At 37.5% G+C, this 72,089-nt stretch overlaps 5 protein-coding genes and 1 long non-coding RNA gene across 6 annotated transcripts; 5 read left to right on the forward strand and 1 right to left on the reverse strand.

Moving 5' to 3' along the window:
* Positions 1 to 6,809: 6,809 nt before the first annotated feature.
* On the forward strand, positions 6,810 to 9,695 carry LOC141389647 (major heat shock 70 kDa protein Ba-like). Its single transcript, XM_073961485.1, has 2 exons — positions 6,810 to 7,191; positions 9,593 to 9,695. Exons 1-2 carry the CDS (start codon positions 6,898 to 6,900, stop codon positions 9,629 to 9,631), a joined length of 333 nt encoding a protein of 110 aa, XP_073817586.1. The 5' UTR covers positions 6,810 to 6,897; the 3' UTR covers positions 9,632 to 9,695.
* LOC141389646 (major heat shock 70 kDa protein Ba-like) lies at positions 9,649 to 11,825 on the forward strand. Its single transcript, XM_073961484.1, has 2 exons — positions 9,649 to 10,520; positions 11,707 to 11,825. The coding sequence occupies exons 1-2, from the start codon at positions 9,873 to 9,875 to the stop codon at positions 11,743 to 11,745; spliced, it is 687 nt and encodes a 228-aa protein (XP_073817585.1). The 5' UTR covers positions 9,649 to 9,872; the 3' UTR covers positions 11,746 to 11,825.
* Positions 11,826 to 11,984: 159 nt separating this feature from the next.
* On the forward strand, positions 11,985 to 14,068 carry LOC141389642 (heat shock protein 70-like). Its single transcript, XM_073961481.1, has one exon. It carries the CDS (start codon positions 11,987 to 11,989, stop codon positions 13,898 to 13,900), a length of 1,914 nt encoding a protein of 637 aa, XP_073817582.1. The 5' UTR covers positions 11,985 to 11,986; the 3' UTR covers positions 13,901 to 14,068.
* Positions 14,069 to 30,697: 16,629 nt separating this feature from the next.
* Positions 30,698 to 33,256, forward strand: LOC141389637 (heat shock protein 68-like). The gene has a single exon (XM_073961477.1). It carries the CDS (start codon positions 31,107 to 31,109, stop codon positions 33,018 to 33,020), a length of 1,914 nt encoding a protein of 637 aa, XP_073817578.1. The 5' UTR covers positions 30,698 to 31,106; the 3' UTR covers positions 33,021 to 33,256.
* A 7,142-nt stretch (positions 33,257 to 40,398) lies between these two features.
* LOC141391315 (uncharacterized) lies at positions 40,399 to 41,031 on the reverse strand. Its single transcript, XR_012409618.1, has 3 exons — positions 40,751 to 41,031; positions 40,629 to 40,680; positions 40,399 to 40,566 (listed from the first exon to the last, which is right to left on the reverse strand). It is a non-coding gene; the product is annotated as an uncharacterized lncRNA (long non-coding RNA).
* A 16,634-nt stretch (positions 41,032 to 57,665) lies between these two features.
* On the forward strand, positions 57,666 to 60,284 carry LOC141389639 (heat shock protein 68-like). The gene has a single exon (XM_073961478.1). It carries the CDS (start codon positions 58,133 to 58,135, stop codon positions 60,047 to 60,049), a length of 1,917 nt encoding a protein of 638 aa, XP_073817579.1. The 5' UTR covers positions 57,666 to 58,132; the 3' UTR covers positions 60,050 to 60,284.
* Positions 60,285 to 72,089: the final 11,805 nt, after the last annotated feature.

Here is a 72,089-nt window from a genome sequence, read left to right on the forward strand (position 1 = left end):
TGAACCAATGCAAAGGAAGTCGTGAAAGATCCGGTCTTTTCATCAGCATTTGAACCTATGCAAAGGAAGTCGTGAAACTTTGTTAAAACTCTCGTCGTAATGATAATGTCATTGCAATGGTGGAAATGACATGCCAAAGCATTGGTGAAAATGACATGTCAAAGCATTGGTGTAAATGACACGCTTTGGGTCCAAAAATGAATAGCATCTTTTGGGTCCACGCTCATATAAAATTCATCGATGACGATGCTAAAAAGATGGCATGCCAGATCACTTGCACCCATGGTTGAATGGCATCTTTGGCATCGAACATTTTGCTGGGATGTAATGCAAGGTGCGAAGAAAATGATTAAAAATCATGACATTTTATGAATTTTATTCTTAACAAGGATTAACTGCTAACAAGTATCAACAATATTAGGCATAGAATATCCCTAATAAGAGGATTACCATATGGACTAAGGCGGTACCAGATCATATTACATGTAAACAATGTCCTATTGGTCTCAAAGCAGGTACATATATCTGATAACTACGGCACTTTATGAGTTTTTTTTTTTTTTTTTGATTTACCAGGATGGACTGCCATCAATAACAATGAATATTACCCACAGCAGCAATCGATCAGGAGGGTTGCAAGATCTACTAACAGGGTACCAGGTAATATTAACAGTAAACGAGACCACCTAGGATCATAACAGGGATCTAAAAGTGGTTTATTTTTCTGAAATTGGATTAAGGGACAAGGGCATTTCCTTAAACAAACCAAAATATGGCCAAAAAGTACAAAAATCGTATGTAAGATATAGCCAGTTTATATTGATATTGTAATAGACATCAAATTTTAATTATTTAAAGCCATTTCGGAGACTTCTCTAAGTTTTTTTTTTTTTGGTTTCTATGGTATTCCATGGCACTGTAGCACTATTTCCCAGTCATAATGCTTTGTTGACATTTACGAAATCCACTCGATTTCAACTGTCAATTCTTTGCGTATACGTCAAATGAAAACTCATCTGAAATCAATTGGATTTTATTTGACGTTTGAGCTATGGAATTGACAGTTGAAATCGAGTGGATTTCGTTAGTCCCAATTTACATTGGGCCATTTTACTTGCGGCAATTGTCAGTTTGTGGGTGAGAGAGGGTGTTGAGAGGCAAAGGGTTACCATATACCTCACCTCTCTCTCCATCAAACTGACAATTGCCGCAAGTAAACTCGCCTAATGTAAATTGGGACTAAATGTAAATATAGCATAAGTTCATGTTTATATTAGGCAATTTTCCTTGCGGCAATTGTCAGTTTGATGGAGAGAGAGGTGAGGCATATGGTAACCCTTTGCCTCTCAACCATGTGTTTATACATATTTTTGTTGATTTCAAACATATTACAATAATCAAGGTAGACACACAAGTTGTTGTAAATTGAATTAGCCATCAAAAATATACGACAATATAGAACTTTACAACTTTATTTCGAAAATAATCTATATATCGTACAAATTGTGTATAGTAATAACAAATGAAAAAATAATAAAATTATTTTATCGTTGAGACATAATAATAATAAATTTTGATAGATAATATTTGTGTTTAGAACCTACGAAATATTACTACTTGCAGTAGTTTTCCCGTTTAGTGCTAAAATTGCGTTCCCGTACTCCGAAATAGCGCCGAATAACAACATCTTCTCCTGCTTTCTGCCATAAAGTGTTGGCCTAGTAGAAACTAGCAGCATGTTCATTGGCATCTAATTGCTCATTTAGACTAGCCATAAATCCTCGACTGGATTTAATAAATCCAGTACAAATCTCATTGCAGTTAGATATACATTTTGGAGGATTTAAGTGGCAGTCAGCTGATTTTTTTCATAGCACAATTACCAAGGTAGATGCATCAGCACATCTGATCGAATTTGAAACGTCAAATGAATTTTTTGTAAATTGAATTCGTCTCTTGTATGGGAAAGCAATTTTTGACAATTCGCTCTTTTTTCTAACATTAGGTGTGTTCGTGTACTCAATAATTTGTACATGTCCAGTCACTTCTTGTGAACGGCAAAGGTCGTTTGCATCGTACTGGATAGTAAACGAACAACATTCATTAACAATTTGTAAAAATTTTGAGTAAACGAACACACATATTAACATTAAAAAAGTATAGGAACACAATGAAAAATATCATTGTAACAAAGAAATTTAATATTTTTTCACATTGTTTACAAATATTGATACTAAAATATTTTGTTGCAGCAATTGACCATCTGCCTTGTTTATTGTGATACGTGAAAAGTATTGTAACTTTTGGTACTTTTTTTAGGCAAAAACAGGGTATATATCATGTGTACTGTGATTTCGATGTTCATTTCGCTGAAATCGCGAAATGAGATGATTTCATTTTTGTATGCGAAATCATGATACATTTTTCTTGATTCCGCGCGAAATCACGGAACGCCTTCGAAATCACGAAACGACGCCGAATGTAAACCAAGCATAACATTAATAAAATGTCATGATTTTTAAGGATTTACCGTAAATATGGGGTATTTTGGAACCTTAGTTACATTTTGGAACCTTAGTTACATTTTGGAACCTTGAAAACATTTTCTTGACACCATGCATTACTTATTAATTATTCTTTTGGTTATTATTGTTGATCTAAGTGGTTTAATTTTTTAATTATACATTCAATCTGATCTTAAACAAGTCGACAAACTATTTTTTGCAAAAAACTCGACATTTTTATTACAACTATTTGCCATTTTTTTTTAACTAATTCAATGAAGAAAGCATGTCATGCCAAAAATATCGGTGCCACTTTAAAAAAGTCATGGAATAAAAGATTGACTATTTCATCCTATACCTTCCTGTAGTTCTTGCTATTAGTTTTTGCTTTAAAATCTGGCCAGTGTTTATAAATTAAACATTAAATAACGCTGCGACATTTGTTTACATGCCGGTTGAATGAACTTGAAATTTCTGGAAAGAGAGAATACTCAAGAACAGAAAAACAGAAAACACATGAAGCAATTTGACCCAAATCTCTTTTAAAGATTTCGCATGCATTTTCTAGATATTCACTTATGTATGTACATACATACGTATGTATGTACATTAGGGTTATAAATTTTTTGCAAATATCATCACAAAGACGTGTAAAGCATGGAAAACTTCTAAGAAATGCGTTGTAATTTTTCCCCTGTCAAGTTCTTGCACCGATTGCATTCAAATTTTCTTTTATTTTTTCATTACGGTAAAAAACCGTTCTGAAATAAGATATTTTCAACTCAAATTGAATATAATCTTCAATCGGACTATTCTACATATGTAAGTCTAATAGCAAATTTTGGCCAAATCGGAATATTTATAGCGTTTATTTTAACTTAAATAAATCATAAGTACCTATGTACATAGGTATGTATATACAAAAAATTGAAATCAAAGATTCTATAAAGAAAAAAAATTATCAAAAGGCCTTTAGAAATCGCTTTCTGTGCGGGAACTTTTTGGCCGATTCTTTAAAACGAGTTTTCGTTATCAGGACAAAATTCCCCACACGGTACTGTTGTTTTTTGTTGGTTATAGCCCTAATGTAATGTGCAATATGTCTATAAGAATTACGAGAGTTGCAGTCGAAAGAGAATAGCAAACTACATATGTACATACATATATGGGGGTTAACATGCTCACAACGAAACAAGCGCAGAGATAAGTATACAGTTATGATTAATAAACTAGCAATAAATAATGTCGATAAATTATAATAGCGAAAATTTGACGAATGTCGAATGCTGAGTTCGTAGAATCTGGATATCTGTAAAGCTGAAAACACATACAACGTTTGGGTAAAGTTTTGTGTCGATGATGCCGAAAAATTCAAATTTATTTGAAATATATGCCGGCAAACACATCAACGCCGGACTTTGGTGTCGGCACCGCCCTGTTGTTGTTGTTGTTTTTTTGTCAACGCCCAACGCAAAACTTTACTCGAACGTTGTATGTGTTTTCAGCTTAAAGGTATGGCCAATAGTTTCTCTTTGGAAAATAGATCTCAGCAGCGTTGAACCTAAGGACTGGTGCGATGTAGTCACTAGCATTTACAACTGTCCACCTGTAAGATGCTTGCATGCCCCAAGTGTGACGGACGTATCTCAGTGAGCATCACCATACACTATGTACACTCCTGGAAGCCTGAAATTAATGTAATATATTAAGTGGTTGTGTGTTCTGAATCGCAATTAGGGCCGCATGAAGTTGGTTTCTTACAACTCTAGTGGTGATCACTGAAGCAGCGCATCGCACACATTCTACTTTGGATACGTCGAGCTTTTTCCGCCAGACAAGGCATATGTACATAGATTGTGATAGGACAAACCTCCTCATTTATATAGAACCGTTGTATTTGCACCCTTTCTTTCAGAAATGGTCTATAGGAGCACCCTTTCTTTCAGAAATGGTCTATAGGAGCACCCTTTCTTTCAGAAATGGTCTATAGGAGCACCCTTTCTTTCAGAAATGGTCTATAGGAGCACCCTTTCTTTCAGAAATGGTCTATAGGAGCACCCTTTCTTTCAGAAATGGTCTATAGGAGCACCCTTTCTTTCAGAAATGGTCTATAGGAGCACCCTTTCTTTCAGCAATGGTCTATAGGAGCACCCTTTCTTTCAGAAATGGTCTATAGGAGCACCCTTTCTTTTACAAATGGTCTATAGGAGCACCCTTTCTTTTACAAATGGTCTATAGGAGCACCCTTTCTTTTACAAATGGTCTATAGGAGCACCCTTTCTTTCAGAAATGGTCTATAGGAGCACCCTTTCTTTCAGAAATGGTCTATAGGAGCACCCTTTCTTTCAGAAATGGTCTATAGGAGCACCCTTTCTTTCAGAAATGGTTTATAGGAGCACCCTTTCTTTCAGAAATGGTCTATAGGAGCACCCTTTCTTTCAGAAATGGTCTATAGGAGCACCCTTTCTTTCAGAAATGGTCTATAGGAGCACCCTTTCTTTCAGAAATGGTCTATAGGAGCACCCTTTCTTTCAGAAATGGTCTATAGGAGCACCCTTTCTTTCAGAAATGGTCTATAGGAGCACCCTTTCTTTCAGAAATGGTCTATAGGAGCACCCTTTCATTCAGAAATGGTCTATAAGAGCACCCTTTCTTTCTGAAATGGTCTACAAGAGCACCCTTTCTTTCTGAAATGGTCTACAAGAGCACCCTTTCTTTCAGAAATGGTCTATAGGAGCACCCTTTTTTCAGAAATGGTCTATAGGAGCACCCTTTCTTTCAGAAATGGCCTATAGAAGCACGATTTCATTCAGAAAGGGTCTATAGGAGCACCCTTTCTTTCAGAAATGGTCTATAGGAGCACCATTTCTTTCTGAAATGGTCTACAAGAGCACCCTTTCTTTCAGAAATGGTCTATAGGAGCACCCTTTCTTTTACAAATGGTCTATAGGAGCACCCTTTCTTTCAGAAATGGTCTATAGGAGCACCCTTTCTTTCAGAAATGGTTTATAGGAGCACCCTTTCTTTCAGAAATGGTCTATAGGAGCACCCTTTCTTTCAGAAATGGTCTATAGGAGCACCCTTTCTTTCAGAAATGGTTTATAGGAGCACCCTTTCTTTCAGAAATGGTCTATAGGAGCACCCTTTCTTTCAGAAATGGTCTATAGGAGCACCCTTTCTTTCAGAAATGGTCTATAGGAGCACCCTTTCTTTCAGAAATGGTCTATAGGAGCACCCTTTCTTTCTGAAATGGTCTACAAGAGCACCCTTTCTTTCTGAAATGGTCTACAAGAGCACCCTTTCTTTCAGAAATGGTCTATAGGAGCACCCTTTCTTTCAGAAATGGTCTATAGGAGCACCCTTTCTTTCAGAAATGGTCTATAGGAGCACCCTTTCTTTCAGAAATGGTCTATAGGAGCACCCTTTCTTTCTGAAATGGTCTACAAGAGCACCCTTTCTTTCTGAAATGGTCTACAAGAGCACCCTTTCTTTCAGAAATGGTCTATAGGAGCACCCTTTTTTCAGAAATGGTCTATAGGAGCACCCTTTCTTTCAGAAATGGCCTATAGAAGCACGATTTCATTCAGAAAGGGTCTATAGGAGCACCCTTTCTTTCAGAAATGGTCTATAGGAGCACCCTTTCTTTCTGAAATGGTCTACAAGAGCACCCTTTCTTTCAGAAATGGTCTATAGGAGCACCCTTTCTTTTACAAATGGTCTATAGGAGCACCCTTTCTTTCAGAAATGATCTATAGGAGCACCCTTTCTTTCAGAAATGATCTATAGGAGCACCCTTTCTTTCAGAAATGGTCTATAGGAGCACCCTTTCTTTCAGAAATGGTTTATAGGAGCACCCTTTCTTTCAGAAATGGTCTATAGGAGCACCCTTTCTTTCAGAAATGGTCTATAGGAGCACCCTTTCTTTCAGAAATGGTCTATAGGAGCACCCTTTCTTTCAGAAATGGTCTATAGGAGCACCCTTTCTTTCAGCAATGGTCTATAGGAGCACCCTTTCTTTCAGAAATGGTCTATAGGAGCACCCTTTCATTCAGAAATGGTCTATAAGAGCACCCTTTCTTTCTGAAATGGTCTACAAGAGCACCCTTTCTTTCTGAAATGGTCTACAAGAGCACCCTTTCTTTCAGAAATGGTCTATAGGAGCACCCTTTTTTCAGAAATGGTCTATAGGAGCACCCTTTCTTTCAGAAATGGCCTATAGAAGCACGATTTCATTCAGAAAGGGTCTACGGAAGCACGACTTCTTGCAGAAAGGGTCAATAGAATCACCCTTTCACACTGGCCCTTCAAGGTGGTCAGCGACTGTGGTAAGCCGAAGATTTGTGTGGAGTTCAAGGGAGAATCGAAACGTTTTGCTCCTGAAGAAATTAGCTCCATGGTTTTGACCAAAATGAAGGAAACCGCTGAGGCATATTTGGGACAAAGTGTTAGCGATGCAGTCATCACGGTGCCAGCCTACTTCAATGATTCCCAGAGGCAAGCCACCAAAGATGCTGGACGCATTGCCGGCTTAAATGTTCTCCGAATCATCAATGAACCCACCGCTGCCGCCTTGGCATATGGTCTGGACAAGAATTTGAAAGGAGAACGTAATGTCTTGATCTTCGATTTGGGTGGTGGTACCTTTGATGTGTCCATTTTGACCATTGATGAAGGATCGCTGTTTGAGGTACGTGCCACAGCAGGTGATACCCAAATGTCTATAGAACCACGATTTCATTTAGAGATTGTTTTAGAAGCACCCTTTTTGCAGAAAGGTTCTGCAGAAGCACGATTTCTTGCAGAAAGGGTGTACAGAAGCACGATTTCATTCAGAAAGGGACTATAAAAGCACTCTGTCTTTCAGAAAGAGTCTACAGAAGCACTCTCTCTTTCAGAAAGGGTCAATAGAATCGCCCTTTCTTTCAGAAAGAGTGTATAGAAACACAATTTCTTTCAGAAAGAATTTACAGAAGCACGAATTCTTTCAAGAAAGGTCTATTGAAGCACGATTTCTTTCAGAAAGTGTCTATAGAAGCACGACTTCTTTCAGAAAGGGTCTATAGAAACACTTTTTCAGAAAGGGTTAATAGAAATAGAAACACATTTTCTTTTAGAAAGTGTCTATAGAAGCACGATTTCTTGCAGAAAGGGTCTACGGAAGCGCGACTTCTTGCAGAAAGGGTCTATCAGAAAGGGTCTACAGAAGCACTCTCTCTTTCAGAAAGGGTCAATAGAATCAGCCTTTCTTTCAGAAAGGGTCTATAGAAGCACGATTTCTTTCAGAAAGGGTCTATAGAATCACCCTTTCTTTCAAAAATGTCTATAGAAGTACGATTTCATTTAGAGAGCGTTTTTTTTTAAGCACCCTTTTTTTCAGAAAGGGTCTGCAGAAGCACGATTTCTTGCAGAAAGGGTGTACAGAAGCACGATTTCATTCAGAAAGGGACTATAGAAGCTCTGTCTTTCAGAAAGGGTCTATAGAAGCACGATTTCTTTCAAAAAGGGCCAATAGAATCGCCCTTTCTTTCAGAAAGAGTCTATAGAAGCACAATTTCTTTCAGAAAGAATTTACAGAAGCACGAATTCTTTCAAGAAAGGTCTATTAAAGCACGATTTCTTTCAGAAAGGGTCTATAGAAGCACCTTTACATGATCCTTCAATGTTTACTCATTTTACAGCAACAGTTCTATATAATTATCCACAAGTGTAATTATTCTCTCATACCACCAATGTTTTTGCTATAGAAATTGTCTCTCTGGCTCTCTTACATTACCCACCCAATGTATTTCTATGTCTTTGCCTTGATGTCCTTTCTCTTGCTCTCTTTCTTTACGCCACCATATATCTGGAAAATTCAACAAATGTGTCCATTTTGACCATTGATGAAGGATCGCTGTTTGAGGTACGTGCCACAGCAGGTGATACCCAAATGTCTATAGAACCACGATTTCATTTAGAGATTGTTTTAGAAGCACCCTTTTTGCAGAAAGGTTCTGCAGAAGCACGATTTCTTGCAGAAAGGGTGTACAGAAGCACGATTTCATTCAGAAAGGGACTATAAAAGCACTCTGTCTTTCAGAAAGAGTCTACAGAAGCACTCTCTCTTTCAGAAAGGGTCAATAGAATCGCCCTTTCTTTCAGAAAGAGTGTATAGAAGCACAATTTCTTTCAGAAAGAATTTACAGAAGCACGAATTCTTTCAAGAAAGGTCTATTGAAGCACGATTTCTTTCAGAAAGTGTCTATAGAAGCACGACTTCTTTCAGAAAGGGTCTATAGAAACACTTTTTCAGAAAGGGTTAATAGAAATAGAAACACATTTTCTTTTAGAAAGTGTCTATAGAAGCACGATTTCTTGCAGAAAGGGTCTACGGAAGCGCGACTTCTTGCAGAAAGGGTCTATCAGAAAGGGTCTACAGAAGCACTCTCTCTTTCAGAAAGGGTCAATAGAATCAGCCTTTCTTTCAGAAAGGGTCTATAGAAGCACGATTTCTTTCAGAAAGGGTCTATAGAATCACCCTTTCTTTCAAAAATGTCTATAGAAGTACGATTTCATTTAGAGAGCGTTTTTTTTTAAGCACCCTTTTTTTCAGAAAGGGTCTGCAGAAGCACGATTTCTTGCAGAAAGGGTGTACAGAAGCACGATTTCATTCAGAAAGGGACTATAGAAGCTCTGTCTTTCAGAAAGGGTCTATAGAAGCACGATTTCTTTCAAAAAGGGCCAATAGAATCGCCCTTTCTTTCAGAAAGAGTCTATAGAAGCACAATTTCTTTCAGAAAGAATTTACAGAAGCACGAATTCTTTCAAGAAAGGTCTATTAAAGCACGATTTCTTTCAGAAAGGGTCTATAGAAGCACCTTTACATGATCCTTCAATGTTTACTCATTTTACAGCAACAGTTCTATATAATTATCCACAAGTGTAATTATTCTCTCATACCACCAATGTTTTTGCTATAGAAATTGTCTCTCTGGCTCTCTTACATTACCCACCCAATGTATTTCTATGTCTTTGCCTTGATGTCCTTTCTCTTGCTCTCTTTCTTTACGCCACCATATATCTGGAAAATTCAACAAAATTCGCCAAAGAGTATCTCGAAAATACGACAACTTGCAGATTTTGTATAAATAGCCAACATCAAGTTCTCTTCGGCATTAGTACAGAAGTACAATTCAAAGCGATAACAAGCGAATCAACAAAGTAAACCAAGCAAATAAAAAACAAGTAAAATCTCTATCAGCGAAGAAAAAAAACAGTTTTTCAAATTAAAGTTCGTTACTTAAAAAAGTCCAAAAAAGTATTCATACAAAGGAGTTAAAGACATCCATCTAATCCAGTCAGCAGAAAGTGCAAATCAGGAACAACAAAATGGTAGCAGTTGGTATTGATTTGGGCACCACCTATTCCTGTGTTGGTGTTTTCCAACATGGCAAAGTGGAAATTATTGCCAATGACCAGGGCAATCGCACAACACCCAGCTATGTTGCCTTCACAGACTCGGAGAGATTGATTGGTGATGCAGCCAAGAACCAAGTGGCCATGAATCCAAAGAACACAGTTTTCGATGCCAAACGTTTGATTGGTCGCAAATACGATGATCCCAAAATTATGGAAGATATCAAACACTGGCCCTTCAAGGTGGTCAGCGACTGTGGTAAGCCGAAGATTTGTGTGGAGTTCAAGGGAGAATCGAAACGTTTTGCTCCTGAAGAAATTAGCTCCATGGTTTTGACCAAAATGAAGGAAACCGCTGAGGCATATTTGGGACAAAGTGTTAGCGATGCAGTCATCACGGTGCCAGCCTACTTCAATGATTCCCAGAGGCAAGCCACCAAAGATGCTGGACGCATTGCCGGCTTAAATGTTCTCCGAATCATCAATGAACCCACCGCTGCCGCCTTGGCATATGGTCTGGACAAGAATTTGAAAGGAGAACGTAATGTCTTGATCTTCGATTTGGGTGGTGGTACCTTTGATGTGTCCATTTTGACCATTGATGAAGGATCGCTGTTTGAGGTACGTGCCACAGCAGGTGATACCCAAATGTCTATAGAACCACGATTTCATTTAGAGATTGTTTTAGAAGCACCCTTTTTGCAGAAAGGTTCTGCAGAAGCACGATTTCTTGCAGAAAGGGTGTACAGAAGCACGATTTCATTCAGAAAGGGACTATAAAAGCACTCTGTCTTTCAGAAAGAGTCTACAGAAGCACTCTCTCTTTCAGAAAGGGTCAATAGAATCGCCCTTTCTTTCAGAAAGAGTGTATAGAAGCACAATTTCTTTCAGAAAGAATTTACAGAAGCACGAATTCTTTCAAGAAAGGTCTATTGAAGCACGATTTCTTTCAGAAAGTGTCTATAGAAGCACGACTTCTTTCAGAAAGGGTCTATAGAAACACTTTTTCAGAAAGGGTTAATAGAAATAGAAACACATTTTCTTTTAGAAAGTGTCTATAGAAGCACGATTTCTTGCAGAAAGGGTCTACGGAAGCGCGACTTCTTGCAGAAAGGGTCTATCAGAAAGGGTCTACAGAAGCACTCTCTCTTTCAGAAAGGGTCAATAGAATCAGCCTTTCTTTCAGAAAGGGTCTATAGAAGCACGATTTCTTTCAGAAAGGGTCTATAGAATCACCCTTTCTTTCAAAAATGTCTATAGAAGTACGATTTCATTTAGAGAGCGTTTTTTTTTAAGCACCCTTTTTTTCAGAAAGGGTCTGCAGAAGCACGATTTCTTGCAGAAAGGGTGTACAGAAGCACGATTTCATTCAGAAAGGGACTATAGAAGCTCTGTCTTTCAGAAAGGGTCTATAGAAGCACGATTTCTTTCAAAAAGGGCCAATAGAATCGCCCTTTCTTTCAGAAAGAGTCTATAGAAGCACAATTTCTTTCAGAAAGAATTTACAGAAGCACGAATTCTTTCAAGAAAGGTCTATTAAAGCACGATTTCTTTCAGAAAGGGTCTATAGAAGCACCTTTACATGATCCTTCAATGTTTACTCATTTTACAGCAACAGTTCTATATAATTATCCACAAGTGTAATTATTCTCTCATACCACCAATGTTTTTGCTATAGAAATTGTCTCTCTGGCTCTCTTACATTACCCACCCAATGTATTTCTATGTCTTTGCCTTGATGTCCTTTCTCTTGCTCTCTTTCTTTACGCCACCATATATCTGGAAAATTCAACAAAATTCGCCAAAGAGTATCTCGAAAATACGACAACTTGCAGATTTTGTATAAATAGCCAACATCAAGTTCTCTTCGGCATTAGTACAGAAGTACAATTCAAAGCGATAACAAGCGAATCAACAAAGTAAACCAAGCAAATAAAAAACAAGTAAAATCTCTATCAGCGAAGAAAAAAAACAGTTTTTCAAATTAAAGTTCGTTACTTAAAAAAGTCCAAAAAAGTATTCATACAAAGGAGTTAAAGACATCCATCTAATCCAGTCAGCAGAAAGTGCAAATCAGGAACAACAAAATGGTAGCAGTTGGTATTGATTTGGGCACCACCTATTCCTGTGTTGGTGTTTTCCAACATGGCAAAGTGGAAATTATTGCCAATGACCAGGGCAATCGCACAACACCCAGCTATGTTGCCTTCACAGACTCGGAGAGATTGATTGGTGATGCAGCCAAGAACCAAGTGGCCATGAATCCAAAGAACACAGTTTTCGATGCCAAACGTTTGATTGGTCGCAAATACGATGATCCCAAAATTATGGAAGATATCAAACACTGGCCCTTCAAGGTGGTCAGCGACTGTGGTAAGCCGAAGATTTGTGTGGAGTTCAAGGGAGAATCGAAACGTTTTGCTCCTGAAGAAATTAGCTCCATGGTTTTGACCAAAATGAAGGAAACCGCTGAGGCATATTTGGGACAAAGTGTTAGCGATGCAGTCATCACGGTGCCAGCCTACTTCAATGATTCCCAGAGGCAAGCCACCAAAGATGCTGGACGCATTGCCGGCTTAAATGTTCTCCGAATCATCAATGAACCCACCGCTGCCGCCTTGGCATATGGTCTGGACAAGAATTTGAAAGGAGAACGTAATGTCTTGATCTTCGATTTGGGTGGTGGTACCTTTGATGTGTCCATTTTGACCATTGATGAAGGATCGCTGTTTGAGGTACGTGCCACAGCAGGTGATACCCACTTGGGTGGTGAAGATTTTGACAATCGTCTGGTCACTCATTTGGCTGAAGAATTCAAGAGGAAATACAAAAAAGATTTGCGCTCCAATCCAAGAGCCTTGCGCCGCCTAAGAACAGCTGCTGAAAGGGCCAAGCGCACCTTGTCATCCAGCTCTGAGGCCACCATTGAAATTGATGCCCTGTTCGATGGCATTGATTACTACACCAAAGTAAGCCGTGCCCGATTTGAAGAACTGTGTGCCGATCTCTTCCGCCAAACATTACAGCCTGTGGAGAAGGCCCTCAATGATGCCAAAATGGATAAGAATGATATTCATGACATTGTACTGGTTGGTGGTTCTACCAGAATTCCAAAGGTCCAGAATTTGCTGCAACAATTCTTCTGTGGCAAGAATCTCAATTTGTCCATTAACCCTGATGAAGCTGTTGCCTATGGTGCCGCCATTCAAGCTGCCATTCTCAGCGGTGACAAGAGCAGTGCCATTCAAGATGTACTGCTTGTGGATGTGGCTCCTCTTTCGTTGGGTATTGAAACTGCTGGTGGTGTAATGGCGAAGATTATTGAACGCAACTGTCGCATTCCATGCAAGCAAACGCAGACATTCTCCACCTATTCGGATAATCAAACTGGTGTCACCATCCAGGTGTTTGAAGGTGAACGTGTCATGACCAAAGATAACAACAGATTGGGTACCTTTGATTTGTCCGGCATTCCTCCAGCTCCTCGTGGTGTACCTCAAATAGAAGTGACATTCGATTTGGATGCCAATGGTATTCTAAATGTTTCGGCCAAGGAAATGAGTTCAGGTAATGCCAAAAATATTACCATTAAGAACGACAAAGGACGTCTGTCGCAGGCGGAAATTGATCGTATGGTCAATGAGGCCGAAAAATATGCAGCCGAAGATGAAAAGCAGAGAAATAAAATTGCGGCCCGTAATAATTTGGAAAGTTATGTGTTTGGCGTAAAGCAAGCTTTGGATCAAGCCAGCGGTGACAAGATTTCGGCTCAAGAGAAAGCTGAGGCATTGCGTGCCTGTGATGATACCATTAAATGGCTGGATGCCAACACCATGGCTGAACGTGAAGAATATGAAGATAAAATGAAAGAAATCAACAAAATCTGTACACCCATTATGACGAAATTACATGGCGCTGGTGGTCCAAGTGCATCGTGTGGTCAGCAAGCTGGTGGATTTGGTAGTAGCCGTGCTGGTCCTACAGTAGATGAAGTGGATTAAATAGTTTAAAATAAAAAGAAGTAGAAGTTTAGTTTTAATTATCATTGCCATTGTCATGCTTCTGTTGTTGTAACTCTTAGTTTATGTAGAATAACGAATTAATTTATTTCAAAATTTTTAATTTGAAATAGAATGACTAATAAATGTTTTATGTTAAAACGATTAAAATGAATTAGTTTTTTTTTATTGAGGTTAGATAGAAAAGAATAAAGGTTGGTATCCTTCGGTTCATTCCACAAAAGTTCAAAATTTCTCTTAAACTCGTATACAGTTTAGACATTTCTACCGAAGGGGATTAAGACCGGTTGGCATATTGCGGAAAACGGGACTTCCCTCAGAAGTCCATCTTTGGTAAAAATTTCAAAGAAATCACAGGGCAGCGTCTAAAGCCTACTTGACCCCAAAATTTCTTATAAGCAGTGCAGGTGCAAAAGTCGGCTACGCAAACTAATTTTTCATATCAATTACATATAAGTTTGCCCCAATAGGTCTTCTGACGATGATTTAAGACTTGCACGTCTACGAGATTTTTGAAACTTTAAAGGCCTATACCTCGGGAAGTAGACAATGAGATTTAACTGTGTTAAAAATTTCAGAGGAGTCGCGACCTCCCGATGACGACCAATATAGTAGCGATGACGACCACGAAATATAGGGACTAATAATATTGGCCAAGGGATGCAGTTGAAATTCTTTGAAATTATACATTTTGATAGTTACACCCCGCGACCTCATGCGACATACCAACATTTAATTAGGTAATATTCTGCGAAATGTCGTTTTTTTAAATTACACTTTATCTTAACAGTAAAAAATTAATTTTTAAAATATTTGCAATGAAAAATGCTAACTCACCTTTTTCATGGGACGAAAGTTAATATCCTTTATTTACACAAAATTTACCGAATTGCCGAATACATAAAGACAGCAAAAATGTGTATATTTATTAATATGTACACTTTTCGCATTTTTTGAATACTCTTAATTTTCATAAATGATTTTGCTGAAACAAGTAGAACGCGAAACAACAAACTCCTTTTAGGAACATCAGTAACACGCATATTCCGAAAGCTTAAACGAACAAAAACTACACACACGCACGTACACAAGGATACAAAAAACACGGAAATTATTTGTCAAAATATAATTTTTTGAATTTCTTTTATAGAGCACAAATTAAATTGTTAATTCCTATTAAGCGTTTTAATTTGTTTTTATTGAATTTAACAATTTTGGCAACAGGAACAGTTTGTCCAAAATCGTAACGTTTAAGCTGCGGCGGAACGGAAAATGCTTGTTGACGCCGTCAATCAAATGAACGATTGAAGGCACTACATAGAGCTGGCAAAAAATCGATGGCCCTATCGATTATTATTTAAAAAGTCAATATCGATAGATAGTTTTGCCTATCGATATTATCGGAATAAAAACCCCTAACCTGAAATCCACTGAAATAAATAGAAATTTCGCTGCTTTTCGGTTATGTGTGTGTAAGAAAGCAAGTCCGTACCCACACGTACACATTTTTCGGTAAAATAAAATGTATTTTTTACATGTTTATAAAATAAAAGCAGTTGTTTATTCTCCTTTACATTTCTGTGAACTACTTTTGCCTAATTTCAAGAAAATCATTGACATTTCCGCCATTTTCATCTCCAAGTTAATGGCCATGACAACTTAACGATAATATCGATATCAATCGATATTTTAAAACATTATATCGAAAATATCTAATGTTGGGAATATCGATGGTTTGCCAGCTCTAGTACTACAGACTTTTCGATAATAGGTCTGTCTGGTTACTTTCTCAGTAAGAACTTTCTCAGAGAATAACGAGTAAAAAAGACTCCTTCCCAGCAAAAACCAGCAAGCAATCAGCCGACATGCCAAAACAGAACAATTTGTCCGTCAATAAAGGAAACAAAGGGAGCAAAAATGTTGTTTTTTATTAAAAATAAAAAAGAAAATGACCAAAAAAGTTTTTTTTACTTCTACGCTTTGTTCTCCAAAAAAAACAATACCATTAGGTTTGCTATTTCCACAATTAAATTCTTTTTATTTTCACAAACATTAATCAACAAAGAATTAAAAACAGATGATTGTTTTCAGGAAGAAGAAGAGTTGCAAGAGGTTGCTAGAAGAAATTTGTCCAGCAATAATTTGCAAACTCTCAGTAAAAGAACTGTCAAAATGTCCCTCTTGAATCGCTCTCTTTTGCTGGCTTTTCGTGTTAACTGGAAAAAATCAAGGCATATTTATACAAGGTAGAACCCAGCAAAAAAGTTTGGAAGTACTGCAACGCAGAGTTACGATTTCAATACATCTTTCGATGCAGTCCACACGGAGTTATAAAAAATGCACTCCGCTCGATACATTTTAGAAGCACTCGCTTATAGATCCCTAGCCAAGCAAGCCAATTTTTGATCCCTACAGTTGCAGTCTTTTTTTCTGAACACAAGAAAGAGTGTCTAAAATTATAAGAATTTGTTAAAAAAAAAATAAAGAAATACAAACTAAAGATTCGAACATTGCTGTAATTCACGAGACGCAAATTATTTTTGAAGTGGAGTTAAGGCCTGCGTACATAAGCTGCCTTGCTTACTTCTGATAAAAGAATAAAAAAGAAAAGGGCAACCCAGTTCGAAATTTCCTCGGCCTTCTTTATTCTTTTATTTTTATTATGTCAAAAATGAAGCAGGAAAGCAAGGCAATCAGGCAGAGCAGCTTACCTTGCTTGCTTCTGATAAAAGAATAAAAAAGAAAAGGGCAACCCAGTCTGAAATTTGCTCGGCCTTCTTTATTCTTTTCATGGTTTAATAAGAAAGGTTAGCCAAAGCTTTATGTCAATTTAAATTTTTTCATTCGAGTATGCCTAAAACTTCAAAACAATATAAACAAACTGTGTATGTATGTGTGGTGTTTGAATAATATGCCAAACAATTTTAAAAACAATCGAATTCAATGATTTTTAAAATTGTTTTTAAACCATTTGTATGGAAGAAATTGGTGAGATTTGCATTGAAACAATCGGTTTATCATATTTACAACTCGATTATGTGGAGAAAACTTAACTCTTCATTCATTTTTCGCGTTTTTTATAAAATGCTCAAAAAAAACAAACCCACTTGTTGCTTTTATTTTGAAGTTTTAGGAATTCAAGAAAAACAAGGGTTCTATAGATTTTTTTCATTTAAATCTACCTCTTTACTTATACCATGTATTCTTTTATTTTTATTATGTCAGAAATGAAGTAGGAAAGCAAGGCAACCATGCGAGGCAGCTTATGTACGCAGGCCTTTAGAGTTTTTTTTGGAAATCTGAACTGGAGTTGGTGGAAAAATAAAAAACCATTCGGATGATGAAGCAATATCAGTTGCGGTGTCACAAAAAGCAGTGCAGAGGAAGTAAACTCAGTTATGATTAAACTTAATGGAGAGTTTTTATAATTTGTATTAGTGTAATAAAGTCAATATTCTTGTTTACACGAATAAGCAATGTATTTTATTTATTTTGGGATATTTGCAATGGCTTGCATTTTATAGCATCTTTAGACTGCATTTAAATTCAATCCAAAACACTACATCAAAGGCTGTGATTTGGATCGAAAATGGAGTGCATCCTAGCTGTGTGCCGTGGAAGCAAAATGGAGTGCATCCTAGCTGCGCGCTCTCTTGTAAAATACATAGGTGAATTCATAGGAAAAGATGTACTCCAGCGGCAATTGTTCTAGTGATTTAACTGCATCCGCGGATGCAAACTTTTTGCTGGGAAGTGACAATCAGTTGTATTCTTATAGCCCGTTTCCACGGTAATTCGTTCGTTCTCTATTCGTTGTTCGACCCATAACTACGAATAAATTACTTATTTCCCCACACAAAATTCTATGAACGAACGACGATTTTTCTACGTTGTTCGATTAGAAATACTCTCTGAACAACGAATAAGTATGTCCCATCCCTTACAAATGAGAGAATTTATCGAAAAAATAAATTATGACATGCATGGTAGAACAAATACAAGGTAAAGTTAATACTACAACAAATACAACTCGAACAACAACCACAAAGGAATTTGTTTTTGTTTGTAAACCTTAGTGTCAACGTAAATGTAAACAAAACAAGGAAATGTCTATAAATTATTGGAATTTAAAAACTAATAATTTTTCACATTTGATTGAATATTTTGGAAAACATGAATGAAAACTCGTTAGATTTTCAATTTGAATGTTTCCATATCATTCCACTAAATGCATAATTTCTCGCAGAAAGTAGAATACTTGCAAAAATGTTTCGGGTCGCTGGTAATTCATTGAAAAAAGAGAAGCTGTTTCAATCATTTGCTTTTGAAAACAAAAAAGCACATGTTTATTAGGGCTTTATTCTTTTCAAGTTTAACAAAATACCACACATATTAACAAATATTGTACCGCCTCTATAAGCGGTGTTTTAGTGTGCGGCATGTCGTTTGGACCTGGAGGAGGTTACATGTCAATGATATGAAGCCGTCTTTATGGGAAATAGTTTTTTTTTTCTGATGAATAAATTTGTTCTTGAAAAATATATATCCCTAATATACATCGAACATAGAAATAAATACATAAAATGTCGAATGGAATTTGACACTAACACTACAACCCAGTTCAGTCAGCTGGGTATTGCTGCTACCTTTTCTTGTTCTACCATGTATGACATGTCTAAATTTAAAATTGAAAAATTTGTGGAAAGCACAAAAATTTTTAGAAAAAAGAAAAAAGATGAATGAATATTAATGAACTAAACATTTTATATAGATGCAGAAGGAAAATGGTTGTGTTTCCTTCTTAATTCCAAACACATTTCTTGTCCATTAGTTCAAAATCGCGTAAAAAAATCAGAAACAAAAAGGAAACAAATAACTGAAAGTCTGTATACACAAACATTGTTCTGACATGTCTCTCTCTTTAATTTTGAAAATAGAATCATATAAAAATATATTGAAAATACAAAATTATTCAGAATTTATGGAAAAAATGAATGAAATGTTCGTAGTTAAATATAGAAGATACATTTGAAGGAAAGTCTATTGCTTTTCCTATTCATTTAATATTTTTTTATGTGTTTTCGGTTCAAATTTTCGTGAAAGCAAGGAAACAAAAATGAAGGAAATTTTGTTTATGTTTCTGTTAATTACGAATGGTGTCGTGAAAACGGGTTAATTCGTGTACGTCGTTCGACAGGCGAACAACGTAATTGAAACGCTCGTGTGAAAATGACATTAATATGTTGGTAAATTTATGCTCTGTTCCAGAACCAGCACGAAGCTACTATTTTTTACTACGATAACATTTTTCCCTTTATGTTATCGGAAAAAATAGTAAAAATTAATAGATTCTGGCAGTTCTGGAACAGAGCAACAGTTTTCAAAATGTAATAGGGTCTACTAATGAAATTTTAAACTTCGAAATTTGCTACCATAAAATATTGCTTTTCATCATAAACGTGTAATAAAAATTACATACGAGAGTTCTGAATGCTTTATATAGGATTTTCAAAATGTATTTATGTTTTTCCTAAAAACAATTTTGGAAGGACCCTATTAAGGCCTCGACTCATAAGAGGATTTCTGGCTGGCTGAAGTCTTCCGTTGGCATATTTGGTAAATGAACAAGAGGAAAATGGTAACATATGGTAACTATGTTATCTTTTTCCTTTTGTTCAGCCGATGACGCTGACTTAACTAGCCATGCCGCTTATGTGACGAGCCCTTTATTCAATTTTTTTCTTTGACAATTAATTTTCAATAACAACAAAGTTGTTTTTGTAAATTTGTTAGTTGTTGTAATTCATGTATATACCTTATATAAATTTGCCTTGGTACAAATTGTTACAAATACAACTTTTATGGCCCCGGCACATACGGTCCGTTGTGCGTTGCGTCACGCTTTAATAACAACAACCACATGAAAAAAGTGTAAGTGATGCCAAGTTCGTTCTTGAAGATTTCATGTGGTTGTTGTAAAGCGACGCTTAACGGACCGTATGTGCCGGGGCCTTTAGGGTAACCAGACAGACCTACCTATTTTCAGAAATGGCATTACCTTATGCCATGTTCAGACTAGCGGTAATTCGCTCTCTATTCGTTGTTCGACCCCAAATTACGATAAAATTACTTCATTTCCCATACAACATTTTGAGAACAAACAACGATTTTTGTACATTGTTCAATTTAAATTACTCTTAGAACGACGATAAAATATGTCCCATCTCTAACAAATGAGAGAATTTATCGAAATAAATTAATTGGTCTGTTCCAGTACTGTAAGAATATACTACTTTTTACTATTTTTTGCGATAACATAAAGGAAAAAATGTTGTCGTAGTAAAAAATAGTAGCTTCTTGCAGGTTCTGGAACAGAGCAAATTATGACAGGAAAAATAAAAAAATTAACCCCCTGTTTTTGTAAAAAAATTTATTGTTCTCACACGAATTGTCAAATTTTGTAGATTGATTTACTCGCCTTAGCGCAAATGTGGAACGTTGATTTTTGAATGAGGACTTCTTAACTATACATAGAACGTGTCTACGAAGAATTAGGTCTGTATGTCATCTAGGGGCTGAGCTATGGATGCCTGAATTATTACGAATATGGACGAACAAACAAAAAATAGTTACAAAAACAGGGGGTAAAAATTTATTAAAAATCCAAAACTTTTTAGAAAAACTGCAAAATATGAATGAAAAGTAAACAGTTTAACGACTAGTATACATTCAAATCATAGCAAATTTTGTTTTCTCTTCCATTGCAGTTGCATTACTTGTCCATCGTTTCAAATTCGCGTACAAATTTAGGAACAAAAATCAAATGCCTGCCGGAATGTCTGTATAGCTGGGTACACATTGTCAGTTTTGAATGACAGCTTTGTTGTTGCTTGCTAGTGTGGCCGTTCATTTTTGCCATTCATCATGCAACCACAAAATATTTTGTGGTTGCTGGACTGTTGGACAGTTATCGATAATTGCAAAAAATCGTCATTCAAAACTGACAATGTGTACTGTACTTATACCAAAAAGATATGTTGGCAGGTCTCTCTCTCGTTAATTATTGAAATAGAAAAATTTGAAAATATACTGAAAACACCAAAATTGTGAAAAAAAATGGAAAACATGAATGAAAATAATAGAATTTAATATTAAATAGATATCTGAAAGAAGGATACATATTTTTCAGTTCATATAAAATAATTTTACCCGTATTTTGGTTGAAACTTTCTTTAAAATCAGTAAACAAAAACCATGAAAATATGAATCATGTTGCTATGAATGATGTACCATGTCGTTTGAACGGGTTAATTCGTGTACGTAATTATGAGAACGAACGACGTTATTCAAATGCTGGTATGAACATGGCATTAAATGACTTACGATGTGTTACAAGGCTATGAGAAACTTTATCCTTATGATTTTTTGAAATTTAAAGGCCTTGACACATAGGAAGCATGGCATTCTTGCTTAAGTCATGGTAAGTGACTAAAGACTAAGTTCGACCTAATTCAAACGTGGTAGAACTTGGTCTTTAGTCTTTTATCAGATGTGACTTCAGCAAGAATGCCATGCTTCTTATGTGTCGAGGTCTTAAGTGCATATTTTCTATCTTCTGAAAGTCATTTAGGACTCGGTTTAGCCTTAGGAGATTTCTCTATCATCCGTCACAGTCCATGGTTTTGGCTGGGTTATGTATTTCACGAAATCTATTATTCTAGGGGATGGAAGATACCAAGGAACGGTCCTGACCGGTTTTAACATGGCAAAGCCCAGGATATATCTTGGTCCCTGTTTCATCTCAAGTGGACACTGACCTCCCCGTGATGTCACCTGGGGAACTGCCTTTAACACCCGTTAAAGGTAGTGAGCTAACATGTGCCGCGCGTTCACCCATAAGAACGTTAAAAACTTAGGTTTGGGCGTCAAGTTAGTAACCCTCCCATAGAAAAAACAGCTTACTATGAAAAAACCAAAGAAAAGAAAAACAAACTCCCCTAAAGTTGACAAAACCCGCAAACGTTTTAATGACCATGATCTGCGAATCTGCACCTAGAATGTTCGCACTCTTTATAGAGAAGGTACAGTCTTCGCATTGGCAGACGTACTTGAAAAGTACAAGGCCGATATTATTGCCATACAGGAAATACGATGGATTGGGAAAGGCGTCACTACAACACCTAAAGGTGACGCACCGTATTATAGCTGCCATGACGTAAAGCATGAGTTTGGTTGCGGATTCGTAGTTAGTCGGAGGCTAAAACATCTGGTATCAAGCTTCACACCAGTGAATGAAAGACTTGCTGCAATTCGAATAAAATCTAAATTCTTCAACATCAGCTTTATTTGCGCTCATGCTCCCACTGAAGAAAAGGACGAACAGACCAAAGATATATTTTACGACTTTGCAGCTGCAAAAAACATGGTAGTTAGCAGTACCAGATTTAATCATCTCGATATTCATAAGTTCACCTGGCTATCTCCAGATCAGAAAACAAGAAATAAAATTGATCATGTTGTGATAGATGGAAGACATTCATCGAACGTTCCCAGGCGCAAACATTGATTCGTACCACTACCTTGTTGCAGCAAATGTACGCACCCGCTTAAACGTAGCAAACAAAGTACGAACAGACACAACACGAAAGTTAGACATCGGTAAGCTGCAATCACAACAGATAGCCACAGCATATTCCACTCAACTAGCCCAATTGCTTCATCAAAGCACTCCATATCAGCGCAATTGCAAAGCATTGCCCACTCCATGCAAATTGCCGCAAAATCCATACTTGGATACCAGAGACCTCCACCAAGGAATCCATGGTATGATCAGGAGTGTCGTGCTGCCACCGAAGAGAAAAATGCGGCATATAGGGCTACTTTACAATCCGTAGCAACGCGTAGCTCACGATAGAGATACAGGGAGAAAAGGAGAGAGGAGAAACGTCTTTTCCGCTGCGTTCAAAGGTATTCAAAGCCATGTCTGAATTTGGAATCCCCGCAAAGCTTATACGGATTTGTAAAATGACTTTAACTGACACGTTAAAATAGGAAATAGGTTAAAATAGGAAAGAACCTCTCCAAAGAGCTTTGTACCAAAAGAGGTTTCAGACAAGGAGACAGCCTTTCGAGTGATCTCTTCAACATCCTGCTGGAAAAGGTTATACGAGAGGCAAACGTCAAAAGAAGTGACACAATCTACACGAATAGCCACATGTTGCGAGTACTTGCTTATGCTGATGATATAGACATCATGGTACGATCTGTAAAAGAAGTAACCGATACCTTTATGAAGGTCGAAGGAGAATCCGCTAAAGTGGGTCTGGCGATAAACGGTGAGAAGACCAAGTTGATGGTGTCGACGCGCAATGCGTCCATTGAAAGTTGGTTCCTGTGGAAGTTGGTTCCTATAATTTTGACTTCGTCTACCTCGGCACCTCCGTAAACACAACAAACGACATTAGTTGTGAAATAAACAGAAGAATTGTATTGGTCAACAGATGCTACTTTGGTTTAAGTAAGCAGTTTAAAAACGAAGCCACATCTCGTCAAACAAAAATAACGCTCTACAAAACACTGATACTACCCGTGCTGATGTATGGCTCCGAAACCTGGGTACTTGCGCAAGCAGACATGGCAGTATACAACGACAACAATATAGTTAAACGTATCGAGATGCAGCGATTGCGTTGGCTATGCCATATCATAAGAAGAAGGGCGAAGATGAACCCGCTAAAAAGGCGTATACATATGCGAACCGCTTAGCGGTGTACGCAGAAATGGCAGGCCAAAGAATAGAAAATGCGCAAACAAGTTGATGAAGAGATGACAAGGCGCGGTATTCCAAAAAGCGAAGCACTAAACAGAGAGAATTGGAGATCTTTTTTTAGTTCTTTCTATGGAACAAATGTTCTGTAATGGGCCAGCTAAGTAAGTAAGTATTTTTGAACGCAACACGCAAAGGTTTAGGTTTTGACCTTAATTTTTTAGGAGATGTCTCTATCTTCTCTCACAGTGCATGGTTTTGGCTGGGTTATGTATTTCACGAAATCTATTGCTCTGTTCCAGAACCTGCAAGAATCTACTATTTTTTACTACGATGACATTTTTTCCTTTATGTTATCGGAAAAAATAGTTAAAATTAGTTGATTCTTGCATTTCTGGAACACACCATATTATTCCTATATTTTCGTGACTTTGGCACCTGATTTCAACTATAGGTGTGTTCGTTTACTCAATAATTTGTACAAGTCCAATAACTTCTTGCACTCGGCTAAGCTCTTTTGCATTGTACTGTAGAGTAAACGCACAACATCCAGTAACAATTTGTACAAATGTTGAGTAAACGAACACACATTATTGTTACGGAATTAGGTTTAACTAATCTCCGTGTAGACGTTGTTTTATTCCCCAGTACGATTTGTACCAAATAAAACAGGGATCGTTTTAGATTACGTTTCTACCATGCTTTATTTACTTTATTACACTTCTTCGTAACCGACTTTAATTACTAAGCACGCAGCTTGTCTCTAGTTAGCACGCAGCTATTCTTTAATCGATCTGTTCAGTTCAACGCTTAAAACACAACTCACCTCGTCATTGCCAGTTTCCCTGTATTTATACCCCAAAGTCTCCTTGGTCTAGAATTATCCAGAAAGTCTGGCAACACCTCGAATCTGTGCAACGAACACACAGACGCACATTCGCACTAAGCGAACAACCATACTCACATACATACATGGGGGGAATACAGGCGGACGACAAGCACAGTAATGACGTAATTACAACAACAAGCAAATGCAAGAAATACAAGAAGTAGGAACTAAACGCTAATTACATGATTATGGCAAAACAAAACAAAAGCACATTAATGAAAGGTAAAGTAACATCTAGAATAATGAAGATAATTCTACATGATAGTTGCTGTTGCTTAAATAAAGTAACTGCGTAATAAAACTTTACGTTACAATTCAAATTTTTAAATTAACGGAAATTAAACTAAATTAACTTAAACCTATTAGTTACATTCGTAACATTATATTCGACTAAATATTTCTAGGATAGCGTTTTACCTTAGCGCTAAATTTTAATAATTTGCTATAAAATATATGTTTACACACAGAAACGAAAGATACGATTTTAAAATGTACCTAACTATTCAGAAATGCGCAAGTGCGTTCTGTGTTGTAAGAAAGAAGGCAAGGACAAAGGTCCTTTCATCCATATTCCATTGGGTCCACGCCGCAGGGAAAAATGGATACAAATTTGTATAATAAATTTCAAACCAAATTCATGTATATGCTAGGATCATTTTTTGCCGGAAGATATGAGAATGGTGGGACCAACATGTAGACTTATGCCACGGGCTGAACCATTCCTTATACATTCCTCTGAAGATTTTAATAAGGAAAAGTAAGTAAATACAAATGAATTAAAAGTATTTATGAATTGAATGTGTCTATTAATCTCAGTAATACGGATCTGAGTGTTCCAAATTATTCCATTTATGTGGAAGAATATTCTGAAATGGATATTGATGATGAATATAAGTGTGTATTAATTCCAATTAAGATACTTTTTTGACAGTTAAAATATTTTTTACGCAGACCTTTTTCGCATGACGAAAGTGTAGTAATTGAAACAAAAACTTTCGCCGAGTGTGGTACACAGACATAGTAAGTTGTATACTAATATCTTTATTATCGCACAACACGTATTTAATGCATATTAACAGAAAATATACTGCAAAACCCACCCACACTTTTTATACCCTACACCACTATGTGGGGAGGGTATTATAAGTTGGTTTTGCCCAAAAAGTTTGTAACGCATCGAAATAATGGTCGTAGACCCATACTTATATATACCAAAATGAATGTTTCGACGAGCTGAGTCGATCTGGCTATGTGTGTCCGTCTGTCAGTCCGTCCGTCTGTCCATCTAAACCTTGTAATCACGCTACAGGTCGCAATTTTGATCGGATCGTCACGAAATTTTGGGTGTTGATGAGGGTCCCGGAGGGGAAGAAGTCTATTGATTTTGGTGATGGTCGGATAATGTTCAGGGGTCGGAATGGGCAAAAAACTTATGTGGATAAAAAGACAACGTTTTTTCCCAAAGCGAATATCTCAACTTCTATATAGGGTATACCAAAAGCCAGACCTGACAATAAAAGTAGAAAATATCAATATCTCAAACAACGGAGAAATATCACAGCTTTGGTTAGGGACTTTCCCATCTTTACAATGATGCAAACTAGATCGGCGTAGGTGAGCAAATAACGGAGAGATTACAATAGTCGGTAATACATCCCATTTTCCACTTTTTTGGAAATCACGCTACAGGTCGCAATTTTGATCGGATCGTCACGAAATTGTTGGTGTTGATGGGGGTCCCGGAGGGGAAGAAGCCTATTGATTTTGGTGATGGTCGGATAATAATTAGGGGTCGGAATGAGCAAAAAAGTTATTTGGAGAAAAAGTCTACATTTTATTCCAAAGCAAATATCTCAGCGTCTATAAGGGGAATATAAAAAGCAAAACTTGGCAATGAAAGTAAAAAATATCGCCTTTGAAATTATGTAACGTAGGTTGTCGTAGGCGGTCACACAACGAAGATATCGCAATAGTCGCTAATAGAACCCAACTTTTAATTTTTGCGATTTTAGTTATAATGACGCATATCACACCTTTGGTTGGAGACCATCTAAAAGCAAAGCCCGACTAAGTGAGTAGAAAATCCCATCTTTAAAATTATGAAAAGTAGGTTGGCATAGGTGGTCAAATAATAGAGATATCGCAATAGTCGGTAATACATCCCTTTTTTCCACTTTTTCTGCAATCACACTACAGGTCGGAATTTTGATCGGATCATCACGAAATTTTCTCACAGAGATAGAAGCATATTGATGATGGTGATGTCGATAGTAGTCCAATATAAAATTAAATATTATTTTGGTTCAGTTCGCCTTAATTCATTTGGTATAAAAGCCAGATAAGTGAAAACTTTCGTATGTTTAAATGTTTTCGAGTGAAAAGATTATGCACAGAGGTAGTGGTGTAGGGTATCACATAGTCGGCCCAGTACCGACTATAGCCTTTTCTGACTTGTTAATGCATAAACAAATATCTACCCCAGTAAAAATTTAAAATCATACTGAAGCCTTAAACACATCCAACGTTTGAGTAAAGTTTTGTGTCATTTCTGGTAGAAGAATAAAGAAAAATTTTAACTTGGCAGCACTTAGTCCTTTATTCATCTACCAGAAATGGCACTAAACTTTACTCAAACGTTGGATGTGCTTAGGGCTTTAGTCTTTATATATGGCGTATTTGTAATTTTATCCAAAATAATAATAATCATACGACCCGTGGTCTACTACTATGAAATTAATAGCTCTGTAGTGGGATTCTGTAACTCATTTTTGCTGTTATCGATAATTGTCGGTAAAATTAAAATGCTTATAATTTCCATAATTAACGAAAATTTTCGGTAAGTTAACGATGAATAAAAAGTAGTCGCTAGCCTCTACCGACACAAACAGTGATGCCAGCTTTTCTTTATGTTTTTAGTCATAATTTTGCGATTTAATTTTACCGATTTTTGTCGGTAACAGCAAAAATGAGTTACAGAATCCCACTACTGATCCAGAACTAAAAAGTTTTTACAATTTTCACTACTTTTGCACATTTAATCGGAAAAAAAAAGTAATCAAAATTTCCCTTCAGAGATTGTGCAGAGCACTCGGAAAATAATCGGAAAAAAAGGTTACGAAATCTCGGAAAAAAATCTAATATCAGAGTGATGGGCAAAAATGGTTGGCTGGGAAAAACCAAAATGTGTTTTTGTGTGTGACAAAAACACGAACGAATCGGAAATTTAAGTTACAAAAACAGAGGGTAACACTTGTAATTTATTGTTTGTTATTTAACACTTCCGTTACACATGCCAGTGAATTGGTGCCAATTGAGTACATGTATTATACTCGAAAATGCCGAAAAAGTGTTCGACTGGCATGCAGTTTTCTTGTGTGTTTACACATGCCAGTGCAAGTTCAATTTCAAAATTATTTTAAGCCGCATTAACACACAAAAGTGCATTATATTTCAGATTTAAAACACAATTCACAACATATTTTATTACTTTTTATTTTATTTCGTTTTAAAAAGATTGTTTTCAATCATAAACATAATGAATCTGGTATTGCCGCCTTTTCAATATTGTATAATCCCAGAGGGGAAATTATTTATCAACCTATATTTGCATGAAAAACATCAAAATTATGTCTTTACTAACCACTAATATATTGCAGCTACCAAGACGTATTATTTGTGTTTCCTAATCTTTTTGAAAATATGCATTAAATCTTTGCATTTTTAAAAGAAACAAAAATGTACATGGATTAAAAAATAGTCTCGGCAACTCTTTTTTCATTTTCGACATATCACTGGCAGCCAGCCCAAAATTTTGCTGGCATGAAAAATCTAGTGCCAGTGGAGTCGACAATTCAAAAAATGTTATTGTGGTAGTAAAATATTAAGTCTGTCTGGTTACTTTCCCAGCAAGAATTGTCCAGCAAGAACTTTCTCAGAGAGTAAGGGGTTTTTATTCTCTTTTGCTAGAAAATTTTAAAAAGTAAACAGACACCTTCCCAGCAAAAACCAGCAAGCAATCAGCTGACTTGCCAAAACAGAACAATTTGTCCGCCAACAAAGGAAGCAAACACTTTGTATTTTATTAAAAATAAAAAGGAAAATGAAACAAAAAAGTATTTTTCAACTTTACACATTTGTTCTCCATAAAACAATACAATTAGACTATGTTATTTCCACAATAAAATTGTTTTAATTGTTCACAAACATAAATCAACAAAAAACTAAAAACAGCTGATTGATTGTTTTCAGGAAGAAGAAGAGCTTGCAAGTGCTTGCTAGAAGAAATTTGTCCAGCAAGAATTTGCAAGCTCTCAGTGAAAGAACTGTCAAAATGTCTCTCTCGAATCGCTCTCTTTTGCTGGTTTTTTGTGTTAACAGACGACTTCCAGCAACAATTGGTACAAATTGTTACAAATTTTAGGGTAACCAGACACAGCTATTGTGTATGTATTGAATTTTTCGAACTGTCACTGGCATGTGTAAAGGTTGGGTAAAATGACTTCTTTAATATGACCATATCAAACAAATAAAGAAAATCTATTAAAAATAACATTTTTAAATTTTGTGCTCAATCGGAGAATAAATTTGGTACTTTTACCACTACAGCAGCCATGCACGCGTATTTACGTTCAGTGGATTTGTCCATTGGTGTTCGATTGCTTACGGTAGCGTAAAAACAAACCACATGTATTCTTTCTTTATTTTTGATTTGCCATTGCTTAGCAATGGGGAGAATGTCTTACCACTACTAATACACCATGGTACAATAATACAGGTAGCATTATCAAGCCAGCTGATGGTAACATAATGTGTCAATTGCATTGAATTGATGTCAAATTTTGACATCTTATGTTACCAACAATTGCCGATGCGGCTACCTGTGTATTTGTACCATGTAATACACCAACTATGCTGAGCACCCCTGCCCAGCAAACCAATCGTACCGACATCGTTACGAAATCGGAACAAAATTCGGACGATACGTCCGATATCTGTAGTGGGATTCTGTAACTCATTTTTGCTGTTATCGATAATTGTCGGTAAAATTAAAATGCTTATAATTTCGAAAATTAACGAAATTTTTCGGTAAGTTAACGATGAATAAAAAGTAGTTGCTAGCCTCTACCGACACAAACATTGTTGCCAACTTTTCTTTATGTTTTTAGTCATAATCTTGCGATTAAATTTTACCGATTTTTGTCGGTAACAGCAAAAATGAGTTACAGAATCCCACTACTGATCCGAAATCGTAACGATATCTTAACGAAAGTTGTATGAAGTGGTTGACATAATTTCGGAACGAAATGTCGAAGCGACATCGGATCGATTTCGTTCCGATTTCGTAACGAAATCTGAAGAAAATCCTTGGGAAATTCGGAAAGGAAATTTCTTTCCGACATTCGTTCCGAAATCGGAACGAAATCGGTACAAAATCTGAACTATTTCCTCTCCGTAAAATCGTTTAGAAATCGGAACGAAATCTGAACGACTTTGCTTCCGAAATTGTTCCAACGTGTCGGACATCAGACATTTGGTTTGCTGGGTGGTTTAGTCCGGGGGTACTCAGAATAGTTGGTGTATTAGTAGTGGTAAGACACTCTCCCCATTGCTAAGCAATGGCAAATCAGAAATAAAGAGAGAATACATGTGGTTTGTTTTTGCGCTACCGTAAGGAAGCGAGCACTTTAGTCGTTGTTGAGAAGGCAACGGATTAACATGCGCACGGATGTACACATTATTTGCTTTGATATTTATTAAAATTGTTGTTTTTAATTAAAATTATAACGTTTAACACATAGTTATTTATTAAAATTACCTTTTTGGGCTTTCCCTATTTATTTAACAATGAAAAACTATTAAAAACCATAACATCAAATTTTTAAATTACTCTTAGAAAAATTGGTTTCTCTTTCCCATACAACCACCCAAAATAGCATGCTCTTCTTGTGCACCATTGCACTACAGTCACATATATTGTTTTATGCATCTCTAACTTAGATGTCAATGCATTAACCCACACGATGTTTGTAGAGAGAGTGAAATTCACGCTCTCGATGTCGTATGCGTGCGACCGCACATACTTTATTTGTATTGGTGCCGTTACCTGGACTTAATGGTGGTTGTTGTTACTCTCATCAAGGACACGGACACGTGTTCCCTTTTTGCCGCATGCTGGACTAAATGGTGGTAGTTTTGTTGTTACTCTCATCAAGAACACGTGACCTCTTTTTGCCGCACTCTACCCATCCCCGAATATTCTTCACCATTCCAGAGATAATACGCAATACCCAAGAATGTTTTATGGCGTGTTGGGCTTTATTGACCATAGCGAAACAAATCCTATAAATATGAATGGCAGCGAGAACAGACCGCAGTTGATTTCAAGAAATTCAACTGAAAACAAAGCAAAAAGAAGAAAACAATTGTAACGCGTTTTTGATAAATCGATTCCAAAGCTTTGTAAAGCAAAAAGTAAAAAAAGGAATGCTTCAATCGCAGACAATTCAGCAGAGCATTTTACACACACCAACAAAATGGTGGCAATTGGAATTGATTTGGGCACAACCAATTCCTGTGTTGGTGTCTTCCAACATGGCAAAGTGGAAATCATTGCCAACGACCAGGGTAATCGCACCACACCCAGCTGTGTTGCCTTCACCGACTCGGAACGATTGATTGGAGATGCAGCCAAGAACCAGGTGGCCATGAATCCCAGCAACACTGTTTTCGATGCCAAACGTTTAATTGGTCGCAAATTTGATGATCCAAAAATCCAAGATGACATGAAATATTGGCCCTTCAAGGTGGTAAATGACGGTGACAAACCAAAAATCAGTGTAGAATTCAAGGGTGAGCAGAAAAGTTTTGCTCCAGAGGAAATTAGTTCAATGGTCTTGACTAAAATGAAGGAGACAGCTGAGGCATTTTTGGGTAGTACAGTACGGGATGCTGTCATTACTGTGCCAGCCTATTTCAATGATTCACAGAGACAGGCCACAAAAGATGCTGGAGCCATTGCAGGACTACATGTCTTGCGTATTATCAATGAACCAACAGCTGCAGCCTTGGCCTATGGTTTGGATAAGAATTTTAAAGAAGAACGTCATGTTTTGATTTTCGATTTGGGTGGTGGTACCTTTGATGTATCCATTTTAACCATTGATGAAGGTTCACTGTTTCAGGTACGGGCCACAGCAGGTGATACCCATTTGGGTGGTGAAGATTTCGACAATCGTTTGGTCAACTATTTGGCTGATGAATTCAAGAGGAAATATAAAAAAGATCTACACTCCAATCCAAGAGCATTGAGACGACTACGTTCTGCTGCAGAGCGGGCCAAACGCACCCTATCATCGAGCACCGAGGCCACACTAGAAATAGATGCTCTCTATGAAGGTGTAGATTTCTATACCAAATTAAGTCGGGCTCGATTTGAGGAATTGTGTTCCGATTTGTTCCGCAATACCCTGCAACCGGTGGAGAAGGCATTGAATGATGCCAAAATGGATAAGACTGAGATACATGATATTGTGCTGGTTGGTGGTTCAACACGTATTCCAAAGGTCCAAAATCTTTTGCAACAATTCTTCGGTGGAAAGTCTTTGAATTTGTCCATTAATCCCGATGAGGCAATTGCTTATGGTGCTGCCATTCAGGCAGCCATATTAAGTGGTGACAAGAGCAGTGTCATACAAGATGTCTTGCTGGTCGATGTGGCTCCTCTTTCATTGGGCATTGAAACTGCTGGTGGTATCATGACTAAGTTGATTGAACGCAATACCCGCATTCCATGCAAACAATCAAAGACCTTTTCCACATATGCTGACAACCAACCTGCTGTGACAGTACAGGTGTTCGAAGGTGAACGTGCCATGACCAAGGATAACAATCTTTTGGGTACCTTTAACTTGACCGGCATACCACCAGCTCCTCGAGGTGTACCCATGGTGGATGTTACCTTCGATTTGGATGCCAACGGCATTCTCAATGTTGCAGCCAAGGAAATGAGCACCGGTAATGCCAAGAATATTGTCATAAAGAATGACAAAGGACGTCTGTCACAAGACGAAATAGATCGCATGGTCAATGAAGCTGAGAAATATGCTGACGAAGATGAGAAACATCGTCAACGGGTAGAGGGCCGTTACAAATTGGAATCGTATGTTTTCAGTGTCAAACAAACCCTCGAAGATACTGGTGATATGATACCGAAATCCGATAAGGATCGCCTAATGGAAAAATGTAATGAAACCATCAAATGGCTGGACAACAATGTCCAGGCTGAAAAGGAAGAATTTGAATACAAAATGGAGGAATTGACTAGATTCTGTTCACCGGTAATGATTCGTATGCATCAGCACGCCAGCGGATGTGGTAGAGGTGGTCCAAGCCCAGCCGAAGGTTTTGGTGGTGGTCACCCCGGTCCAACCGTTGAAGAAGTTTATTAAATCGTTTGCTGCAACCAACTAAAGTAAAACTGTTTTTTGCTTAGCTTTAAAAACAAATATTTATGTACACAACAGTATAAACATTTTGAAAAATTAATTGCATACAATGTAGAAGAAGTATCTTATAGAGTATTATATATTTCAGTTCGTTTGTTATAGATATAAAAAATATTCACCAAAATACGCTAAATAAATGGAATTACATTTTTGTTCCAGGCCTTGAGGCTTATTAAAAATTGTGTTGATTAGAGTTGGGCAATTTTGTTCAATTGAACGATCCGTATCCCTGTCCTCGTTCAAAGACGAATGAGTAACATCATAAAAACCAACGTGTGAAATTAAGTATACGCAGTTTTGTCAAAGAAATTACCGGTGTCCATTGAACGAGATAGTGATCCAGATCGTTCAATTGAACGAGATTGCCCAACTCTAGTGTTAATACGAAAATTGTAATGTCCAGCAATATAAATATGAATTTCACAATCTTTGGGAATTATTTGGATAGATGGCATGTTTAATCATGAACGTGAATAAACATGCTGTTAAACAAAAGATCATTCAATATCATTGTTAAGCGCAGACATCAAGCTAAATCATTTGTTTAGTCTATTTGTCATCAAACTCTGCGTCAAAGTCCCTCAAACCTATTAACATAAGTGATCCCATTGTATTGCGATGAAATGGAGTATATTACTGTCAACGGTTTCTTGGAAATTCAAAAACTAAAACCACCTTATGTCATGGATGATAGATTCCATCGTGAAGATGAACGCTTACAAACGTTTGACAATTAGCCATTGGATTTTCAGATAGCAATGAATTAGCCCGTTCGGTTATGTTTTATAAGGGTAAATCAGACAAAACAAAATGCTATTTCTGTGAGGTGGAAATTGGTTTTTGGGAACATGAAGATAAACCTTACATGAACATCATCGTTGGTCACCTAATTACACATTATTGACGAGAGGCACACAATAATTACCGGCATGTTGGAAAGTATCCTTCTTGGTTATGATATTTTTGGAGTAAACCATAATTCCAGCTTCCATAACATCTGATATACCACACAACATCTACCAGTTGGTGGATAACACTGTGCAACATTTTTGAGGTGATATTGTGCAAACAATTCGAACTGAGGATTTTTTGAAAGTACAGACCCAAATGACAAGAAACCCTAGTTGGGTTTTGTTGTGTCAGATCCAGCTCGGATTTTATAGGCGCATCTAAACATGGTTAAATATTGAGTTTTTAAAGAAATTCGGCTCTATATCTCTGAAACCAATGCGAATCTTCTTCTGACCTCTGAATCAAATTTGTAGATAAGAACAAGAATAAATTATTTGGAGCAAGGCATATTCATATAAGGTAAATGCATGAATTACAACAACTAACAAATTTACAAAAACAACATTGTTGTTATTGAAAATTAATTGTCAAAGATAAATATTGTATAATAGGGTCGTTCCAAAAATTTGTTCAGGAAAAACATAAATACATTTTGAAAATCCTCTAAAATAGAACAAATTTGAATCAAAATGTAAATATATTGCATACAGAATTGTCGTAGGTCATTGTTATTACACGTTTACGGTGAAAAGAAGAATGTTATGGTAACAAATTTCGAAGTTTCAAATTTCATGAGCAGCCCCTATTACATTTTGAAAAGTAAATTTACAAAAAAACTAAGAGTACAGCTGATTGTCACTTCTACCTTGTATAAATATGCCTTGATTTGGAGAAATAATGAACTCGAAAAACTACATTTATTGCCTCAAATTTCAAAATATATGCAAAAATACCACAATTTTTATACATTTCGCTCCGTATCTCCAAAACCGTCAATTTATTCTGAATATTTTCTTTTGGAAAAATATTCCCTGGAATGTAATACACAACTCTTCAGAACATGTCATTGTTGTAAAATGCCTCTATTCCGTTGTTTTCAGTACATTTTTCAACGACGATTTTATAAAAATGTCAATAATGTAGTGAAATCCGAAATACGAGAATAAACTGTTGGTGTGAACTGTGTTTGAAATACGTGTTGTAAAAGATATGATGCAAAATACCGCTTAAACAGCATGAAGTAAGCATTTTAGAGTTTCAGAATGTTCTAAAGAATTGTTGAGAACTTTATTTGGAAGATTTTTGCAAAAGGTTACTTGGTTCAACTCCCAATAGTTTAGCCAAAACTGACCCGAATTTCAGGAATTATGTAAAATTTTCTACATTTTGTAGATTTTATGCCCTAGATGGAGTTTTTCTTATGTGATTTCTTCGAAAGATAAATTCTACTAGTTTAGGGCTACAATATTGCTAAAGAGAGCAAGGCCAAATTCCTATTCGTTTCTGAGATAAAGGCCTGATAAATGCAAAAAAGTGTAGATTTAGCCCGGTTTAGATGAGGCCATAAAATCCGAACTGGATCTGACAGGACAAAACCCTTCTAGGGTTTTTGTAGTCTAAATATGTTCTTTCAAAAAATGCATACTAGAAGTTGTTTGCATTTTCAGTGTTGCATAGTGTAAATAGACATTAAAAAACCTTTATTATTAATATCAGATGGAATTTTTATACAAAATTTGCTATATCAACGAATGCAGTACATTCGGGTATGGTCTGAGACACACATCACTTCTCACTTCACGCCTCAATCATTTTGTTCACCCAATTTTCGCTTATTTTTCTAGTATTTTATGCAAGGACTAGGGTGTACTATTCTTTTCAAATACCCCAATGAATCTTAGCCCCAATAAATTCGCAAACAATTGGAGTAAATGGGGAGAGCAAAATGCTTGAGGCGTGAAGTGAGAGGTAAAGTGTGTCTAACATTACATTAACACAAAAATCTGTGGGGGCTTTTCCCAATTTTCTGTCTATCTCTTCCTCTCTCACATATACAGGAGGTAAATAATGCAACGTTAGATGTGTATTTTTACGTGATAATTTGTAATAATTATTACGAAATGTTACTAAATGCTGTCTTTTTAAACAAATGTTCAGTATAAGAGAGCGAAGTGAGAGAACAATTTTGACAGTTGTTTGCTGAGAAATTGCTAAAAGTTGCTGAAAGAATTTTTCCCAGCAACATTTAGCAAGTTCGATCACCTGTTTTACAATCATCTGCTAATGGTCAGCTGCTCAATGTTTATCTTATTTTTGTGGAAAAATATTATAAATATTACGATTCAGTTATATTTATTGATTATTTTATTAATATTGTAAACAGGGATCCGTAGACTTAAGGGAAGAAAACACTTCTTTCCTTTTTGAATGCTTATTTTGTACTGTTTATTAAAAGTAAAATTATTCTTAAGAACTAAATAGTAAAATATTACTTAACCTACTTAACTAGTCTGTAGAAAAAAGAAAGAGTGCATCTTCCTTTTCCGATTGGCATGCGGTCATAGCAACTTCCATTGCCATGATCTCCCCTTTCATAATCTTCATAGCTTCTACCGCGGCCCTGCGTTGCATTCGCTCGTTGTCCAATTTTTCCTGCACGCCACGGACTTCCATTTTGGCCTATTCATCCCTCATGTGTAGGTCTCTTATCACCTCACACTGAGAACTCACTCTGGTTTTAAGGCTTGCTTTAGCTTCTTCAGCTTTTGCAATGTCAATTTCCAGAATCTTGTTCTTGACTTTCAATTTCCCTTCTTCATAGTCCATTGCGTCGATATCCCATCGCAGGAATTTTATTTGTTCCTCCAATGACTGGGGCCTAACAGGCATCAACATTACTGGTACCACTTCCTCTTTTTTGGTAAACAATTGGAGGATTTTCTCGTTTACCATTTTATCTTTTGCTGCCAGCTTCGATGCTGCAAACCTCTGCTTATCCACGTACGTAACACTTAGTCTGGGTTTCATTGACTTCTTCAATCGCCCAGTTGATGAGAACAAGAAGCTTCTCCACCTCATCAGCATGGTGAATTTCTCTTCCCCTACGGACAATATCCCCAATTGGATATCAAGACTTCACCAGCCAGCTGACCCAATTTCCTCCCTGTGAGGCAAATTATCAGCTTCCCAGACATCCGACATTTGGTTTGCTGGGATGCTATACTCTCACTCATACATATGTTTTAATTTAGACTTACTCTAAATATGGTTCAGCCTAACATTTTGGAAGTAAGTTTTGTTGTTTTGACCAACTGTGCAGTTACATTTAAGCTCCGTTAATAATCTGTGACGTGTTAAGTTCCGATGGTGTTCTCATCAAATCCCGTCAATATATAATTATTCAGATGAATCAATGTATTGATTGTATCCCAGGATCGCCTCAACGATACCCGCCACCTCACACTTGAACCACCTCTCCAGCCATATGATGATCAACCTGCAGAGCATACTCAAGCTTTATAATTAATACACACAAAGGTCAAGAATTCCTACGAACAATGAAATATGCGGATTTGCTGCAGATTTGTTTACATTTAATAAATGTAAACAAATTGTCTACATTAGGCCGGGGCGATTTGAATGGAAGGAAAAAAACCTTAATGTACCCTTCGTGTTTCTGATTCCTGGGATTGAACTGAGCAAAAAAAGTCCACTAGAGCATAGGTCTACGGTGAAAATCGAGCCTCCCGATTTTGACTTTAAGTTTTTTATCCACGTTTTTTAGACATTTTGGCATATAACAGCCAAACCATTGAGACTTTCGATCCAACACAGGGACAAAAATTGTAGGCAAGACAGTAATAAAGAACTCCCCAATACATCGCAAAAGTATTGGAACGCTCCTTCAGGCAGTTTTGGCCTTGAGAAGGTGCAATTTTTTCGGAAAATGTCGATAAATGGCACTGTGCTACAAAAGTTGACCAGAAAAATATTCAAGCGTTCTGATGCAAAATTATATCGTGTTGGTATCCATGGACAACGACAATGCCTTTAGTTCGTTTGGGTCACTTCGTTTTATTTTTTTATAACGATAAAAGTAGTGAAAATCTGGGTATCTTACATTTTCAAATTTAAACGGACATATCTTCTTTTTTTCACATCGGATTTCTATTGATCCTTCTTCCTTTTAAAGGGGCGAGTAATATCTTTCGAACAAGTTATTATTTTTTTAAATCGGTTAACAAATGCCTTAGTTATAGTGGTTTATGTCTGAAAAACCCCACAAAAAAAAACTATAACTGAATTTCTCATAATTTTCAAAATAAATATTGAAAAAAAACAAGAAAACATTGTGTTTTTGAAAATTCTGAGAAATTCAGTTATAGTTTTTTGTGGGGGTTTTCAGACTAAAACCACAATAACTAAGGCATTTTGTTAACCGATTTAAAAAAATAATAACTTGTTCGAAAGGTATTACTCGCTCCTTTAAAAGGAAGAAGGATCAATAGAAATCCGATGTGAAAAAAAGAAGATACATATGTCCGTTTAAATTTGAAAATATAAGAAACCCAGATTTTCACTACTTTTACCGTTATAAAAAATAAAACGAAGTGACCCAAACGAAATAAAGGCATTGTCGTTGTCCATGGATCCCAACACGATATAATTTTGCATCAGAACACTTGAATATTTTTCGGGTCAACTTTTGTAGCACAGTGCCATTTATCGACATTTTTCTACAAGTTTGCACCTTCTCAAGGCCAAAACTGCCTGAAGGCAGCTTTTGCGATGTATTAGAGAGTTCTTAATTACTGTCTTGGCTACAATTTTTGTCCTTGTGCTCGATTGAATATCTCAATGGTTTGACTGTTATATGCCAAAATGTCCAAAAAACGTGGATAAACAACTTAAAGTCAAAATCGCGAGGCTCGATTTTCATCGTAGACATATGGTCCAGTAGACTTTTTTGCTCATTTCAATCCCAGGAAGCAGAAACGCGAAGGGCCCATTAAGGTTTTCAAATCGCCCCGGCCTAGTCTACATACATGCTCCCTGACCAAAATCAAATTTTTGATTGATAGCCCGCTAATGGAGTAGAGAGAGCATAACAAAGGGCAACATTTATATGAATCAATAAATGGTTACTTAATGTTTACTCATGAGGACTTCATAATTATGTGAGAACGTCTCTCATTCGTCTCAACTCCTAGTGTTATGAAATTCCAAGGACGAACGAAATTGCCCACCAGCATTTATTTCACAATGTTGTGAAATACATTAGCATGCATACATACATACATATGTATGTATGTTTGAATATAGCTTACACATACAGGAGGTAAAATGTGCAACATTTTGTTACTCTCACTCATACATTGTTTTATATTTTGCCTTGCCTATATATAGGGGTGAGCACGCCTGTTTGTGAAAACGTACTCTTAGTTTGTTGTGAACCATAAACAATTAAATGTTTATGCAATTTCTTATTTATATTTTTTAATAATTTGCATTGTGGACGATTTTAGACAACATTAATGTTTAAAAAATTTTGAAATAAGTAATGAAACATCAAGAAAAATTAAATATTAATTCTCCCTTAAGTTTGCCTCTCTCTCGATTTTGCTCAGCTCTGCCTGTATACAACTATTTTTTATTACATTATCGAAAAAATGTGGGTCTCTCCCGAAGTCAAGGTCACGCTATCTCTCGCATAAATACAGAATAATATTCACACACACACGCTCTCTCTCTCTCACACACCCAGACACACTCTCTCTCACATATACTCCCTTACTCTCTCTATCTCTCGCTTGCACTCTCTCTCTCGCTCACGTACACATTTGTACACACATACATAGCCTGCGCAGTGGGCCGAATAGGCAAAAAAAAACCGTTTTCGTATTTAGAACAGGACGCTTCTTTACGAAAAACTTAACTACAACACATACAAACACTTACGCTCAGTTGTTTAGTCATTGTTGAGAAGGCAACGGATTAACATGCACACGGATGTACACATTATTTGCTTTGATATTTATTAAAATTATTGTTTTTGTTTGTTTTGTTTATTGTTAAAGATTCAATCTCATTTGTGATAGGGGAATCGGAGTATTCCAAGCAATCGAAAAAAAAAAATATTGTTTTTCATTAAAATTACAACTTTTAACACATACAGCTTGACCATGGTTTAATAAGAAAGGTTAGTCAAAGCTTCCTGTCAATTTAAATTTTTTCTTTCGACTATTCCCAATAGAAAGTGTCTTTAAGACAACATTGATGAATCGTGCAGGACATTTCCAATTCGTTAACGACCCTTTGCAGACAGCCCTTTGGAATCGTTGACGACTTTTTCACACAAGTGTCCCAGTATTCATGCACGACAACATGGGCGACAAGGTAAGCGAAGCTGTCGTCGATGACGACTTGGAAGACAAAAAACCCGTTATTTCGTTGATGACTGCATTGCAGACATTGTCTTGCTATTTATCATTAACGACCCTACTAAAGACAAGTTCATTTTGTTGCCTTGTGCAATTTTTTATTAAATTATAAAATACATTATGTCTACAAATTTTATCTTAAATTAATTATACTTAATTCCCGGATGTTCTGCATGTCACCACATTCTTCCAGCTTTACCACGCCTTATTTCTTTCCCCAGCCAACTGAAGGGGCGATCTCCTTCACCTTGTGGATTCTGCAAAAAAGAGATTATAAATGACTGTTGAAAATAACCACTAATATATTCGAAAAACTTACCATATACCATGTGCTTCATATCGCGATTTTCAAAGTTCGCCATGCTTTCAACCTAAATACACGTATTTAAAGAACAAAGACAATTAGTTTTTACGCATTTTAATCTACTTATTCTTACTTACCGCATTTAGTTAATGCACTTTGCATAAATAATAATTGTATACATCGTGACGCGGCTTCCAAATTTTATGATTTCACAATCTTAAATTTATTACAAATAGAAAATTTAATATCTTCATAAATATATGTACAATTATTTCAAAGCTCGCTTTTTTGAGATTTTTTTTGACTTTGTTGCCAAGACAAAATGCAAGACATGGTCATGCAAGTTGTCGTACATGACAATTTCATAGATTTCGTCAACGAATCGTCGACGAAAATGTCATCAACGATTTGATTTTCTATTGGGTTCCTAAGACGTGAAAACAATATACACTTGTATGTATGTGTGCTGTTTGAATAATAAGCCAAACAATTTTAAAAACAATCGAATTCAATGGTTTTTAAATTCGTGTTTATAATATTAGTATGGAAGAAATTTGTCAGCTTATCATTGAAACAAACATTTTATCATATCCGAAACTCGATTATGTGGAGAAACCTTGGCCCTTCATTCATTTTTCGTGTTTTTTATAAAATGCTCAAAATTGGTATTGTAAACGAACCCACTGGGCGCACACGGGCGCCTAATTGCCTGACCTGGGTCTATGGCAGCGTCAGGCGATTAGGCGACCGTGCGCGCTCATTTAACGTTGCTCTCCCCACACACACAATTCAACCCATTGAAAAAGCATGCACTCACACAATGACGCACCGTAAAGTATGCGATAGAAAAGTATGGTGCCTGACGCTGGTTTATGTCCAGGTCAGGCAATTAGGCGCCCGTGTGCGCTCATTTAACGTTGCTCTCTCCACACACACAATTCAACCCATTGAAAAAGCATGCACTCACACAATGACGCCCCGTAAAGTATGCAATAGAAAAGTATGGTGCCTGACGCTGGTTTATGGCAATGGTAGGCAATGTATTTTTCTATTGCATACTTTAGGGGTGTCATTGTGTGATTGCTACCCAGCTAGCATTTGGAAGATTGCTTTTTCAAAAATCACATTGCTGAGTCTTTTTAGAGTCCTTTTGGTGATCAAAAACTGATTAAGTCGCTTGTTTGATCAGAAAGGGACTCGAAAGTGACTCCCTATAATTATTAAAAAGAGTTCAATTTAAAATACAACAACAAATGCGTAGCAATCACAAATAAATCATTGGGGCGTTTGAAATGTGACTACTTTTTCGTTATTTATTGTCACATTTTGATCTTCATGAAGATTGAAAAATGCTTATTCAAAAAAAGGTCATGCAGGTGTTTGAAAAGTGATTATAATTATGTATCTTCTGATCATATTTTGAACAGTTAGGTGATTAAAAACTGATTGTTTTGTTTTACCTTTGTTTGGTTGTAAATAATTCTCATATACACTTTCTACAAAACTTTGATATAAATAGGTGTGTACGATAACTTCGCAAGTGAAAAGTACTTGCAAGCACTCAGCAAGTTCTCAGTATCCTCTCTCCACCAATTTTACTCTCTCGAAGCAAAAAATTTGCAGATTGTTATCGAACAGCAATTTGCAAAAACTTGCAAGAAGTCAGCTGATTTGAAAAACAAGAAGAAGTTTGCGGGAAAAATTAAATTTAACAATTGAAGGTGTCTACCATTTTTTTATTTTCCATTTTTTATACCCTCAGCCTTTAGGCTAAAAAGGATATTTACACTTTGATACGACCAAAAATGTGCCTCATCGAAATAATGGTTTTAGACCCCAAGTATGTTTGTACGATATCCGTTTCAGACAATTTTGAGTCGATCCGTCCGTCTGTCTGCTGGCTGGTGCGCACGATAACTCTCGAACGGATCAATCGATTCGGTTCAAATTTTGGAAAAATTGTCCGCACGATAACTCTTGAAGGGAGTAACCGAATTAGTCCATACTTTGCACATCGTGACATTTCTACCAGACATAGATGAGGTTCCAATATGGACCCTATTGGTCCACTCTTTCGGGTACCTCCCACACAAAATGTTGCTTAAGTGCAGTTAAAGGCCTGCTCTCGAACCGCTTTGATTTTTGTTGCAGCCACTTGTATTCACTACCCCCTTTACGACGATATAATTTTTTTCAGGAGCAAGTCCATACTTCCTCAGAAATCAGCACAAAAACTGCAAACAACCCATATAATACCATGTGTCGTCGTTGGAGCGCACGATAACTCTCGAACGGATCAACATATTTGGTTTAAATTTTGGGTCTTTTAATATTTTGTCCAAACTTAGATTAAGTTCGAAGATAGACCATATCGGTCCACTCCTTCCGGTACCTCCCCCACAAAGGTTCAAAATGTTTCGGCAAGATTGTGGGATTGATAACTCTAGGAGGGAGTAACCGAATTGAGTCAAACTTTGTTATTGGTAATATAACTTTCAGGCATAGATCGGGTTCTAATATGGACTATATCGGTCCACTCATTTGGGTACCTCCCACAAAAAATTTGAAAAAGTATAGTTTAACAACTCCTCTCTGATCTTATTAATTTGTGATGCAGCAGGTTGCACTTGCGGTCCCTGTTACGACGTTGTATTTTTTTCGTGGGCAAGTCCATACTTCCTGATATAATGACCCAAAAAGGTCCAGAAAATCCTGCCGGCACCACCTAAACTGGCTAATGTGTAAAATAACCCTTTAAGAGAGAAATCGATTTAGCTCAAACTTTGTAAATTGAAAAGTAAAATTGTAATATATTTAAATTCAGAAAATTAAGTACAACATTTTAAATTATATAGTCTGTAAGGAAAATATCCATAGACTAATAAAGAAAAAAATTATTTCCTACAGATTTGTATTAGGTCCGAATATATACTACATCGGATCACTCCTACGGGTACACCCTACCCAAAGTTTGGAAAAAATGCACTCGTCTTGGATCATTCTGAATTTTGTTGCAACATGTAGTTTTTTGCGGCTCTTTCCATTCTGGAAAATTTTCCCAACAGCTAAAAAACCTACAGAAGTATTGTGTTAACTTTTTTCTTCGGGTACGTGGCTGAGGGTATATCTCTGTCGGCTCAGCTGACTGATACTTTCTTACTTGTTTATTTTCCATTTCCTTCAGGTACCTTCCCCAACTTCAGGTTCGAATATGAACCATATTTGTCCACTCCTTCGGGTACCTCACACACACAAAATTTCGGATAAGTTCACTTTAAGACCTGCTCTCGAATCACTTTGATATTTTTTGAAGCAATTTGCATTCGCTGCCTCAATTACGATGGTAAAATTGTTTTTCAGGGGCAAGTCCATTCTTCTTCAGAAAACGGCCCGAAAGTTGTAAAAACCTCTATGGCACCATACGTAGTGGCTGGAGAGCACGACAACTCTCGAACTGATCAACCGATTTGGACTAAAATTTGGCCTTCGTCATATTTTGTCCAAATTTAGTTTTTAGTTCGAAGATGGGCAATACCGGTCCATTAATATTTAAAAAATGTCACTAAAATGGTACGCACAATATCTCTTGAACGGGGCAACTAATTTGGTCCACACTTTTGATCTCCTAATATTTTGTCCAAATTTCGTTTAACTTCTAAAAGCGCCCATATCGGTCCATTAGGGTACCTCCGCCACAAAAGCTCAACATTTGGGATCCTTGGGAAATGTATACTGATGCTGTTCGTTGTGGTCCTGGCCTCGGTACATAAGGCTGCCTCTTATGTGACGATGCCCTTATAATTCCCTTTCCAATGCACAAATATAAAACATACTGGAACGCAGTGCGATGTTTGGCATAAATATTTATTGATATCGTTGGGAATACCTGGTCGTCTACATTGTGTTTCTCCTACTCCATGGAGCACCTTTGATACCTTTAAAATAAAAAAATAGTCACCACAAACTACAAAATAAGTTATTTTACTTACATTATCGTTTTCCATAATTTATTTAATTTTTTCCCTTTTTTATATCTATTTATTTTAATAGCCAAACGTTTGTTTATGTTTTTGCCAAGAAGTCCGCCACAAAACATTCGAATTTAAATCAGCTGATCAAACTTGCAAATTCTTACAAGAAAAATTTTCCTTGCAAAAACTTGTAAACAAAAGTCTCCAAAACTCTCCAATATTCTCTCACTATTGTCTCCAAATTCTCTCTCTTGTACTTTGCAAGTTTGTTATCGAACAGCATTTTGTAAAAGTTTGTGCAAATTTGCACAAACTTTTGGGTTATCGTACAGACCTAATATCACGTATAATATTAGCTCTGTTCCAGAACTAAAAAGTTTTTACAATTTTTACCACTTTTACACATTTTGCGTTCCCGTACACAAAATTTATATGAAAATCGTTTACGACTTTTACAACTTTTACGACTTTATAAAGTACGGGAACAGGCCAATTATGAATATTGACAAAGAAAACACATGTACTGGTTTTGCCAAGTGAAACGAAGAAAGTGAATGAAGAGACAGTATAACAAAGGGATAATTAAAAGTCATAACAAGGCAGCAAAGAAAACAAAGGCAAGAAACAAAAAACAAAGAAGAATAAGAAAGAAAATTCTTTTAATTTTTTGTCTGATAAAGACTCATGAATGACTCCCTAAAGACTCATAAACGATTAAAAACATGACTCAAAAAAGACTCGAAAAAGAGCCCCAAATTAATCAACAAACCACCAATAAATGATTAAAATACGACTCGAAAAAGACTTTATATACCATTAGAAAATGGGCAAAAATGAGTCGAAACTAGAGCTGGCAAACCATCGATGGAAATATCGATATTATCGATACTTAATTTTTTATGCCAATATCGACGAATAGTTTTTTATATCGATACTATCGGCCATTTTGACATCACTAAAGAAAAGCCATAGAAGCAATAGCCAGAAGTTTTTACACCCTCAGCCTTTAGACTGGCGAGACGGCGTCCGTCTGTCTGATTGTCTGGTGATCACGATAACTCTCGAATGGATCGAGCGATTCGAACTAAATTCTGCATTTCGTAATATTTTGCCCAAACTTAGTTTAAGTTCGAATATGAGCCACGACCGGTCCAATTCTTCGAGTACCTACCCCACAAAAGTTCAAATTTTTTCTGTAAAATGGTGTGAACGATAACTATCGAAGAGATCAATCGATTTGTTTCAAACTTTGCACATCGTATTATTCCTTCTAGATATACATCGAATTCGAATATGGATTATCACGGCTTACTCCTTACTCCTTCCACAGAAAATTCGGAACATGTGAAGTTTAAGAGCTCCTCTCGGATGGTGTTGAAATTATTTTCTGCACTTTCTTATAAACGTCTTTTAAATCACCGCGATCATAGTTTTTCGAAATTTCTTGCACCGATCAACGCGGGATCCGACGAAAAAACCCCCATTTCTTGCGTCAAGTATTCATGCAATATCAAATGTTAGTTGGTGGAATAAATGCCCAAGGATGCCTTTATCTCACGGTACATAACATGGTGATCTTGCACTATCCGTTCACGCACGGCCTAATTATTTCTGGCACAACGACCGTTTTTGGACGACCCTCAGGAACTTCGTTTTTTTATTTTTGCGAATGTCGGTCACGATTGAATTCATTAAACCAGTTTTTCATAGTGCTATAGGATGGTTCTTTACGAAAATGTTCACAAGTAAATTCCATTTTTTTGCAAAGTGCTTTTTTCAATTCACTGTAAACAACACAACACATGGTCGTATGTCAAACTATCCTGAGTACGCTCAGACTAAAAATTGTCACACTTTCCAAAAGATTGTCAAATGACGACGGCTTAGACCGCAAACTTTTCTAATTCGCCTCGTATTTCACTGACATGCGAAATGTAAACAAAACACATTTGTCGGCAATTTTAGATTCTAAATAAATAGCAGTAGGAAATGTACGATAGTATCGATTTTATCGATATTTTGTAACGGAAATATCGAAAAAATCGAATGGGGCCGATATCGATAGTTTGCCAGCTCTACTCGAAACTAATGCAGAGGAAGACTCATTTGTGATTTGTTTAGAAGAGTCGTCTGAGGTTACGTTTTCCTCCCGACAAAGGAGTCATTTATGATCAGAAAATGAGCTCATACTCCATCTTTTTAATCGTGCAGTCGGATCAAAAAAGACTCGAATTTGATTAAAATTTTCAAAAAATGCTGGCTGGGTGCCTACCATTGGTTTGGTTCATGACAACAAATTACAGTATGCAAAGTTCATATTCGTACACCCCTAAAAAATTAATAAAATCGTTATTAATTCCATATTTTATGAAATAATTGATAGGAATTACCATAACGAAGAAAGATTTAAGAATAACAAAACAAATTTTTAATTTATTCCGTCATTTAGGTATAGATGGCGCCTGTGTGGGTGGCAAAGTTCGTATTCGTACACCTATAAGCACTATATATTTGGAGTTTTTAAGGATTTTCAAATCAAAATACCGTAAATTTTTGCTATTTTTTTTTTTTTTTTGGAATGCCTCTGCTATAATATTACGTAAAAATAATGGTAATTTTATTAAAATTTTTGCATGAATAAAAAGTCGGACGAATATTTGAAATACAGTAATTTCTGGTTACCTGCATCATTCATAGCTGCATTTTGGCGTTTCCTGACCAAAAATCTGTTTATAGGCAACTATTCTCTAGATACCGTTCAAGATATTGTGTTTTAGTGAACATTCAATAGCTGCATTTTCGGCATAGCTGCATCAAAATATTGGCGATTTTACTTCAATTTGGTTGTAAAATTTACATATATCTGCACAAAAAAATAAATTTTTTGCGAACTCAAAACAAGGATAAAATTCAACCACTCTGATTTTGTATTGATAAGAAGTGTGCAAAACAAATACAATACAAGAAAAGATAATGAATTGTAAAAAAGTGTAACGTTTTCTCTCCCGAATTTGAAATAATTCTCACTTTATTATTTCAACATTGCTTTTAGCTGCACATCATATGCAAGTAAGTAATATTGAAGATATCGGCCTTGTAGGGCAGGTAAGCGAATTTAAGCTTCCTGCATTTTGGGGATTGCTGTACAAGAAGTCGTGCAATTTTTGATTGTGCAGGTAAGCAAAAAATACTGTACTTAAGAAAAATGTGTCATATTAACTATTGTGATTTCTTCCCGAATTTTGGATGAAAATAGCTAATAGCAGTCCTTCTGTAACAATATTCGAGGTCTAATATGAAAATAAATGTTGTCAGCGTTTGGAAATGCAAAGAAACGTAATCCGGGCTTAGGTAAAGTAAATACATTGTTTGTTTTACTTGGTGAAAATCACAAGTTTCGTTTTATATTTGACATAAAATGTATTGAAGTTTTAGAATACGGTTTGGTTTGGATGATAATAAAATTTTTTATCGGCTTTAGGACAGTTATGTGGAGAAAGACTAGTCAAGAAATCTTAATATAAAACGCAAAATGAGCAGGCAGTCTTCGAAATGCGTTTAGAGAAACCTGTACTAATTGCAATAAAAATAAATATGCCATTTACTCCATCTACTGGCTGGCTATGGCGGTGGCAAAAAAGCAAAAAATTATTGACTAATTAAGAAAATCAATGAATATTGTTGACATTTAAAATGGCATGTTTTTTATATTTACGTACAATATGATTTTTGACGAGCAGTAACAACCTACAATGTTATGGAGATCCAAAGAAGTCAGAGAAGTTATGTCGTAGAATAATGAATTAGATGAGAACGATTGTGCAGAAAATTAAATTTGTTGTTGGCGTTTTTTATTGTTGGACTGCAGAATTTTACATATTTGTGTTTATTTCAGCTTGAGTCCATATTTTGTTGTAATTCAATTGTTTGAATAACAACAAAATATTTTAAAGTGGATATGAAATTGATTAGTTGCGGGCGAAGGGTAGGGAATACTATAGTTTCAGTTGTCACCAAACAACTTCGATACAGAGTCGGCGAAAAAGGGAACTGATGAAGTTGTTTGGTGACAACTGAAACTATAGTATTCCCTACCCTTCGCCCGCAACTAATCAATTTCATATCCACTTTAAAATATTTTGTTGTTATTCAAACAATTGAATTACAACAAAATATGGACTCAAGCTGAAATAAACACAAAGATGTAAAATTCTGCAGTCCAACAATAAAAAACGCCAACAACAATAATAGGCATCAGCACGGCCTTGTTGACCAATGCGTAATGCAAAAACAACTTTCTTGTTGTTTTTACCCCCGCTTATTGAAGCAACATACCTATGTTCGTATTCTTTGCGAAGCAAAGACGACATAAAAACAGTGGTGGATATGAAATTCTTTAGTTCGACTCAAATTGTAGGGTAAACAGCTTTAGGGCCATACAGCAAATTTCTCATTTTATTTAATTTGCTAGATGGCTTTATTGACCTGTTTATCGATACAGAGTCGGCGAAAAAGGGAACTGATGAAGTTGTTTGGTGACAACTGAAACTATAGTATTCCCTACCCTTCGCCCGCAACTAATCAATTTCATATCCACTTTAAAATATTTTGTTGTTTGTTGTGTATTTATTTCAGTTAAAGTCCATATTTTGTTGCTTCAAAATTTGAAGAAACAAAATGTTTAACAGTGGGTATTGAAATTGATTACTACGAGCGGAGGCAGAGAAGACTATAGTTTCGGTAGCAGCCAAACTTCCTCATCAGTTCTCTTAACCGCTGACTCTGTATCAATAAACAGGTCAATAAGAGTGACCAGAAAATTAAACAGAACGAGAAATGTTCTGTATCCTCCTAAATCTGTTGACCGCACAATTGAGTCAGAATAATCAAAATCATATACCCACTACTGTTTTTATGCTGTCTTTGCATCGCAAAGAAGACAAGCATAAGTGGTGTTGTTTGCAGTAAGCAGAGACCACAACAAAATGTTGTTTTTGCTTTATGCGTAGTCAACAAGTAAGGCAGTGCTGATTGCCTGTTATTGTTGTTGGCTTTGTATTGTTGGACTGCAAAATAATACTTGTTGTGTATTTATTTCAGCTAAAGTCCATATTTTGTTGCTTCAAAATTTGAAGAAACAAAATGTTTAACAGTGGGTATTGAAATTGATTACTACGAGCGGAGGCAATTGTGCGGTCAACAGATTTAGGAGGATACAGAAAATTTCTCGTTCTGTTTAATTTTCTGGTCACTCTTATTGACCTGTTTATTGATACAGAGTCAGCGGTTAAGAGAACTGATGAGGAAGTTTGGCTGCTTCCGAAACTATAGTCTTCTCTGCCTCCGCTCGTAGTAATCAATTTCAATACCCACTGTTAAACATTTTTTTCTTCAAATTTTGAAGCAACAAAATATGGACTTTAGCTGAAATAAATACACAACAAGTATTATTTTGCAGTCCAACAATACAAAGCCAACAACTATTTTGTTGTTATTCAAACAATTGAATTACAACAAAATATGGACTCAAGCTGAAATAAACACAAAGATGGAAAATTAAATTTCCGAAATTTCCTGCCAATAAATTGCTTCATGAAATAGAAAACATAGAGCAATTCTATATTGGACAATGCACAGGCAAAAATAACGGACTTTTTATACCCTCCATCCTAGTATGAAGGGTACATTAACTTTGTTCTTCCGTATGTAACTCATTGAAATAATCATTTGCAACACCATAAAGTATTAATATTCTTTATCAGGGTAAAATTCGGATTTGATCTATGCATTTCCGTTGCTCCGTCTGTGGTAATCACTATAGCATCCACAAAAATAGAGACAGAATACTGAAATTTCGAAAAGATGAGTATTTTGTTTGCAGTTCGAGTTTTGGTATAGCCCCCATATAACGGTACCGTCCGATTTCAGATATTTTGAGGTTTTCATCTACATTTTCAGACCGAATTAGCTATAATTTGGCACTTATGGTTCCTAGCATGGTTTAATAAGAAAGGTTAGCCAAAGCTTTATGCCAATTTAAATTTTTTCATTCGAGTATTCCTAAAACTTCAAAACAATATACACAAACTGTGTATGTGTGTGTGGTGTTTGAATAAAATGCCAAACAATTTTAAAAACAATCGAATTCAATGATTTTTAAAATTATTTTTGGAACATTTGTATGGAAATAATTCGTCAGGTTATCATTGAAACAAACATTTTATCATATCCACAACTTGATTATGCGGAGAAACATTGGTCCTTCATTCATTTTTCGCGATTTTTATAAAATGCTCAAAATTGGTGTTGTAAACAAACCCACTTGTTGCTTTTATTTTGAAGTTTTAGGAATTCAAGAAAAACAAGGGTTCTATAGATTTTTTCATTTAAATCTACCTCTTTACTTATACCATGGTTCCTAGTGGACAAAAAATGTATCTATACAAAATTTTGGACATAAGCATATATTTTGGTATAGCCCCAAATAACGTTACCGCCAGATTTCAAGTATTTTCAAACTTTTAGCTGACCGAATTAGCTAAAATTAGGTATTTGGAGTTCTCAGTAGTCAAAAGTCTTCTCTGCCTGAAATTGTGGATATTTGTACTTTCGTAACAGCAAGAAAACTAGTTATTCTATATTATTTCAGAATATTTCATTTTTCGGTCCGGCCGAACTTAACGTTTTTTTACTTGTTTAAGAATAAAAATAACTAAGATTCTTCCCTCTTTAAATATACGTAACTTCTATTGATATCCGATCCTAGTACTAAACAAAGAAGTGGGATGTTTTCTTATGAAATGAAATGGTTTTCTTTTTTGGTTGATTAAAAACGAATAAATTGCAATTTTAATTAGAATTTGTATATGGGAGATTTTTATATATGCACCGATAGTGCTTATAAGCGGGATTTGTATATAAGCACTAATTGTGCTTATAAACGGGATTTTGATATATGAATCCCCCGCTTATATGCGCTGCCTTCCTTGCATTTTCCACAGTGCTTATATCCGGGAAATACTGTATTTCAAATATTCGTCCGAATTTTTTTTTCATGCACAATTTTTAATAAAATTGCCCTTATTTTTACATATTTCTATAGCAGGGGAAAAGAAAAGAACAAAAATTTACGGTATTTTTCTTTGACAATCCTTAAAAACTCCAACCCCCAGTTTTTGTAAAAATTTTTATTCTTCTCACACGAATTGTCAAATTTTGTAGATCGATTTACTCGCTTTAGCGCAAATGTAGAGCGCTGATTTTTAAATGGGGAATCCTTAATGATATATGGAACGGGTATACGAAAAATTAGATGTGTATGTTATCTGGGGGCTGTGCTATGAATGCCTAAATTATTACGAATATAGACGAACGAACAAAAATAAGTTACAAAAACTGGGGGCAAATATATAGAGCTTATAGGTGTACGAATACGAACTTTGCAACCCACACAGGCGCCATCTATATCTAAATGACGGAGTAAATTAAACATTTGTTTTGTTATTCTCAAATCTTTCTTCGTTATAGTAATTCCTACCAATTATTTCATATTTGTACATAAAATATGGAATTAATAACGATTTTATTCATTTTTTTAGAGGTGTACGAATATGAACTTTGCATACTGTATGTCAAAACTATTGCTGTGTTCCAGAACCTGTAAGAAGCTACTATTTTTTACTACGATAACATTTTTTCCTTTATGTTATCGGAAAAAATAGTAAAAATTAGTAGATTTTTACAGTACTGGAACAGACCATATACGGGTTTTTATGCAAATATCTTACTATTGGTCCCCAAAACAATATTCCATTAAAATATGCGAAGTTTATTTGCGATTTATAAAAATACGGTCAAAAATAAGAATGAACTACTATTTGGGGGTGACAATAAATGTATTGCAACGGGAAAATCAGTTCTATAAAACAAATCATTTTTGCAAATTTTTGTAGTTATTAAGCATTTTTATGACTTTTGCGGCTAATAATTGCTCTGTTCCAGAACCTGCAATAAGCTACTACTTTTTACTACGATAACATTTTTTCCTTTATGTTATCGAAGAAAATAGTAAAAATTAGTAGACTCTTGCAGTACTGGAACAAACCAAAAGTGATAATAAAAGCCGTCATGGAGGGTATTCAGACAGATAAAAAACGCATGAGACCATATTAACAATAAACAATGACGAATCGGCCACAGCCAAGTATGCAAAGAATGAATATTTGACTCAATATGTATTGTCGGATAATGGACCAATGCAAAAAAGTCCGATTTTGGATTTGAAAACATCAACATACCTCTGGAAAGTATGGGGGAAAAATAGACCCTCAGTGTAGTATTTTGAAACGGCCTACAACAGAGCTCTATTTCCTCCCTCAATAGTATTGGAATGACTTTACTTTTACACTAAATGGATAGATATTATCCAGGGTTTAAAATGCTAACGCCATATTAGCAAAAGCGCCGAATTTTTGAGCTTTGCCCATAGACCAGAATGCGGCACCTCTTTATTCGCGAGCAAGCAAAGAGAGCTTCTCTCTCCACTCACTAATTGAAAAACCATGCACTGACAACATTAGCTCTGTTCCTTTACGTGCAAGAATCTTCAAGTTTTACCACTTTTTACTCGAAAAGCGTTCCTTTACTTCAGACACTATACAATTCATATGGGAGCTGTTTACAACTTTTACTACTTTTGCCGGTTTTACCATTTTCTAAAGTAAAGGAACAGACCAAGTGTTTGCTCAAATTGTTGTTGTTGTGTGCCGCATTCTGGTTTACAGCAGGTATCGGCACCAACACAAACGCATTGTTTGCGGCCTCACGCATACGAATCTCTCTCGCTCTCTCCACAAACAGCGTGTGCGTTAATGCATTGCTAAAATTAAAAATCATTGAAATAAGCGACAACAGAATCTTCTTCATCAGCCATGCACGCGTCTTTACGAAAAAGTTAACTACAACTCTCTTTCCCATACAAAAAACCAAAATAGCATTCTCTTCTTGTGCAAAATTGTTCTTCATTGACTTCTGAACGAAGACTGAGTGGTGGTTGTTCCAAGGCAAATATAGAAGGTAGCCGATTCGGCGAATTGCTACAACAAAGCAACTTTTGCCGTAACATAATACGTCAAAATTTGTAAAGAGAATCAATTCGCCTTGGCGCTTAAATTTGCAGCGATTTAGCTTCGGCCAATCAGAACAAGATGTTTGTTTACATTTTACAATTACAACAATTTTATTTGACATTTCATGTTCAATCAGCTGATACGAGTCGGCTACCTTCTTTAATGTGCCTTGGTTCGGTTAATCATGGTACAAATACACAGGTAGCCGCATCGGCAATTGTTGGTAACATGAGGTGTCAAAATTTCACGTCAATTCAATGCACTTGACACATTATGTTACCATCAGCTGGCATGATAATGCTACCTGTATTATTGTACCATGCGGTTAATGCATTGTTTACGTTTCCACTCACACTAGCTCAAGTTATAATCTGCAAATGTGTGTTTTTGGCCATCACTGCCATAGCCTAAAGTATAGTACACATTGACAAGCAAAACTGACAGTCATCGAGGTCTATTTCGTCAATATCAAAGCCTATCTGAAAAATTTCTTTTGTAATCTCTAAATAACACCGTATTTATTGTATTTCAAATGTTTTTAGCTAAGTAAAAGTTGTTATTTGCCCGAAAATTGTCCTAAAAGTACGTTGACTGTCAGTTTTGAATGATAGTGTGTACTCCCCTTAATGAAAACATAGACGTCGGAATGCTCTCACCGAGTATGTTCCAATTGAGGGTGCTGAAAAAGAAACTCAAAATAAAATGCCAAAAAATACAAGTTATTAAATATTTTGTTTTGACAAAAGGCTACATGGGGTTAGTTTTTGATGGGAACAATATCCAAGAAAATATTGTCATTTTCCCCAAAAAACGTCTTCGAACTTTTTTGAGTTTTCGGATTTGAGTAACTTGACAGCGGCAACATTGAGTATTTCTTCGTCTATAAATTTATTTGTCTATGATTCTTAGGATGATTCTTTCGGCGACATATCTCAACCCTACACTGACATTAATACAAAATAATAACAGTAATCGTAATTGCAAATCTCAAGATTCCACCCTTATCCGCTCCAAATTGTACCAAATCCAAATTATACCAAATTTAGAACTTTCGTACCCATAAGTACGAATTTTCCTTCCTCAATCCAACAGCCCTACAATAATCATAATTTCAATTTGCAGGATTCCACCGCTATCTGTTCACTTACATTGAAATTGTACCAAATTTAGTACCGTGTAGTACTTTTCGTACCCATAAGTACGACTTACCAAAACTACCTGAATCCTACACTTCGACAGTAATATTAATTCCAAATACCAGGATTCCAGCTTTATCCGTTCACCTAAATCAAAGTTGTACCAAATTTAGTTCTATTTAGTGCTTTCCGTACCCATAAGTTCGAATTTCCGAAACTACCTCAATTCTACAGTCTAGTAATCTTAATTCCAAATTTTAGGATCCCAGCCATATCCGTTCACACAAATCCAAATTGTACCATACTTAGTACCAATTAGAACTTTTCGCACTCATACGTATGAATATCCAAAACTACTTCAATCGTGTACTCCAACAGTAATCTTTATTCCAAATTTCAAGAGTCTAGCTCTACCCGTTCACACAAATTCAAATTGTACAACCACACATAACTACATAACTACGAATGTCCAAAACTACCTCCATATTCCAATCCTACACTTTAACAGTAATCTTAAATCCACATTTCAGGTTTCCAGCTCTATCCGTTCAAATCCAAATTGTACCCATTTTAGCACATGTTGTACATATAAGTACCATAATCCAAAACCACCTCCATAAATCTATACTCCACTCAAACAGTAATCTTAATTCCAAATTACAGGTTTCCAAATCTGATGGATTTGAAAATGTAAAATAAACTAATTTGGAGGCATAAAAAATATAATTTGCACATTGAAAGTTAATGGTAAGAAGCTCCTCCTTGAAATTCAATCATCACTTTTAATCTTAAGTTAGCCGAAAAGCTATAAATATGTTCGGTAAATCCAAACTATAACAAAAGAATACTTAAGGCCTGGGTACATAAGCTGCCCCGGCTGATTGCCTTGCATTCCTGCTTCTTTTTTGACATAAAAATAAAAGAATAAAGAAGGCCGAGACAATTTCGAACAAGCTTGCCCTTTTTTATTCTTTTATCAGAAGCAAGCAAGACAATCAGACGAGGCAGCTTAGGTACCCAGGCCTTTAGACATATACCGACAATTCTGAATATTTTATACACCCAACGAAGACCAAATACTAAATTTCGGTTAGGTACTGCAGCTAAAAACTTAAAAATATCAAAAACCGGAAGGTGCGTTCCGTAGGAGGCTATCATTCTCAGCGGTAATATTTTGTAGTCTACAGGAAGAACAAATTCCTCATTTCTGATATTTGGATAACGTGGCAGAAACCTTAACAATCAAATTGTTAAAAGCAATTGGTCTGTTCCTTTACTTTAGAAAATGGTAAAACCGGCAAAAGTAGTAAAAGTTGTAAACAGCTCCCATATGAATTGTATAGTGTCTGAAGTAAAGGAACGCTTTTCGAGTAAAAAGTGGTAAAACTTGAAGATTCTTGCACGTAAAGGAACAGAGCTAATTTGATTGTTAGTACTAAAAAGTACTATTTTGAAGGTTCTGGAACACAACTTTAATATTAACCCAATCACTGCGGTGGTTCCATATGGAACCACTTGTGTTATTTTACTTTTTAGAAGAAAAAATCCACATATTGAACATATTTGTATTGATATTAGTATTTTCTAACAGTAAAGCATTACAGCTGTCTATTTGCTTCTATATTTCGGTCATACGGGTTCCAATTTTTGTCCTAAAAGCAGGATAAAGTGAAAAAATATGCATTTTTTCACAAAACCTTCGCAGGGATTGGGTTAATACTTGCGAAAGAACGTCTTATGCCAGACTATGAAAATTTTCATTGAAAACGTTTTGCCATTTTCCTCCAAATTTTCATCGACATCTACACACATACATATATGAAATCATATGAAAATTTTGATATTTTCATTGCTTTGCATTGATTTAGGAGTTACGAATTTAAACACAAAGAATAATTTCAGATTGCAGAACCTTGTGTACAGAGTTTCACCACCTTCACACCTCTTTCCTATAAACTCATTTTCACGTACATGAAAATTTTCATAGTCTGGCATAAGACAACGATTCGTCAAATATTAGGTCTGTTCGATAACCCAAAAGTTTGTACAAATTTGTAAAAACTTTTACAAAATGCTGTTCGATAACAAACTTGTTAAATAAAAGAGAAATGAAAAATAGTTGTAAGTTCTTACAAGAACTTGCAAATACTTTTTACTTGCGAAGTTATCGAACAGGCCTATTGATATTACGTCGGTGTCATGCTTAAGTGTTCCATACGCCATTTTTCCGTTTTGAGATAATCGCATTTTAAAGTTTGGGTCATAACTGCGAGGAGCTGACTAAAGAAAATATTTATAACATGAATTATTGCTAACAGTATAAATAATGTATTTGCAAAACATTAGCGGAATATCTAATGAAATATAAAAGTTATAGAGAAATTTTCAAAAAAAGAATTTTTTTCGATTTGTTCCCTATCCATACATATGACACACATGTAAACTATTGTAAATCACATGGAACAAAGTGACAAAAGAATTTTCCAATCTTTGCGACAATATATTCAAAACTTCTCAATCGAAAACTAAAGTTCTGATTTTTGAAATTTGTTTTTAAACTTTTAAGTTATTAGAATATTAATTTCATTCCTGAAGAAAATGAGAGTTTCCTCCTCCAAAACGAGGATATATCGGAAACTGTAGCAGATATGAACAAGCCGATTAAAAATTCTGAAAAAGCATATCGGAAAACCCTAGAAACCACTTGTATCTCAAAAACTCAAAAATGGCGTATGGAACACTTAAGCATGACGTCGACGATTACTTTGTTTACGGGAATGTAAAAATTACAATTTTTGTAGAAATTATAGCTGAAGTGTATCTGCAAATCGGATGCTAGCAATCACGAAACTTGTCAAGTTTTCAATTTATTAGAAAAAGATAACTCAGATAACGTATCTGTTCTGTTCTCAACTATTAACTGAGAATCTCACAGACAGATGTTCTCAGTGGGAACAGTCAATACTGTTTGAGAACATTCTGCTCTACCCACCCCGAATATTCTTCACCCTTCCAGATAATACCGCAATACCCATGAATGTTCTATGGCGTGTTGGGCCGTGTTGGTCATAGCGAACCAAGTCCTATAAATATGAATGGCAGTGAGAAAAGCCGGCAGTTGATTACGCGGAATTCAAGTGAAAAGAAAGCAAAAAGAAGAAGAGAACAAGAGTAACGCGTTTTTGAAAAATCGATTCCAAAAAGCTTTGTAAAAGCAAAAAGTAAAGAAAATAATTTTAAAAAACCCCGACAATTCAGCAGAGCATTTTACACACACGAACAAAATGGTGGCAATTGGAATTGATTTGGGCACGACCTATTCCTGTGTTGGTGTCTTCCAACATGGCAAAGTGGAAATCATTGCCAATGACCAGGGTAATCGCACAACACCCAGCTATGTTGCCTTCACCGACTCGGAACGATTGATTGGAGATGCAGCCAAGAACCAGGTGGCCATGAATCCCAGCAACACTGTTTTCGATGCCAAACGTTTAATTGGTCGCAAATTTGATGATTCAAAAATCCAAGATGACATGAAACATTGGCCCTTCAAGGTGGTAAATGACTGTGGCATACCAAAAATCAGTGTAGAATTCAAGGGTGAACAGAAACGTTTTGCTCCAGAGGAAATTAGTTCAATGGTCTTGACCAAAATGAAGGAGACAGCTGAGGCATTTTTGGGTAGTACAGTACGGGATGCTGTCATTACTGTGCCAGCCTATTTCAATGATTCACAGAGACAGGCCACAAAAGATGCTGGAGCCATTGCAGGTCTAAATGTCTTGCGTATTATCAATGAACCAACAGCTGCAGCCTTGGCCTATGGTTTGGATAAGAATTTTAAAGGAGAACGTCATGTTTTGATTTTCGATTTGGGTGGTGGTACCTTTGATGTATCGATTTTAACCATTGATGAAGGTTCACTGTTTCAGGTAAGGGCCACAGCAGGTGATACCCATTTGGGTGGTGAAGATTTCGACAATCGTTTGGTCAACTATTTGGCTGATGAATTCAAGAGGAAATACAAAAAAGATTTACGCTCCAATCCAAGGGCATTGAGACGTCTACGTTCAGCTGCAGAGCGGGCCAAACGCACCCTATCATCCAGCACCGAGGCCACACTAGAAGTAGATGCTCTCTATGAAGGTGTCGATTTCTATACCAAAGTAAGTCGGGCTCGATTTGAGGAGTTGTGTTCCGATTTGTTCCGCAATACCCTGCAACCGGTGGAAAAGGCATTGAATGATGCCAAAATGGATAAGGCTCAGATACATGATATTGTGCTGGTTGGTGGTTCAACACGTATTCCAAAGGTCCAAAATCTTTTGCAACAATTCTTTGGTGGAAAGACTTTGAATTTGTCCATTAATCCCGATGAGGCAGTGGCTTATGGTGCTGCCATTCAGGCAGCCATATTGAGTGGTGACAAGAGCAGTGTCATACAAGATGTCTTGCTGGTCGATGTGGCTCCCCTTTCATTGGGCATTGAAACTGCTGGTGGTGTCATGACTAAGTTGATTGAGCGCAATACCCGCATTCCATGCAAACAATCAAAAACCTTTACCACATATTCTGACAATCAACCTGCTGTGACAGTACAGGTGTTCGAAGGTGAACGTGCCATGACCAAGGATAACAATCTTTTGGGTACCTTTAACTTGACCGGCATACCACCAGCTCCTCGAGGTGTACCCAAGGTGGATGTTACCTTCGATTTGGATGCCAACGGCATTCTCAATGTTACAGCCAAGGAAATGAGCACCGGTAATGCCAAGAATATTGTCATAAAGAATGACAAAGGACGTCTGTCACAAGCCGAAATAGAACGCATGGTCAATGAAGCTGAGAAATATGCTGCCGAAGATGAAAGACAACGTCAACGTGTAGAGGCCCGTTACAAATTGGAATCGTATGTTTTCAGTGTCAAACAAACCCTCGAAGATTCTGGTGATAAGATACCGAAATCCGATAAGGATCGCCTAATGGAAAAATGTAATGAAACCATAAAATGGTTGGATAACAACACCGAGGCTGAAAAGGAAGAATTTGAATATAAAATGGAAGAGTTGAGTAAAATCTGTTCACCGGTAATGACTCGTATGCATCAGCAGGCCAGCGGATGTGGTAGAGGTGGTCCAAACCCAGCCAAAGGTTATGGTGGTGGTGGTCACCCTGGCCCCACCGTTGAAGAAGTTGATTAAATCTTTTGCTGCAACCAACCAAAGTAAAACAGTTTTTTTGCTTAGCTTTACAAACAATTATTTATGTACACAACCGTATAAACATTCTGAAAACTTAATTGCATACAATGCAGAAGAAGCATCTCATTGAGTATTATTTAAGTTCCTTTGTTATTTTATAGATTTATAAAAGTATTTACCAAGATACGCTAAATAAATGGAATTACATTTTTGTTCCCTAAAAGGAAAACAACAATAATGCGTTTTTACTATACAAATGACAGATGTGGGAGAAAGGTAAGGGTTTTGTGGAAAATTTCTAGACATGCAAGTGTATTCACCAACACTTGTGTCTCCACATTGTCGTAAATTCGTAGATGATTTGATGATGTCACGGTACATGACTTTGGCGGAAAGGGTACAGAGGAGGCTAGGTATTGTTCGCATTGTCTGGTGGTAGGTTCTGTTAAGCTTGTATGTCTGTCAAGCTTTAAAAAGGGGGTGTAGGGAACAGGTTGTGAGCAGTTGTTTGCATTGTTTAATGATAGGTAAGTAGTATATACTCTGTATACATGTTTGGAAATGTTTAAAAGGTTCAATAAAATGTATCCACGGTGCATACAAACAGTTATTGAAGTGACGTTTATAAGAGAGCAAATGAGATAAGTTCAAGTTTTTTTTTACTTAATACATACTCACGGGTGCCACCGTGGTGCAATGGTATGCACACCCGCCTTGCACGCTAAAGGTCGTGGGTTCGATTCCCCGGCCAGTCAACATCAAACACTTTTCAACGGTGGCAAAATACCCCTCAGTAATGTTGGCGACATTTTCTGAGTATTTCAGCCTTGTACAACTTCTCTACAAGTGGTGTCTTAGACACGCCGTTCGGAGTCGGCGATAAACAGTAGGTCCCATATCAATGAGCTAATATGAATCGGGGTGCACTCATTGATATGCGAGAAGTCTCCCCTGTCCCGCCTGGGATGTTTGTGGAACAATTATTATATTATTACATACTCACGTATCTTTTGAATGTTTGATGATTGCTCTATACCTTTACCCTTTTATATACAATTAAAGTTACCTGACATTCCGTTTGTCGGTATAACGACGTCCGCTGCGTCAAGATGCAGCTTGCAATATTTATGATAGGTATAATTTGGTACAGAAGTTTCGACTTGTCCTAGGATGTTTGTTATTAAAAAGAGTTATATCGGTCTATGTTGTAACATATCCCCATAGAACGGTACCCCCCGTTTTTCAGTATTTTCACGGTTATAGCCGCATTTTCCTACCGAAATGGCCTAAATTTTGTATATAAAGCATTCCTGCAGAGAACTGTAGAACGGTACCTATAAAGGAATTTCTCATAATTTTCAAAAATATAATGTTTTTTTGTTTTGTTCTATAATTATTTTGAAAATTATAAGAAATTCCTTTATAGGTTTTTTGTGGGGGTTTTCAGACATAAACCACTATAACATAGCCATTTGTTAACCGATTTAAAACAATAATAGCTTATTCAAAAGACATTATTCACCCCTTTAAAAGGAAGAAGGATCAAAAGAAATCCGTTGTGGAAAAAATAAGATATGCCCGTTTAAATTTGAAAATTTAAGAAACCCAGATTTACACTACTTTTACCGTTATAAAAAATAAAACGAAGTGACCCGAGCGAAATAAAGGCATTGTCGTTGTCCATGGATCCCAACACGATATAATTTTGCATCAGAACACTTGAATATTTTTCGGGTCAAATTTTGTAGCACAATTTCATTTATCGACATTTTCCGAAAAGTTTGCACATTATTAGGGACAAAACTGCCTGAAGGATCGTTCCAACGCTTTTGCGATGTATTAGAGAGTTTTCAATTGCTATCTTGGCTACAATGTTTGTCTTTGTGTTGGATCGAAAATCCCAATGGTTTGGCTGTTATATGCCAAAATATCCAAAAAACGTCAATAAAAAACTTAAAGTCAAAATCGGGAGGCTCGATTTTCGCGGTAGATATATGGTCCAGTGGACTTTTTTGCTCAGTTCAATCCCAGGAATCAGAAACGCGAAGGGCTCATTAAGGTTTTTTTGCTTCCACACAAATCGCCCCACCCTAACCCTCAGCCAATGTGAAGTGAAACTTTCACCTACGGACGGATCGAATGTATTTAAGGTCTCTTCAGAATTTTGTGGCCCTTTCTGGACATTTGAACTTGCCGACAAAAATGTGGATTAGGAATTAACTGCACTAAGACATAAATGTTGAACGTTTGTGGGGGAGGTACTCCTAGGGAGGACCGATATGGGCCATTTTAGAAGTTAAACTAAATTTTGACAAAATATTAGGAGATTCAAAGTTTGGCTCAAATTGGTTGCCCCATTCAAGTGATATCGTCCTAGCATTTTAGTGACATTTTTAAAATATTGGGGAGAAGTACCGGAAGTTGTGGACCGGTATTGCCCCATGAAACTAAGTTTGGATATAATATGACGAAGACCAAATGTTGGACCAAATCGGTTGAACAGTTCGAGAGTTATCGTGCTCTCCGACAGCCACCACATATGATGACATAGGGATTTTTTACACCTTTCAGGCTGTTTTCCCAAAAAAATATGGACTTGCCCCTGAAAAAACTTTTACCGTCGTAATAGAGGAGCGAATGCAAATAGCTTCAACAAAAATTAAAGTGATTCGAGAGCAGGTCTTAAAGTGAACTTATCCGAAATTGTGTGTAAGGGGTACCAGAAGGAGTAGACAAATATGGTCCATATTCGAACCTGATCTATATCTGGTAGATATATTAGGATGTGCAAAGTATGGATTACATCGGTCACTCCCTTCAAGAGTTATCATGCGCACAATTTTTCCGAAAATTTTTGAACTTTTGTGGGGGAGGTACCTGAAAGAGTGGACCGATATGGCTTATCTTCGAATTAAAACTATGTTTGGACAAAATAATACGAAGGCAAAATTTTGGACCGAATCGGCAGATCCGTTCGAGAGTTATCTTGCGCTCCATCCACTACACACGGTGTCATAGGGTTTTTTGTAACTTTCAGGCTATTTTCTCAGGAAGTGTGGACTTGCCCCCGATGAAACTTGTACCGTCGTATGGGGGGCAGTGAATACAAGTTGTTGTAACAAAAATCAAAGCGATTCGAGAGCAGATCCTAATCTGAACTTATCCGAAATTTTTGTGTCTGAGGTACCCGAAGGACTTAAACTAAGTTTGGACAAAATATTACGAAATCCAAATTTTGGATCGAATCGGTTGATCCGTTCGAGAGTTATCATGCGCTCCAGCCAGCCAGACAGACAGACGGACGGACATTGCTTAATCGACTCCAAATTGTCTGAAACACATTTCGTCCAAACATACTTGGGGTCTAAAACCATTATTTCGATGAGGCACATTTTGCCTGTATGAAAGTGTATATACTCGTACCCTCGTTAGCATAAATGCTGAGGGTATAAAAAGTAGCGCGTAAAGGATTTAACTTGTTCCTAGAAGAAATAACAAAAGGAAGAATTTTGAGTCTATAATTTTTTTTTACCCCTCAGCCTTTATGCTAATGAGGATATGGTTTAGGAAATAATGTTTTTAAACCCGAAGTATCTCTGCAAGAAATCGGCTTCATACAGTCGATTTAGCCATGTCCGACCGCCGGTCTGTTCTAGTTGTTGTAACAGCATATAATATAATTGTATTTTCGTTTTCCTGCTCAATCTGGCTCTGAGTCTATTTCCAGGTGCAAGAATATGGCTGTTCCAATGGGTTGTAACCACATAGCTACTCTCAGTTTTAGCAAGGCATTTGAAAAGTTGAGTGCGTCGTGCGGGCATGTGCAGTATGGTTGGCAATTGTTTTGTCAGCAATCCTTGCCCTATAGGAATTTAGGCGGCTGTTCCATCCCGAACGTAGTGGAGTCAAAACTACTCTGGTTTGTCGGAGCGCACGGTGCTCTTGAATCAAATTTAAATGGAAGGTGCTTACACCTGGGAAGTTTTTGCGGATTCTGAAACTACAATGTTCATAGATGAGAAAAATCAAAAAAACAAAAAAAATCGCCGGAGCGCTTTTTAAATAAATCGCGATTCAAGTTGACATTTTTAGAGGTTGTTTAGGTTTTCACGATTTTGCTTAGAAACCGCAAGTCCTATCAAAATGAAACTGAAGAAAATGTTGTAGCTATGAAAATTCTCTACAAGACTTTACGGTATTTTCGTAGGTTTTATCATTTTTGAGATATTGAAGTTCAAATTGAGACAATGCACTGAATGTATCGCCCCATTATAAAACAATGTCAAGAAGGGTGCGCCTTAACTAACTTTTAATGAAAACCGCTTACACAGGGGAAGTTTTTGTGAATTTTGAAACAGCAATGTTCATAGATGAGAAAAATCCAAAAAGAAGAAAAAATCGCTGTAGGGATTTTTAAATAAATCGCGGTCAAAATTCACATTTTTAGGTGTTTTTTAGTAAGCAAGTACTGCAACTAAAGCATATATAGTGTTGCCGTAATGCAGAGTGAGGCAGAGAACATTTTTGGGTCTCTCTTGTGCTCTCAATGAGCGTAAATTTGTTGTTGTTCACAACGTGTTAGCATCTACACAGGCTGTGAGCGATAACAAATTTACGCTCACTTAGAGCACATGGGCTCTCTTGTGAGTCACAATGCCTCCTCCTGCCGTAATGGAAGCATAATCGTCTTCTCATGCAAAAAATTACTGTTGACATGAGAAGACACTCTGTCGCAGTTCAAAGGGCCTTATACTTATGTTTGCGAATCAAACTGGCGCCGATCGACCTATCACATCATCGACCTATCACATCATATGTGGTCAACAAAGTTTCTTTTTTCTTTGCAAGTTTTAAGAAGGTCTATGTCGGACAAAATTTTCTGGTACGTTCCCCACAAAAGCTCAAAATGTTTGCTTATGTTCAGTGGGTGGTTTGAAAATCTTTACCGAAGCTGCTTCCAATGGTATTGTTTACAGCGATCTAATGTTTTTCGTGGACACCCCCATGCTTCATGACATAATGGCCCAAAAGCTCTAAAAATCCTAATTTGGCCAAATAAAATGGATGGTTGGTAGTATAACCATCGGAAGAAGTGATTGACATTAGTCTAACTTTTGTATGTCGTTATATTTTCTCTGCACTTTAATCATGTCCGATTATGAACTAGACTATATAGGTCCACACCGTAGGGTACCCCCCAAACCAATTTGAACATTTTTTGTAGGAGTGCAGTTTAAAAATAGCTCTCGGGGGGTAGTTTTGAAATTTTTAAACCAGGTAGTCCTTCTTCACTCGTGAACCATCATATATAAAAATAAAATATATCTAAGAAAATGGATAGGAGAAGCGCGTAAAGTTAGGGCAGATATTTGATATCTGTCTGATACCTCTAAGCATAGCAGATGCTCAATCCTCACCCTCTCATCTTCATCCAAAGAGGACCTGCAAAAATCTATCAATATTCGATGCATCTTACTTACAAATTGTTCATCCAACGTGATAGTGACCAGATATTAATCCTACCACAATTGTAATCTTGAATTATTAAGATAGTGTAGGGATAAACCGACTCGATGAGGATGATCACTTGACACTTAGGTTCGTCGGACCAGATCCAACAAACTTTATTAGAGAATATCTTGACGAGCACCCCAATGAAATCACACAACGGCTGTTTCACGAAGCCATTTGTGCTGATTGATCGGCGATTTCATTTTCCTCTATATTACCCTCGCCGGGGATAACAATCTTGGCGCGATGCGAGGGCTAGACGTCGCAGATCTCTCATTCAACTTCCTGTAGTGTTGAACTGGGAGGCTGTGATCGACCAAAGGTTATCCACTCATTGTCAGATACCAACTTAGTGCACTGAAAGTCAAAGTGTATCCTTGGATTGAGTGACATATATTTGGTAGCGATCTCCTACCAAAGTAATTGAGAGATCCCCTAACACCGGGGTGTTATGCGACCTCGTGCCTATCGGTGTTCCAAGGTTTGCAGTTAGGGTACCAACTGTATTCGTACGGAGCCTCGCTTGATACCTGGGCACCTCAGCGAGTAGTCAGTGCCCCAGTCATGGTAGTGGAGGGCTATGCCATGGCTGTACTCAGCTCCCCCATTACCGTCAATTTCTTATGGATAATTCAAACTTAAAACAAAACCACAACAACAATCCCAAACCATCTTCATTATCGACCCTTGCTTCGAACCCGGACAATGCCGCACCTCGTGCGAACACTCAACCCCTGGGCGGGGACGTCAACGAACCGACTCTGGACAATGTCAGTGACGCAATTAATAAGCAGAGCAGGGAATTGCTCGAGCTCCTGAGGGACAGTGAGAGTCTCCGACTCAGTCAGGAGAGCCCCCCTCCATGGGACTGGGAGAGTTGGGAGGATGATGAGATGGATATCACAATTATCCCATCTCAATCATCCACCGCTACTCTCTCTCGTGCTTTGGAGAGCTCTAACCTAACGGTTGAGGCTCCCTCTCCTTCAGGGGCTAAACCAACCCTGAACAGGCAAGACGCCTTGGTTGAGGATGCTGTGGAGGAGGATACGTCGACGGCCTCCCCCATGTCTCCCTCTACCAAAGCCAATAAATCTCGGCAGAAGAAGGACAGGTATAACTACCGGAGAGCCATCTACTACTGTCGTAGATTTATTGGCAAGGACCCATCCGAGGTGACCCCGTCGGAATTTAGGGAAATTGGCCTGAAGATCAGATTTGTGAGGCGTTTTGAAAAGAAATACCCTCACTTTGAAAGGATCTCCCTGCCAATTGACCAGATCCCGACCCCTGTGGAGGCTGCAGTTTCCAGCTCAGCGGCTGAGAAAAGGGCAACCTCTATGGGGAGAACCACAAAACCAGTGCTGTCAACCTGCTCTAATCCCTTGCGAGCGTCTGCGACGACCGCGGCAGGATTAGACAGGTCGACTCCACTGGCCCCGAAGACTACGGAGCGTAAGGGAAGCACTGGAGTGATCCCTTCCGTTTCGAAGTTGGTGCAGGGTAAAGTGCAGCCACCAGTTAGACAGCCGTCAAAGGTACCGCCTATGCCGACTGTCTTGCCAGTGTCTGCCACTGAACCCGCCGGGGTAAAGAAGGGTGTAGATCCAGTAGGGGCGACGAACTTACAGTTGACTGGACAACAGACAACTGTAAGGTCGTCGACACCTACTGGAGCTCATTCTTCTGATGTAAAGAGAGGTGCTGGCAGTGTAAGTGGCCATGGGGTTGCAGCGGATGACGGACCATCGACCTCAAAACAGAGCGGATACTCGAAGACATCTGCGCAGGAATGCGTCAAGAGGGTCAGATCTTCTGAGGATCCGCATCCTGTAGCTAAGAGGGTGGTGGATCGTCGACCGGGCAACCACATGGCACCGCTCTCACAAGGGACGACCGGTCAGGGGAAGTCTGAAGGGACTCAACCTGGGAAGGCTAGTAAAGCCGACCCAGGAATGTCATACCCACGGACTTCCAAGGGCAGGACCCCGTTGCCAGTTAACCGGGAAGGCGTGATCGCCCCGGAGAATCTCCGGGTGGCGATAATTGACAAGGCTGATCTGGATGGGAGGATCAGCGATTCTCACTGGATTGCAGTGGAAGGCCTGTTGAGAGAGGCCATCACCTCTGATGAGGTTGACGCCAGCAAGACCGGCTTCGGCAGAGCAGTCATCCAAAGGGGAATCAGAATTCTCTACTGCCAGGACGAGGAGTCGAGAGACTTCCTTGTCCAGCTAGTAGGGGATTCTGGTAACCTCTGGGAAGGCTGTAAACTAGCTGCTGTCCCTGTGGAGGAGATTCCCAGGAGGATTGTGGCCACTACGTGGGTGCCGCCTCCTGACTCTGACGCAGGGGGAGTTGTTAAGATGCTGCGGAAGCAAAATAGGGGTCTGTCGGTAGACGGCTGGAGGCTTTTGAAGCGCTTCAGAGAGAGAGACGGCATGGTGATGCGTTTCACCATTGACAGTGAGAGTGCTGAATACATCAGAGACTGTGGGGGAGTGCTGTACTTCGGGTCCGGTGGACTTCGGTTCAGGTTCTCGGGGTCACAGTAAGGTTGTTCAGCAGCACGGTCTCAAGGTGTTGCAGATTAATCTGCACCACTGTAAGGCCGCAGCTGCTGAACTCCTTCTCTCCCTCACAGACTCTGCTGTGGATATTGCTTTGGTCCAGGAACCCTATTTGTATAAAAATAGGGTTTCTGGGCTAAACAATAAGCACTTCTCACTATTCCATGCGAATAATGGAGATAAAGTAAGAACTTGTATTGTAGCTAGAAAAAGTTTAAATCTTATTCAACTCTACAATTACAGTGATGGTGATACGACTGTGGTGAGACTGGATGGGGTTACCGGTAGGGCTCTAGTCTTGGCCTCAGTCTATATGCCGTATGAGGCACCCGACCCACCTAGCGAATTGGTGCGCAAACTTGTGGAGGAGACGGCGGGCAGCTGCAGATTGGTGATGGGCTGTGATGCATATGCTCACCACTTTCACTGGGGAAGCAGAGACACCAATACGAGGGGTGAGTCCATATTCGATTTTATTTTAGTTAATAATCTTAGAGTATGCAACAGGGGTGACACCGCAACCTTTCATAATAGGGTAAGGGAGGAGGTCTTAGACATCACTCTTACGAATATGGAAGATACTTCCATAATGGACTGGAGAGTATCGAATGAGTGTTCTTTTTCAGATCACAGGGCGATACACTTTCGAGTGCATTTTGGAGGTAAAAGGCAACTACCTCATAGGAATCCAAGGAGAACAAGCTGGGAAATCTACAACTCCCTTGCTTCCTCGAGGTTGTGCGAGTTCTCCGAACCACGTACAACGGAGGAAATAGATGGCCAAGTTGAAGATCTCACGCGTGTCCTCCTGTGTTGCTATGAGAAGTCCTGCCCGTTAACTTATCCTGGTAGGAGAACACAACCAGTTTGGTGGAATAAGGAGCTGGCTAAGCTTAGGAAAAGTTGTAGGAAAGCATATAATAAAGCTAACAGAACAAAGTCTGATACCGACTGGAATCTCTATAAAGAGAGTTTCAATCGGTATAAGAGTGAAATCAGGAAAGCTAAAAGGGACTCGTGGAAAAGCTTTAGTGAATCGATAGAAGGGGTTAATGCAGCGGCGAGATTCCGTAAGGTGATCTCGAAGGATCCAAAACCCTTCGGGAGTATCAAACGGGATGACGGTACCTGGACTAACTCCGCTCTGGAGACTCTAGATCTGCTGACAGGAACACACTTCCCTGGGAGTGAGGATGCCAGCTCGAGTGCACCGAGTGTGTATGAAAGCAGGAACCGCACGCCCGAGGAGGTGGCTCTTGTCAACAGATTAATAAGCTATCCCAAGATCTCATGGGCGATAAGTACTTTTCAGCCATATAAGTCTCCTGGACCTGATGGTGTCATTCCAGCGATGCTTCAGAATGCACCGGCTGTGCTGATAACCATCCTTCAGAAGATTTTTAAGGCATGTTTACTACTATCGCACATTCCGGCACTATGGAAAGAGGTGACAGTGACCTATATTCCCAAAGCTGGGAAACCAAGTCACTCGTTGCCTAAAGACTATAGGCCGATTAGTCTTTCCTCTTTTCTCTTAAAGTCTTTGGAAAGGTTGTTAGACTTAGAAATTAGAACTTTCTTCAGCAGTGACCTCATAAGCAATTCTCAACATGCTTATATTAAAGGTAAATCAACAGAAACAGCGCTACACTGTGTCGTAGGTTGTATAGAGAAGAATATGGGGGATTCGAATTTCACTTTGGCTGCCTTTCTGGACATAGAGGGTGCCTTTAATAACGTGAAGCTCGAATCCATTCATCTCGCTCTAGAATCACTGGGTGTCCCCTCTATCTTAATAGATTGGATTGACAGTATGCTTAGAAGCAGACTGATCAATTCTAATATTGGGGAGAGCTCTATTAGGAGATCTGTCACCAGGGGCACACCTCAAGGGGGAGTCTTATCCCCCTTGCTCTGGCTACTGGTGATAAATGGGATACTCTTGGAATTCGACAATTTAGGAACAAGGGTAGTTGCTTATGCGGATGATGTGGTAATCCTGATTAGTGGGAAATTCTTAACCACATTATCTGATTTAATGCAAAGGGCACTTGCTAAACTCTCACGCTGGGCTCACAACAATGGACTGGGTGTGAATCCGGCTAAGACAGAGCTGGTGCTCTTTACTAGGAAAAGAAAGATCAGCGAGTTCGTACCACCAACACTAGATGGAGTGCAGTTGAATCTCTCTACGGAGGCGAAATACCTGGGTGTGATTCTTGACCATCAACTTAGATGGAGAAGGAACACAGAGGAGCGCACCAAAAGGGGTCTAATTGCACTCTATTCTTGTAAGAACTCGATAGGTAAGAGTTGGGGTCTGAGACCAAATGTCGTACATTGGTTGTTCTCGACAGTGGTATGCCCCATTCTGACCTATGGGTGTCTTGTTTGGTGGCAGGCCCTGAATAGTAAGTCAAATTTGTCTAGACTAGCTAGTGTGCAAAGATCAGCCTCAGTTCTTATTACGGGGGCAATGAAGAGCACCCCTCAAGCAGCACTGAGTGCAATACTGAACATCCACCCTCTGGATGCTTCTGTTCAGTATCTAGCATCCCGTAGTGCCTTGAGGCTCAAGGAGCTTAATCTATGGCGTACTTCAGGGTCTGGACATGCTAGCATTTTACATCTTAGCAGTCAGATCGGACTATGTGGCGGTGGGTCTGAAACAGACTACATCTCGCCTTCGCTGGACTTTGATGTAGCGGAGGTCTATATCCCTGCCAGAAGTGAATGGGAGCATGGCAGGCCACTACCCGATAGCCTCTCCATCTTTACTGATGGCTCTAAGATGGTCGAAGGTACTGGTGCGGGGGTGTACTGCAATGAGCTAAACATTAAACGCTCTTACAAGCTTAATACGAATTGCAGTGTCTTTCAAGCGGAGGTCTTCGCAGTAATGAAGGCCTTAGAATTAATAGTAGGACTGACGGACGAAACAGGTAGGGCAGTCACAATCTATGTAGATAGCCAGGCCGCCCTTAAGGCGCTAAGGTCTTATACTATTAAATCTAGGATTGTTCAAAACTGTAGGTCCTTGTTAAAAACTTGTAACTCACGTGTTAGGCTATGCTGGGTACCAGGGCACTGCAATGTTGAGGGAAACGAGATTGTTGACGAATTAGCAAGACGTGGCTCCCAGTCCTCTAACCTTATGGTAGAGGACTACGTCAAACCCCCGCTTTGCTATTTTCTCGGCAAGCTTAGCCAGTTCTACGCAGAGAAAACCGAAAGGATATGGCAGGACGTACCTGGTTGTAAGGTATCAAAGTCTATCTGGCCGGCTATCTCGAGGCGTAGGACTGCGTCCCTTCTCTCAATATGCAAGTCGGAGATCAGGATCGCCACAGGAGTCATAACTGGCCACTGCGGCATTAGATCTATGACGTGCAAGTGGGATGGCAACAGCATTGAGTACTGTAGGCTATGTGAGGATGAGGAGGAAACGGAGACAATTGAGCACCTTTTATGTAAATGTCCTAGACTAATTGTCAAAAGGCATTTACTTTTTGGTGTACACGTGATTGAATCTCTTTCCTACTTTTCCTCTGTCGACCCAAAAATCTTGGTAGCGTACTGCAAGAGCCTTAAGTGGCTCTGGGGCAGTACAGTGCGGTCTTAATCTGCATCCGTATGTAGCATGTAGTATACCTATATTTACATATTTACTTATATCCATATTTTCCTTACTTTCATTTACTCTTCTCCTACTCTTGATTATTACTAATTACTGTATTTTCTTCTCCCTCCTCTCATCTATTCTGTACACTTCCATTTTCTCCCTCTCCTTCCTATCCAAACCCCCTACATAACCAACCATATCCCAAACACATAGCATTGGAACTCTCACATTATCATCTTTGGCATCACCATAACAAACACCCTAACCAGCAAAAAATCATCATCTCCATTATGCATGCAATCACCATACATTCAACACAATAATCTGATTTACCTAA

The sequence above is a fragment of the Musca autumnalis genome, unplaced genomic scaffold, assembly GCF_047663935.1.
Source record: "Musca autumnalis isolate F117 unplaced genomic scaffold, ASM4766393v1 scaffold_1, whole genome shotgun sequence".
Taxonomy (NCBI): Eukaryota; Metazoa; Arthropoda; class Insecta; order Diptera; family Muscidae; genus Musca; species Musca autumnalis.

Coding starts and splice junctions, on each gene's coding strand:
- LOC141389647 (XM_073961485.1), top strand. CDS start 6,898: ATGGTTTTGACCAAAATGAAGGAAACCGCTGAGGCATATTTGGGACAA. Junction 7,192..9,592: donor ATGAAGGATCGCTGTTTGAG/GTACGTGCCACA, acceptor AATTCGCCAAAG/AGTATCTCGAAAATACGACA.
- LOC141389646 (XM_073961484.1), top strand. CDS start 9,873: ATGGTAGCAGTTGGTATTGATTTGGGCACCACCTATTCCTGTGTTGGT. Junction 10,521..11,706: donor ATGAAGGATCGCTGTTTGAG/GTACGTGCCACA, acceptor AATTCGCCAAAG/AGTATCTCGAAAATACGACA.
- LOC141389642 (XM_073961481.1), top strand. CDS start 11,987: ATGGTAGCAGTTGGTATTGATTTGGGCACCACCTATTCCTGTGTTGGT.
- LOC141389637 (XM_073961477.1), top strand. CDS start 31,107: ATGGTGGCAATTGGAATTGATTTGGGCACAACCAATTCCTGTGTTGGT.
- LOC141389639 (XM_073961478.1), top strand. CDS start 58,133: ATGGTGGCAATTGGAATTGATTTGGGCACGACCTATTCCTGTGTTGGT.